This window comes from Miscanthus floridulus, chromosome 6 (assembly GCF_019320115.1).
Source record: "Miscanthus floridulus cultivar M001 chromosome 6, ASM1932011v1, whole genome shotgun sequence".
Taxonomy (NCBI): Eukaryota; Viridiplantae; Streptophyta; class Magnoliopsida; order Poales; family Poaceae; genus Miscanthus; species Miscanthus floridulus.
The window spans coordinates 2,083,622-2,155,710 of NC_089585.1; the positions used below are offsets into that span (position 1 = coordinate 2,083,622).

The 72,089-nt window shown below is 46.0% G+C and overlaps 1 protein-coding gene and 1 pseudogene across 1 annotated transcript; both read left to right on the forward strand.

Moving 5' to 3' along the window:
• The first annotated feature begins 29,327 nt into the window (after positions 1–29,327).
• Positions 29,328–47,830, forward strand: LOC136457351 (aspartate--tRNA ligase 2, cytoplasmic-like; annotated as a pseudogene).
• Positions 47,831–59,251: 11,421 nt separating this feature from the next.
• On the forward strand, positions 59,252–62,456 carry LOC136461511 (mitochondrial arginine transporter BAC2-like). The gene is made up of 2 exons (XM_066460777.1): positions 59,252–59,771; positions 61,402–62,456. Exons 1-2 carry the CDS (start codon positions 59,433–59,435, stop codon positions 62,104–62,106), a joined length of 1,044 nt encoding a protein of 347 aa, XP_066316874.1. The 5' UTR covers positions 59,252–59,432; the 3' UTR covers positions 62,107–62,456.
• The last annotated feature ends 9,633 nt before the right edge of the window (positions 62,457–72,089 follow it).

The window sequence follows — 72,089 nt, forward strand, 5'->3', positions numbered from 1 at the left end:
ATCTGCTACATTGTCACACGACTGGACTTTCAAGATATTCACCTCACCCTGCTTCTGGAGTTCGTGAGTATAGAAAAATTTAGGAGATATATGCTTAGTCATATTATTCTTAATATAGCCCGTTTGTATTTGTGCAACACATGCTGCATTATCCTCATAGATAATAGTGGGGGTATCAACGATACTAAGACCACATGACTTCTGGATATGGTTAGTCATCCGTCGTAGCCAAGCACATTCACGTGCTGCTTCATATAGCGCAATAATCTCTGAGTGGTTTGTAGACGTTGCTACCAAGGTTTGTTTGCAAGATGTCCAGGATATAGCCGTACCACCATAGATAAACATGAAACCAGTTTAGATCTTGCATTATGCGGATCAGACAGATATCCAGCATCTGCATAGCCAACCAATCTTAGGTCCTCATTCTTCGGGAAATACAAGCCAAGATCCTAGGTGCCATTCATGTATCTAATTATTGTCTTAACGCCTACCTAATGTCTTTTGGTCGGGTTTGCACTGTGACGAGCTAGCAAATTCACCGCGAATGCAATATCAGGCCTAGTACTGTTCGCGAGGTACATCAGTGCACCAGTAGCGCTCAAATAGGGAACTTTAGGTCCTAAAGAAGGCTTCTCGTCATCACTTCTCGGTCTAAATGGGTATTTTTCTTCCTCAAGTGATCTGACAACCATCGGGTTTTCGCGGGATGAGCCTTTGACATATTAAATCTTTCTAAAACCTTTTTCGTGTAGGTAGATTGGTGTACAAAAATTCCTCCAGGGAGATGCTCGATCTGTAGGCCCAAGCAAAACTTGGTTCTACCCAAGTCTTTCATTTCAAACTTCGCTTTGAGGTAGGCGCTTGCCTCCTCAATGTCATCTTTACAGCCTATGATATTTAAGTCATCAACATAGACTGAAATAATACAAAAACCCTTCTGGGATTTTCTAATAAATACACATGGAGAATTAGTATCATTAACATATCCCTTCTTTAGGAGGAAGTCACTTAGCCTATTGTACAACATCTGGCCAGATTATTTAAGCCCGTACAGTGCTGTAGGGTCGAGATGGCAGACTAGAGGGGGTAAATAGTTCTTTCTAAAAATTAAACGCATCGGCTAACTGAACAAATGCAGAATTAAAACTATCGGTCTAGCCAAGACTACACCCCTCTCTAGTCCGCCATCTCGACCCTACACGTGGTATTAGAGCTAGGTCTCTCATTTGTGGTCTTCACCGACACGAGAGGATGACGATTTATGGGATAGATGTTGATTGTCCACATATTTTTTATGGCACACACTTTACACGGTGGAAAAATAGGATGATATGCAATTTTAAGTTTATTTGCCCTCAGATGTGGTGGATGATAGATGTAGGCTTTTCTCATGTGTTGGATGAAGAGAATCTAACTCAAACACAAGAGAAATGCCTAGATCTCGACATCCAAGCTACTAACATCATGTATAGATCTTTGGATGATTGCATATTTGGAGAGATCATTAACATGAAGACCGCTCATGAGATTTGGATTCATCTTAATGAGAAATATGGGACGGTCTCCGATGATGATGATGAGCCCAAGGAGGAGGCACATGAGTATGTTGAGCATAGCCATAATTCGATGATTGTGGAAGATTGCTCCACCTCATGGTCAAGTGATGATGATGATGATGATCATACCACAAGATCACTTGATAAGGCTAGTGATGATGCCACAAGTGATACAACCGATGATGATACTCCATGCACACTTGATGGTGATTGAAAGGATCAAGATGCCCAAGAGGGGGGGAGGTCAATTGGGCTAATTCTAAATTTCTTTACAATAATTAAGTCCTATGGTTAGCCCAATTAACCCCTTGTGCCTAGAAAGTATTTCTATTGATCTACCGTACAAAAGTTTAGCAACATATGTTTCAATCCTACTCTAGCATGACAATTCTATGAATATAAATGACAAGAATTGAATTGCTCAAAGTAAATGCTCAAAGTAAAGAGATAAGGAGGAACGCGGCGATGTTTTGCCGATGTATCGGAGAGTCGCCACTCCCCACTAGTCCTCGTTGGAGCACCCACGCAAGGGTGTAGCTCCCCCTTGACCCGTGCAAGGATCAAGTGCTCTCTACGGGTTGATTCTTTGACACTCCATCACGGTGAATCACCCACAACCGCTCACAACTTGGATTGGGTCATCCACAAGCTCCGTCGGATGATCACCAAACTCCCAATCACCACCAAGCCATCTAGGTGATGGCGATCACCAAGAGTAACAAGCATGAACTCTCACTTGACCACAACAAGCCTAATGAGAATGGTGGATGCACACTTTACTACTCTTGCTTTCACTAATGAGGACTCTCTTTGGGATTCTCAAATCTCAATCACCTCACTAGGATCTTGCTCTTCTTGGCACTCTCAAAGGTGTTTCTCAGTTGTTGGAATGAGCAAAAGTACCCCCCTCACACGAATGGAGGAAGTATTTATAACCTTGGTTAAAAAATGAACCATTATGTGCCTCTGCGGGATGACCAAATGCTCCGGTCATGTTGACCAAATGCTCCGGTCAGTTCTCCCTGAACTCCAATGTTTAAGTTGTGATTGGACGCATCCGGTCATGATTTTCCCTCTCTAGAACCTTACTAGAGTCGACCAGACGCTGGCACCCAGCATCCGGTCACTCACCTCTCATCGTCCGATTGCACCAGATGAAATCACCTCGATCAAATGAACTAACCGGACTCTACGCCAGCGTCCGGTCACACCGAAATCAACGTCCGATCAGTATTTGACCCTCCATTTACTTCCAACTCTCGATCATATGTGAATGAAGTTTGCTCCAATTGATCTAAGGGCTTTTTAGGAGCTACCTAGTGCTAGATTTAGCAAGTGTGCACCACACCTAACCCACTAGACTCACCTAGGTCAAGCTACCTGTCCATACCCCCTTAATAGTATGGCCAAAGGAAAAACAAAGTCCTAAACTACTCTAAGTGTCTCTTCAACTCCAATTGACACTTAGAACTAGTCCATCCTTAACCTTGTCGTCCATCCTTTAAAAACTGAAATAATTTCCATCATAGGGGCATGACCACCATGATTGTCCAATCGATCTCCATACCATGACCTAGCTTAATTGCCTCTGCAAAATACACGTTAGTCATAGTAATCACGTATTGTTATTAATCACCAAAACCTAACTAGGGGCCTAGATGCTTTCAATCTGCCCCTTTTTGGTGATTGATGACAATACCACCTCGAGTATGTGAAAGAGATGGGATTTTTAACATGTTTGGTTCATATAAAATTTTGTCAATAAGAATAAAAGAGTTAGGCAAGCTTATATGACCTAAGCCAACATGATGTACTCAAAAGATATGAAATAAGCATGAGTACCAGTAATAAAGCTCATTTGCATCGGAGTAAAACACGGAAGCAAAGCAAATGAGCATAACACAAGTGATATGACATGTAAATAATTCAAAGTTGAGAGCACACATGTCACATATCACATAAAAAACACGATCACATTAATATCACGATTATGATCACACTTATGTAGTTCAATGCATAATAGTAAACATGAATGCATAATGTATCACACAAAAAAGTCCAAATGTAATAGATAAGCTAATAAGAAAACTTCCCCTAAATGTGTCGCTCCCCCTAAGGCTAACATACTCGATCCCTCTCCCCCTTTGGCGTCAAACACCAAAACCTAAGGGTCAGTCGGTGGGGCTATGACGTACGAGTCAAGCACTGAGGTGCAAGGAGCGAGCTAAAACTATGTGCCACCATCATCTGACCCTGAGCTCTGAGCAGTCTAACCCTCTATAGCTGGAAGCGATGCTAAAGCGGTCTAGGTCAGATCTAGAACTGGCGTTGCCTGCTCTAATGATGTAACTGACGAAGGGAGTGTCTCTATAGTCCCGATAATAGGTGCAACTGTAGAAGGACCTAGGACATGTAGCTCTAGCAGTGTAGGCTGCCCTGTCAACTCACTGAATGAAGCACCAAGGCTCCTAGAAACTAGGGTGAGCACTGACGAACTCTGAGGTGGAGTAAAGCCCGTATGAAGATGAGTGAACTATGGGGCTGGCACTGGCAAAGCAAACCACTAGGACACCTGTTCTGTAGGTGAAAGAAACTATGGCGCTGGCGGTCCCTAACTTTGAAGCCCACTGGGCTGAAAAACTAGAGTCATAGAAGTGGTGGCAGGCTGACCAAGCTAGGGTAAAGGCTATGGCGGTGGAGCCCCAATACTTGTTACAACATGTTGCATAAACCCAAGTAGCTGCTGCTACTACTGGATCGCCTACTGCTGTCGCTAGAACTCATCCTACCTAGTCTGAAACTGTGCAAAAGTAGCAGCAGTCTCCTATGCCTGGCGAGCCTAATCCTGCCTCATTCGCTCAAGTATGGCAAGTAGAGTGGGGTCTGTTTGCGGTGCAGGTGGCGCTAAACTAGAGCTACCGGCCTCATGATCATGTTGTCATGGAGGCATCTGAGAAATATTCTGGTAGTCATCATCTGAGGTGTCGCTAGGGTCGCTCTTAACCATCCCCTCTTGCTGAGCATCTAACTGCTCCTCCTCTATAGCTGCTATGCCCCTAATGGTCTCATCCTACTGGGCTATAGTCTCTGGCACCTCTGGTTGATGACGCGGCTAGCTGGGTGTCCTCACTGCACTATTGTGGATCATCTGAGTCATGTTGTATACAGGGAACTCTATAGTAGCACCACTATACTCTGCTAGCATCTCAGGTGGCCTCATAGTAACTGCCCTATGGATTAGGAATGTAATCCAGTGAGCATATGGCAGCTGTCTATGACCCCTGAACCCCTTTGCAATAGTATCCTCCATCTCTAATAGAAGAAGATCCCAAATATCAAACACAGTCTGCTGCATCAGAGAGTTCAGTAGTCATAGCTATATGTGAGTCAAGCCATCACGATACCCCATCCTCGGAAGTAGGGTCCTCCTCATAATAGCATCCTGCACTTTAGCTATAGAAGTGAGATCACTGGGTGTCCTGCTTGACACCTCACCAAAAGGCTCTGTGTAGCAATGGCAGACCAAGTATGTAGGGGGCACTGTAACACCTTGGGTGTTTAAATACTAAAACCTGACATGTCATCATATGCATCGCAAAGCATTTGGCATTTGGTGAAAACTTTGAGATGCATACACTAAAACAAGTTTATATTTATGTGGTATGTGTTGAATTGTATTGTTTGACTCAAGTTCAAAGTTTGGTTTGGATTTGAATTTTCATGAAAACCCTGATTTTCAGTATTTAAATCCTACCCTGAAAACTCATTTCAAAATCTAAGCATATTTTGGGGTTGTGCCCAAAAGCAAAAGTGTAGAGCTTGTCAAGTTATACAAAGTTTGTTTTTGTAGTTTTCAAAGTTGTTATGAAAAATTTGGAGTAATTCGAAAAGGCGTAATTTCGTTAAATATTCCCTATTGGAATTCAAAAGTTCATTTCAAAATGTAGACCAAATTAGGGGTTGGTTATAAAAGCAAAGTTGTAGAACTTTTGATTTTCAACAACTTTTATTTTTGGAGATTTTTGAGTTGTTACAAAAATTTGGAAGTAATTTGAGTTTCAAACTTGATGGCAACTTTGTAATTTTGATGAACAGTGTTCACCGTTTAAGCTACATTGCCGGCGGGCCTTCTTCGGCATTCCAGGCGCGTCGTGGCCGTCTTTGGCGTCGTGCTGGCACGGGAACGGCTCCGTCGTGGCTTCCTTGAGCTTCTAAGCCATGCTATAAGTACCGAGACGCCGTCGTCGTCGTTTTTCTTCTTCCTCTGTTTTCACCGCCGCCGCCATTGTCATCGCTCTGTTGAGCTTTCACCGTCGACCTAGCACTGTTACCATCTCAGCAACGCTTGTTCTAGCTTTGCCTGCTCCTTGCGCATCTAGCCATCCCGCTTGGATCACCTGATTTCGCTGGGCTACGCCGTTCTTCGTCTTCTTCCTCACGGCTGGCAGCGTCGCCGTCGTGTTCGCCTCACCATGCTAGAGCTCCACGGTACGCCTCTACCCCTGCTGAGTCCTGTTTTAGCTTCGCCACGATGTCGTGGTATTCTATGACTCATTGATTTCTCATTTTGACCACCACAGCTACCGAAACATCACCACCAACGATGATCTGCTCCGCCGTGCCTGCTCAGAACGTCGACCAGCCTCTTCGTTGCTCCTCCAACCCTGTTCGTTGCTTAGTCGTGTTCGGGGTGAGGTGCTGAACCCTTCTGTGCTAAGTGTTTAACCTCTACCGCGCTTGTGTCGCCGATGTAGCGCAGCCGTGCCACCGTGTCCGCCATGGCCATCGGCAAGCTCGAGCACCGCTGTAATTAGTCTCGATAGTACACTCAATCGATACGGGGTGATGAGGGGAGTGTGTTGGTACTCTCGCTGTCGCCGTTGGTCTCACCGGCGGTGAGAAATCGCCGGTCAGCGCCGTCGTTGCTGTAGTCAGCGCAGGAGGAAGGGGATGACAGGTGGGGTCAAGGTGTCAGTGACTCAGTGATTTGAAAATGAAATTTTCCTTTTTTAGAAATGATTGAATAGTGTATGCTTTTGTTATTTTTGTGTAGAATTATTTAGAGCTCCAAAAATTATGAAAATTTTTGTGTGACCTCTCTATGATGTATATTATTTAGGAAAAATATGAAATGTTGTTTTTCAGTACTTTTTGAATGTGATAAAAATTGCTCAATTTATTAATAAATGGATTTCCATGATTTTTCTAGGCTTATTTAATTGTCCAAAAATTATGAAAGTTGTTTTGTCACTTACTTATCATGTAATGAACATTTACAAAAATTTTGAGGTCAATTGGAACAAGTTGATTTATTTCATAATTCTTAATTAATTAATTAATTCATAAAAGCAAATAGTAACCTTTAGTGATTTAGGTTTTGTTTGCATTTTTTTTGATTGAGTAATGTCCTTGGGTCATTAGTTGGTAATGATCCTTGGCAATTGATGTAAGTAGTACAAAAAAGAATTGGTTAGTTTGACTTGTAACTGTACCGCGAAGGAAAGTTATATTCAAATTATTAATTTTTGCATCCATCATCGAGCATCATGTTTCGTACTCCGCATCATGTTAAACATGGCATTGTTACTACGTGTAGTGAATGAAGGTGAACACGTAGTAGTTAATCAAGTTGTGGAGGAGGTTAATCCGTCTATTGAGGTCGGATCGTATACTTGTGAAACATCGCAGGAACCAGACTTTTCCGTCAACGAAGGCAAGCCCCGGATGCATATAACCCTACCTTGTATTTTACAAATTGATTTCGCTTTTGCTTCTTTTTACTGCATTAAGTGATTAGGAGTCAAGTACAAACCAAATTGGTATATTACCAACCTTGTTATTTCATATTTACCATATTACCAGTTTTAAATTCGTATATGCCTAGTTTTGCTTAGCTATGCTTAGAACGATGAAAGTCAGGTGATTACCTGTCACCTGCAAGTTTTAAATGGAACTTTGGTTACTTATGTTATCATGTGATATGGGAATGTGGAGTAATAAATCTAGACCAGGCGAACTCGGTGTATGGGAGCCACAAGACATGGAGGTCTTGTGAGCGGGTTCTTTCTGCCTGTGTCGATTAAGACACGTCCATTGTTGAATTGCATGAGATGAGAATTTGTAGTACTAACCACATACTCTGGTAAGCCTTAACTTGGCAATTCTAGTACGAGAATGGCTACTCGTGCACTGGGAGTGGAGAGATGGCGGGAATAGCATGTATCCCACGTGGCCATGGGCTGGATTGGTGGAGTACTGTATTCTCGGGTGGCGCGGACCTATTCTTGTTTTAGAGGATCTGAGAGTAGGTTGGTATATGTAGGTCAGGGACCTGCATATGTCGTGTGGTCTAGAATTCCCAGCTGGGTTTATAATCAGTTTGAATCATCGTTGCTCCTCGGTTATGGAGACTCAACTCACTGTTCACCATCGTAGTATTAATAACTAGAACTTAAGGCTGGTTGAGAAAGTGTTGGATATGAAGTTTCATGATCTCCTTATGGATCATGTCAGCTTTGTATATGATTTTATAAAGTTATAAATGTTGAATTAAAGAATTTTTATTAAAGAGCTTTTACGCAAAATAACTTTGATTATTGGTAAAGCCATACCTTGAATCCCTGAGCCTGCATTCCTGAGTTTATCAATTCTTATATCGGTTAAGTCTTGTTGAGTACTTTTGTACTCAGGGTTCGTTGACCCTTGTTGCAGGTGAGGCTCATGAGCAGATCTATTTTGGATCATGCTGCATGACGGTTGTTCCTTGTGATAATGATGAGAAGTAAATGTGTGGCCCTTGGGCAGGGCAGTTTCTTTGTGTGTTTTGTGTTATATTATAATGCCACTCCACTATTTCATTTTGTAATAATCATCAAACTTAGTTGTGAGGTTTGAAACTACTGTTTCATAAATTATGTTATTATAAGACTTTCACTGTTTTTACTCTAGTGTAGATATTTGAATAAATGTTGTAATACTGCAATGACTCTGTAACGTGATTCTGCTCGGAAATCGTGGATGATTTGGGGTTCCCCGAGGACACCCGACAATCTTCTTAAGTTACCAGAAACATATGCGCAGATGTCAAAGGTTGTCAGACAGTGATAGGTGCATGTGGGCCCTATAATTTAGGAGGTTTTGCCATAGAATGGTATCAGAGCGATCGTTACAAGGTTTTTTGTTGTATTGTTTTACAAAAACTTCAAAATGAATTGGGATGACTAAATTTAACTTGATAATTTGGTCCAAATTGCTTCTAACTTATCTTATTTCTTTCTCACCATTCCTTATTTGATTAAAAAGGTTTTGTGTGGTGGAGTAGTAATCTTACTATGCCCTATATAAAAATAAATGTTGTTTATGTGCATTATAAGCTTTGATGTTTTTGTTCGTAAGAACGATTCATGCATCATGATTAATTCACTAGTTACTTCCTTCACCTCTAAGTCTGGAGTTGAGTAGTGAGTCTGGTTTGAGTAATGTAATCCATCATAGCTGCTCTTTAGACTTTGATCAAATGACCTTACTTGGATTAAATTGACTTCCTACAGTATGGCTCGTACCAAGATGACGCCCCATAAGTCCACTAGACCCAAAGGAGTTCCTCGTCACCAACTTGCCCCTAGAAATGACGGTGCTAGCAGTAGCAGCTCTAGGCCTAATCCCTAGGCAGAGATACAGATGATTTCTATAGAATTAGCACAAGCTACTAGAGATAGGGCTTTAGATGCTATACAGGTAGGAGAATTACATGATCAATTGAGGCGTCTCACCACCGCGCATAGAAACTGCGAAAGCATGTTAGTTCGTATGGTGGGGGGAAGGAATTAAGCTTGGCATAGGGAAAATGTAGCTAGAGCTAGAACTCATGAGCTAGAATTCTATGTAGAAGATTTAGAAGAACATAATACTTATCTGCATGAGGAAGTTCATAGGCTTAGCAATCTACTAAATCCTAATCATGAGCCCCAAGCTGATGCCATGGACCCCGGTGTCATCCTTGCCGATGATAACGAATCAGAAGAGGAAGAAGGAGAAGATCCTGAAGAATTAGTAATGATCAATGAAAGTGATGATGAAGGCGGTAATAATTCCGGAATGGATACCGAGCCTAAAGTTTGAAGTAATCACAGAAAGGAGTAGAGTTGTATAATAGTTAGTTATAGTTAAGTTATGTAGTCTTGTTTTGGTACTTATAGGTTCTGGTGTTTATATTAGTAAACCCTATGTAATGTGTCTGGAGTAAGCTTTTGTGCAATTCAATAAAGGCTTGTGAATAAAGTTTGGTTTGTTATGAGCAGATGCGTCGTACGTGGGGTTCGTATATTCCTGGAACTTCACAAGATGAGGATGGTATTCCAGATCCGCCACCAGTTCCAACAAATTTGGCGGATGCTATAACCGCACTTGTCAATGTGACGGCCGAAAATTCTCGTTTGCTTCATGAGATAGCTCAGAGTAATCAGAATCAGATGCACAGAAACCTTGGTCGCCACCATAACAGACAGGAGGCTACATATATTGATTTTAAAGACACAAAACCACTAGTGTTCACCAAGGCAGATGAACCATTGGAGGCTGATGACTGGCTTCGAACCATGGAGCAGAAATTTGATCTACAATAACAACACCACTCCTAGCACCTCCTCTCTCTGCATGCTTAGCGATCTCTGCAACTACGGCTGCTCTCGCTATATCTGCATTAGGATACTTGCGCTTCTTCATCGCCTTGCCTTTTGTATCTATTGGCTAGCGAGGCGGGGGCCTCGGATCCTCATCACCGGGACCACCTTTGACATTCTTGACATGAGCCATCTGATGAAGCTGAGAAGAACAACTGCCACTGATAAAGATCAACTGCCAACTATCACTTCTGAGGCTTAGCCTTGATCCATACTCGCGAGCTTGGCCCCGAGTTGACTGACAACTGCCACTGAGACCTTAGAAACACTAACTCGCTGCACATTAGAATAGATCAGATTTATAAATAATTACAACATATCTAGAGATATGAAACCCTAAGAAGCAAGCAATAGATACGAAATTGGAATTGAGGGCTTGCTACCTGGCGAACCGGTGATCTAAAAAGCAGAGGAACGACACATGGGGAACCACCGGGAATCCTAGGGTTAGGGTGCGCTGGTCGGCGTGGATCGGCCGTGGAGATCCAATGTGGGCACTGGAGATGCTTGTGAAGGTAGCCGGGACTCCAGTGAGGCTCTGGTGGCGGCGTTGGTGATGCTGGTGGCGCTAGGGCGACTGTGCGAGAGGCAGCTAGGGCATAGTGTGGGCGAGCATGGTGACAGCACAGCGGTGTGGTTGTGGGAGCGGCGGCGCGAGCGTGGGAGCAAGGCGGCGTGACAAGCTTGCTGAGCGGTGAGGGCTTTGCGTGGCACGGTGGCTAGGGAAAACGGCAATGTCGGTGCTTATGCGGTTGAGGGATTAGGTCACGACACGTATGGCAGTTATATGGGGTCCCCCGACATGATAGAAAAAGAAACAAAGAAGAAGTCCTAAACCTACATGATTTCAACTGATCAGACGCTCTGGTGGCAACGACCGGACGCTACCACCCAGAGTCCGGTCGATTCTAAAGAGGTCCAAAACCCCTAGAATCATGACCGGACGCGTCCGGTGAACCTCGACCGGACGTAGCCAGAGTCCGGTCCACATTGTCTTGATCGCCTTCGCTTGATCAGATCCTGAACCACCATCTGACCGGACGATGAACAGCAGAGTTCGGTCACTTCATCGCAGCAGGTTCACCTCATGTGAACTGACTAGATGCTGGACTTCAGAGTCCAATGCTGCGTCCGGTCACTCTTTTTCCAGCAAATCTTCAAAGTCCTTCGTGCTGCCTGTTTCTAATCAAGTCCCAACTCCAATGAGATCCAAATAAACACTAATTGGGACTGATGTGAGTGACCTCTCTCAAACCCTCAATTTTTTCAAAAATATTTTGCCTTAGGCTATAATTCTTTTTAAGAAAATAGGCAATAAGAGGGTAATTAAAGATAAATGACAAAGCAACATTCATGCATATGCAATGCAATACTTGAAAGTAAATCTAGTTGCTTGTCAAGTTTGATCCAAGGTTAAGCTTCTTCACACGCTTTACAGTGGTTATCTTAATTATGTTAGACAAGCCCTAAGTGCATTACCATAAAGTAAACATGTTGTATATTACAATGCAATGCAAGGGACAACACAAGATCTTTTTTTTAGTGAAGTTACTAAAATCAAGCACATTGAGCTCATTCCACAATCGACAAAAAGTTGCCTCATCTAGCGGTTTAGTGAAGATATCCGCCAATTGATCCTCGGTCCTTACACCTTCTAATGAAATATCATTCTTTGCAACATGATCTCTAAGAAAGTGATGGCAGATATCTATGTGTTTGGTGTGAGAGTGTTGAACCGGATTATTTGCAAGTTTTACTGCACTTTCATTATTGCACAAAAGTGGTACTTTTTCTAGAACTACACCATAGTCTAGCAAAGTTTGTTTCATATAAAGTATTTGTGCACAACAAGCACCCGTGGCAATGTATTCCGCTTCGGCGGTGGATAAAGCCACACTATTTTGTTTCTTAGAGGACCAAGACACAAGTGATCTACCAAGCAAATGGCACCCTCTGGATGTGCTTTTTCTATCAACTTTGCAACCAGCATAATCCGAATTGGAATAGCCAACTAATTCAAATATAGCTCCTTTGGGATATCAAAGGCCAATGCTTGGTGTGTGCTTAAGATACCTAAGAATTCTTTTAACAGCAATCAAATGAGTTTCCTTAGGATTAGCTTGAAATCTAGCTCACATACACACACTAAACATGATGTCGGGCTAAGATGCGGTTAAATATTACAAGCTACCAATCATAGAGCGGTAGAGAGTTTGATCAACCGTGTTACCTCCCTCATCTAGGTCAAGATGCCCATTAGTTGGCATTGGTGTCTTGATTGGCTTACATTCATCCATCTTGAATCTCTTAAGAAGATCATTTGTATATTTCTCTTGAGAGATGTAAATCCCTTCTCTCATTTGCTTGATTTGAAAACCAAGAAAGAATATAAACTCTCCAATCATTGACATCTCGAACTCCTTCGACATCAATTCACCAAACTCTTTACAAGAATCTTCATTTGATGATCCAAAGATGATATCATCAACATACACTTGACAAATAAAGATATGCCCATCAAGCTTCTTGATGAATAGTGTGGTGTCGACCTTCTCAATGGTGAAGCCCTTCTCAATGAGGAAGTCTTGAAGGCGCTCATACCAAGCTCTTGGGGCTTGCTTAAGCCCATATAACGCCTTGGACAACCTATAAACATGATTAGGATATCTAGGATCTTCAAACCCAGGAGGTTGATCAACATAGACTAGTTTATTAATAAAGTCATTTAAAAATACACTTTTCACATCCATTTGATATAATTTTATTTCATGATGTGATGCATATGCAAGGAGGATACGAATGGCTTCTAGTCTTACAACCGGTGCAAAGGTCTCTCCAAAATCCAAACCTTCAACTTGAGAGAACCCCTTTGCAATGAGTCTTGCCTTGTTCCTCACAACAACGCCTTGATCATCTTGCTTGTTGTGGAACACCCACTTTGTTCCAATGACTCTTGCACCTTTTGGCCGCTCTTCAAGAGTCCAAACTTCATTGCGGGTGAAGTTGTTCAACTCTTCATGTATGGTATTTATCCAATCCGGATCTTGAAGAGCTTCTTCTACCTTAGTAGGCTCAAAGCAAGAGACACAAGAGTGATATGCAATAAATGAAGCAAGTTTTTGTGAGCGAGTTATTACTCCCTTTGATGGACTCCCTATGATGAGATCTTGAGGATGAGCTTGAAGTAGAGGTGAATTTCTTCTATCAACCACTTGAGGGGGAGGTTGTGGAGCATCAACGTCATGTGCTTGTATCACCATTTGCTCATGGGAGACATGAGTGTCTTTATTTTCTACTCTCTCATCTTTATCACCATCTTGTGGCACATTTGATGAAGAAGGTAGATTGATCACTTGTACATCATCTTCTTCATCATTAGGCTTGATGTCTCCAACTAGAATGTTCTTCATAGCCTCCCTCAATGGTTCATCACCTACATCATCAAGATTCTCATATGCTCCTTGGGAGCCGTTAGATTCATCAAATTTCACATCATATGTTTCTTCAACCAAGCTAGTGGCATGATTAAATACTCTATATGCTTTGGACTTTGATGAGTAACCAAGAAGAAAACAAATATCACAACATCTTTGAAACTTCCCTAGATGTTGCAGCTTCTTGTAGATGTAGCATTTACAACCAAACACCCTAAAGAAGGAGACGTCCGGCTTCTTCCCATTGAGCAACTCATAAGGTGTCTTGCCAAAAAACTTTTGAAGGAATAGGCAGTTGGATGCATAGCATGCGGTATTGATAGCTTCCACCCATAGAGCTTCGGGAGTGTTGTACTCATCAAGCATTGTTCTTGCAAGAGTGATCAATGTCTAGCTCTTTCTTTCAACTATACCATTTTGTTGAGGAGTATATGTTGCGGAGACTTCATGCTTGATCCCAACTTCATCACAATAGGCTTCTATGTTTGTGTTGTCAAATTCTTTCCCATTGTCACTTCTAATCTTCTTTAGCTTCACTTTAAACTCATTTTGTGCTCTCTTGGCAAACTTCTTGAAGCATGATGCAACTTTGGATTTGTCATGAAGGAAGAATACCCATGTATATCTTGAATAGTCATCAATAATCACAAGACAATAAAGATTTCCTCCCAAACTCTTGTATGTTGTTGGTCCAAATAAGTCTATGTGAAGAAGTTCTAGCACTCTTGTGGTTGACATAAAAGCTTTTGTTGGATGAGTATTTGCAACTTGTTTGCCGGCTTGACTTGCACTACAAAGCTTGTCCTTCTCAAACTTCATATCCTTCAACCCTCTCACCAAACATTCTTCATTAGCTTTTTGAGTGAGCTCATCCCAACATGAGCAAGTCTTCTATGCCATAGCCACTCAAGTGTTGTTTTGGTGAATAGGCAAGTCTTCAAATTAGCATCTTTGGAGGTGAAGTCCACTAGATATAGGTTGTTGTATCTAAATCCCTTGAATATCACTTGATCATCATCCTTCTTAGAAACAATAACTTTCTTCTCAGTAAACAAGCATTAGAAGCCAAGATCACACAATTGCCCAACAGATAGCAAGTTGAAGCTTAATGAAGCAACATATAGCACATTTGAGATAGAATGATCATTTAATATTGCCACTTTGCCCAATCCTTTAACCTTGCCCTTTGAGTTATCTCCAAATGTGATTCTTTCTTATCCATCTACTTCTTCATCTAGTGAGGTGAACATACGAGGATCACCGGTCATATGTTGTGTGCAACCACTATCAATAACCTAATGACTTCCACCGGTCTTGTAGTTCACATACACACAAGAGATCAAGCTTTAGGAACCTAAACTTGTTGAGGGTCCTTCACCTTCTCAACAAGTGACTTTGCTACCCAAATTTTCTTAGACCTATTCTTGTTGGGAGGTCCTAAGAACATGGCTTTCATCTTTCCACTAGAATCCTTTTTAAGCATGTAATGAGCATTGAAAGCAAAAGGTCTAGCATGCTTGGGCAAGGGTTGTGTTGGTGGAGTTTGGCACTCATGGGCAAAGTGGCCTTCTTGTCCACACTCAAAACACTTCTTTGGCTTTGGCTTTTGTTGTTGTTGTTGAGCTTGAGCCTTCTTCTCTTTATTTGCTATGTACCCAATGCCACTTCTATCTATCTTCATGATGGTGTTCATTAGTAGCTCACTTTAAAGATGCTTGCCTCTTGTGAACTTGCTCAATCCAATCTTGAGATGCTCTTTCTTCAACTTGAGCTTCTTGTTCTCCTCCTTGAGAGCATCATTATTTTTTTCTTCCTTGAGCTTCTCATTCTTAAGAATCAAATCACTATCATGATCAAGAGTTTCTAGCATAATAGTGTTGTGGCTTTTGATCTCTTTAAGATCTTTCTTGAGCTTTTCATTGTCATTTTTGAGCTTGACAAACTCATCATAATCTTTGGTCTCAACCACTTGCTTGCCCTTACTACTAGAACTTTGCCCAATGCTCTCAATGATCAAATCATCACATGATGTAGCTATATCAATCTTAACAACATCGTTAGTAACATCATGTGGCTCATTGGATAAATATTCTTGAGCAATGACAAGATTATCATGATTAATCTTATGAATAGTATATTCTTATTTTAGTATGTTGTGGCTAGTGATGAGCTCATTGTGTATCCTCTCAAGTTTATCATGTTTTTCTTTAAGCTCTTTCTTAGAAGATTTGAGCTCCTTGAGTTTGGATGATATAGCATCATTTGCTTCTATAAGCTCAACACTAGCTTTTTTGGCTACATCACATTTAGCTAAAAGAGAATCATTCGTAGCTTCTAACTTGTCATTCTTATCTCTAGTCTTTCTAATGATCCTAGTATATTTATTTAGCAATTTGACAAGTTTATCATATGAAGGTGATTCAAATTCATCATCATCACTATCACTGTCACAATCATCATTGTTAGCATGATCATCACTACTACTATTCTCATCATTTCATACCTTTTGTTCACCCTTAGCCATAAGGCATAGGTGTGTAGAGGATGATAGCGATGGTGTCGGTGAAGATGATGAAGAGTCAATCACAATTGCGGCCACCTTCTCATTATCACTATCATCATCGGATGAGCAACTAGATAAATCAATGTTCATAAGTCAATCACCGACAATGTAGGCCTTTCCATTCTTCTTCTTCTTGTGGAAGTCCTTCTTGCCATCTTTCTTCTTGTATGACTTACTTTTCTTCTTTTCATCTTCTTCTTCATTACTTGAGTCATCTTTCTTGCCCTTGTACTTATTCTTGTACTTGTCTTTCTTGGGCTTTGTGCATTGGTGTGCTAGATGACCAAGTTCTCTACAATTATAGCAATCCATCTCCGAGATTGGCTTCCTTCTAGAGCTAGTGAAGAACTTCTTTTGCTTGCCATCAAACTTGATGCCACTCTTGTTAAGCTTCTTTAGCATCTTGGTGGTTCTTCTCACCATGAGAGCAAGACTAGCATCATCAATTTCATCATCACTTGAGCTCTCATACTCAAGCCTTGCTTTGCCCTTCTCTTGGCTAGCTTTGAATGCTAAGTCTTTTTCTTTCTTCTTTGTAGAGGATGAGCCATCTTGAGGTGTGATGTGCATGTACATCTCATGAGCATTGATCTTTTCCAAGATTTGTGTTGGTGTAGCGGTGGAAAGATCACCTTGATGAAGCACGATCACAATATGCCCATATTTGTCAATGGGGAGGACACTCAAGATTTTTCTTACAACATTGGATGGTTGCATTTGAGTAAGTCCAAGCCCATTAACTTCCTCTACAAGAACATTCAAGCGTGAGTACATTTCATTAGCACTCTCTTTAGGAAGCATCTCAAATGAATTTAGCTTTTTCATGACAAGATGATAGCGTTCCTCATGCTCACTCTTAGTTCCCTCATGGAGCGCACAAATGTCCGACCATAGTGCATGGGCATCCTTGTGGTTCCTCATCTGGTTAAACACATCTTTGCAAAGGCCTCTAAAGATGGTGTTTCAAGCCTTTGCATTCCATTTCTCATAATTCACCTCATCGCCTTATAGGTGAGTAGCATCCCGAGGTTTTGGGAAGCCTTGTGAGGTGGCTCTAAGTATTCGAACATCTAGAGCTTCTAAATACGCCTCTATATAGATTTTCCAATATGGAAAATCATCCCCCTCAAAGATAGGAGGAGGACCATCCCTGTGAGACATCTTTCTCTAGACGGTTAAGTCTAAAAACATGAGCACGAGGCTCCAATACCAATTGAAAGGATCAAGATGCCTAAGAGGGGGATGAATTGGGCTAATTCTGTATTTCTTTGTAATAATTAAGTCCTATAGTTAGCTCAATTAACCCCTTGTGCCTAGAAAGTGTTTCTATTGATCTACCGCATAAAAGTTTAGCAACCTATGTTCCAATCCTACTCTAGCATGGCAATTCTGTGAATGTAAATAACAAGAATTGAATTGCTCAAAGTAAATGCTCAAAGTAAAGAGCGGAGGAACACAGCGATGTTTTGCCGAGGTATCAGAGAGTCGCCACTCCCCACTAGTCCTTGTTGGAGCACTCGTGCAAGGGTGTAGCTCCCTCTTGATCCGTGTAAGGATCAAGTGCTCTCTACGGGTTGATTCTTTGACACTATATCGCGGTGAATCACCCACAACCGCTCACAACTTGAGTTGGGTCATCCACAAGCTCCGTCGGATGATCACCAAACTCCCAATCACCACCAAGCCATCTAGGTGATGGCGATCACCAAGAGTAACAAGCACGAACTCTCACTTGACCATGACAAGCCTAATGAGAAGGGTGGATGCACACTTTGCTACTCTTGCTTTCACTAATGAGGGCTCTCTTTGGGATTCTCAAATCTCAATCACCTCACTAGGACCTTGCTCTTCTTGGCACTCTCAAAGGTGTTTCTCAGCTATTGGAATGAGCAAAAGTACCCCCTCACACAAATGGAGGAAGTATTTATAACCTTGGTTAAAAAATGAACCGTTATGTGCCTCTGCGGGGTGACCAAATGCTTCGGTCATGTTGACTAGACGCTCTGGTTAGTTCTCCCCGAACTCCAGTGTTTAAGTTGTGATCGGACACATCTTGTCATGATTTTCCCTCTTTGGAACCTTACTAGAGTCAATCGGACGCTGGCACCTAGCATCCGGTCGCTCACCTCTCAGCGTCTGGTCGCACCAGACGAAATCACCTTGATCAAATGAACTAACCGAACTCTGTGCCAGCGTTCAGTCACACTAGAACCAGCGTTTGGTCAGTATTTGACCCTCCATTCACTTCCAACTCTCGATCATACATGGATGAAGTTTGCTCCAATTGATCTAAGGGCTTTTTAGGAGCTACCTAGTGCTAGATTTAGCAAGTGTGCACCACACCTAACCCACTAGACTCACCTAGGTCAAGCTACCCGTCCATACCCCCCTTAATAGTATGGCCAAAGGAAAAACAAAGTCCTAAACTACTCTAAGTGTCTCTTCAACTCCAATCGGCACTTAGAACTAGTCCATTCTTAACCTTGTCGTCCATCCTTTGAAAACCGAAACAATTTCCATCGTAGGGGCATGACCACCATGATTGCCCAATTGATCTCCATTATCATGACCTAGCTTAATTGCCTCTGCAAAACACATGTTAGTCATAGTAATCATGTATTGTCATTAATCACCGAAACCCAACTAGGGGCCTAGATGCTTTCAGTGATGATGATGGTTCATGCTCCAGATATGAGAGTGATGATTCTACAAGCTCTCCAACATCACCACATTGCTTCATGTCACATGGTGACACAAAAGGTATCTATTAGTGGTGTGATTGTTGATTGTGATGATCCAAATTTTGAGCTTGTATGCAAACTCACTAAGGCTTTAAGAAATGAGATAGCAAAAACAAGCAAATTGAAAAATGAAAACTCTTTTCTAAAGAACACATGTGAAAAACAAAAGCATCTACTTTATATTACTACTTGTTCACATGAGGAGCTAAAATTAGATCATGAGGAACTTAATGTTGTTCATGATAACTTGGTACAAGACCATTCTTTTCTCACTAAAGAGTTTTACAATGAAAAGATTAAAACTAGTGAGAGCTCTTCATATGGGTCAAATGACCAATCACATATTGTTGCTAACCCTTATGATGTAGATAAGAAGAATGTATCCACCTCTTGTGATGATTTATTAGCTATGCCATGCTCTTCATATATAGACGCTTGTTCTACTTCTATGTCTTGTGAGACTAACCTTTTGAAGGAGAACAATGAGCTCAAAAGTGAAGTGAAGAATTTGAGCAACAAGTTAGAGAGGTGCTACAACTCTCAAGTCGCCTTTGAGCATATGTTGAACAACAAAAGAAGCTATGGTGACATGAGTGGCATTGGATTCAACAAGAGCAAGATCAAAGGCAAGAGATGGGGCAAGAAAAGATATGAAAGAGAAATGAAGAAGCAAGAATAAGAAAAATTCTCTCATTTCATGTGTTTCAAATGTCATGAAGTGGGACATCTTGCAAATGGTTGTCCAAATGAAGAAAAGCTCAAGTTAAAGAAAGAAGAAGAGAGGCTCAAGCATGTCATGTGCCCAACCAAGTAAGTGGCGAAGCAATAAGAAGAGCCTCAATCAAAGCCACAAGTAGAGCAAGAAGAAACACCTCAAGAGCAAATCAAGATCAACTATGAAGATGGTGGTGACTTGATGATGATGAAGAAGAAAACAAGAATGGGTGGAAGAGCAAGGCATCCAATGCAAAATCAAGATGCCAAGATGATGAGCAAGACTCAAGATGAGAAGAAGGTGTGTGCTCACATCAAGTGCTTTAAGTGTGAAGATATGGGACACTTTGCCTCGAGGTGTCCTACCAAGCTTGAGAAGAAGGCTCAAGCAACTCATGAGAGGCAAGGCAATGAGAAGCACCACATGAGCAAGGAAGAGAAGGCTCAATTAAAGAGAAAGTGCTACTTATGCCGGGAAAGGGGACACATGGCACATTCATGTCCCCTAGATAATAATTCTAAGTCCATTTCAATTGATGATGATCTTGTGCTTAGAAAGAATGGCAATGGTACCTTATTGGTTGCAATTGCAAAATATCTCGCTACTCATACTAAAGCAATCCTAAGTATATTGCTCATAACTTGAGAGGACCCAAACTTATTTGGGTACCATCAAAAAGTGGATGAATATTTGTAGGTACCATGACATTGGAGATTTAATGGGTTTCTTAATGTTCATCATGTATTGAATCAAGTTATGAAGCTTAGTGCACATCCAAACCCAATGCCAAGTGAAAATTGAGTGAAGTTCAACTGTTACAACATACAAGTGCTCTAAATTCAAGTTGTGGTGATTTATTGGAAATGTTCGATGGCTTGTATATTTGAGTTGAAGCTTGCTAATGGATGATCATGAGCTATAAAGGTATATCTCTAGTTGGTCTATTTCATTTGGGTACATATAAGTTGATTAAATTGGATATATATGCATATGTTGCTTGCTATAAGGTGTTTGAATGGATAAATGCTTAGCAATCAAATTTGAGTTGGTTTGAATGGATAAATTAATAAGATGACTTTTAGTAAGTTGATTGAATGGATATATGTCTTGCAAAAGTATTCAGACAAGTTGATTTCAAGTTTGATTCAATTTGATGAAGTATTGCTCAAGTGATTGAAATCTGTCCTATATTACAAAATCTGAGTGAGCTGTGATATTAGCCATATTTGAGTGATCAAATCTATTTGGATTGTCTTGAAATTTGGTATGCATACTCTAGACTCATGGTATAAGATTCTGTACAAATTTCATGAGAATTATATAAGAGATGCTTTGGTTTTGGAGTAGATTTTGTCAGCTATAGTGCAGTAGTTTTCAGCATATAGCAGTGGTGAAAGAATTGAAATCTGGTAGCAATCTAGAAGTCAAATGAAGCTCAAATTTTTACAGCTGCTATATGACTTAGTGAACCACATCTTCACCAAATTTAGTGATATTTAGATTTGTACATTGGTAGATATAGATTTTTCTTTGAAGAGTACAGAATCTGCCAGAAAAGTGACATATGTTGGATTGATCAAGAGTCACTTTGATTGAAAGGTCCTCAAATTGGAAATATGTTTATAAGTGTTTGAGGTACCTAAGTTTGGTTTTGGATTAATCTAGAAGCATGACAAGCAAAGAGTACAAGGCCATTTGATTGTGGAGTGTATTTGGCACACATTTGGTACTCAAATTGAAGATCAAGATCAAACTTAAGATGAAGATGAAGTTTAAGTTTTAGATATTATTGGAAATCATTTGGTAGAAAGAAAAGGACTTGAACAAGTAGTAAGAAAAGGACTTAAAAAAGGTTTCATGGTTACTCATCAAGTTAAGTCCATCACTTGAATCAATCAATCAAATTATTTCAAGTGAGTATTAAGAATGGTTCTTTGGAGAGATGTCACTTCTCCCTAGTGTAGGGGCTTGCCGTCTATGTGTAGGTAAATCAAATGTGGTATTTGGAATGCTAATATGGAAGTGGTGATCCGAGGGACATTTGAGATGCTTAGTTGAAGCAACAAAAAGGTTGATCAAGAAAAGCAAGCAACACCTAAAAGAGAGCTAGTCATGGCAATTCAAGTGATATTCTAAATAGTGCTCTCATGCAAGCATTGATAGATGATGAAGCAAGCCAACCACAACTCAAGATTGTGCACTTGATCATAAGTGGTTTTCAAATCATATGAGTGAAGAATGGACCTTATATATGATAATTGGTCTTCACCAAGCTTATAAATTGGACTTCACATTGCTATTGGAGTGATGAATTAGAATCTATGTGACTATCCACTTCTCCAACATAGCAAAGGTATTATTGTAATGTGCATGATCATTTCATCCCTTACTAGTATGCAGTTAGTGCATATAGTACATGCTTATTAGGATCATGCATGACAAATAAAAATCTTTAAAAATTCATAGTCTACCACTATTGTTTGAATGATTAGTTAAATCTAGTGGTAGTATATGAGTTTGTTCATGAGCTAGTAAACCCAAGTACTTGAGTTAATTTAGATTGCCAACAAGTGACAAGTACAACCTCAATAAGATAACCTTCAAATGAGTGTGAAGAAGCTTAGAGATGGTTCAAACCAAACTTGGAAGCTTAGGCAAATCAATTTAGTTCAAGTCATATTAGAGGCTCATGACAATGAGAGTAACAAGAGTACAAGCACAAGACAACAATGCAAATGGATATCTAGTTTGGTTATTTCAAGTGGTATCTAGACTCAAATATTTCATCATGAATTCACAAGTAGTGTCAAGATCAACTCATAAGTGATATCCTACAAGTGGTACTCATGAAGATAGCAAATGTTCAAGAAATGGTTTTTATTGACAAATCAATCATATACATGGTATCACATCTCTACACATGGTATCATTCATACAAGATGATGGTTCCACAAGTGATTCCCAACTTTAAGTGGTCATCAAATGAAGAATGCATCCCTCACCAAGAAGAACTCAAGTGGATGACCCATGCTATGACATAGGGGGAGGTGTCCCACCAATTGGTACCAAGGTTAAAGATCCTACATGAGGTGTCATTCCAACATATGTGGTGTTGTCCATAAAAAATACAAGATTCAAGTGTCAACCATCTACCCCTAAGTGCAACCCTTTGTATCAAGAGATGCACAGCTTTTATAAAAATTGATGACAAAGGGGGAGAGATTGGTACAAAAATATGAAAAATGCAAGAGGTGTTAGGGAGAAGTTGGATTTGAACATGGATATGGATAAAGAGGGAGCAACATTGGAGAATGTGAGAGGATCAAAATTCTTAACAAGAGAAGCACACAAGTAGGAGGAGGAAGCTCATGAACTTGTTTGATGGCATTTGATATATGCATATTCATGTGTTTGCTTGCATTTGCATAAGTTTTTTTAATCTTGATATGCATGCTTGTGTGGTGTATGCTAGTTGTAGAATTTGAATGATGAAATAAAAACTAGCATGCATAGGATGGTAGCTAGACTTGTATTTCTACACGTGGTACTACAACCTTGCTTATAATGTTGATCTCACGAGATTTCTAGTGTTTTTGTTGTCTAGCTACTAATGATGCTAAGGATGGTGTTAAAAGCGCAACTTCGATTGGTATCATGCTTCAAAGGTTATTCTATACATCTTAGCATTACTTAGTAGTGGTAACACTCCCACAAATTTCATATTTATGCATGTGTGCAAACTTGAAACCAAACCATTTAAGCACACATGTAGGGGAAGTTATCACTACCAAGTCGGATTTTATGGTGCTTATCCAAATCTTGACATAGAGCTTAAATGTTGGATAAGTAGCATAAAATCCAAACCAAGTTAGCAATTTACACTTGTGTGAAGTGCTAGCTTGAAATGAGCTTAATTTCTATATCTTTGAAGAGTTGTCATCAATTACCAAAAAGGAGGAGATTTAAAGGTTACACTTGTGTTAAGTAACGGTTGTGTTACGGATCCCTGATCCGGTTCCCTTCTCTCCCCGCAGCAGATGAGACGTGATGAACTTGTAGATGATCTCCCATATCCCTTTCAATAGCACACCAGATAAATACAGAGGAGAGCGAAAATTGTGGAACTCGTATCTCTTATTTATTATAGATAAGTATATGTTTCTCTATATAGTTTTTACCCTTCAAGAATATATTTGGTATGAGCCCACAATTATCCTAGGTTATGGTTTCCAATAGGCTAAACGTTGGACTCCTGAATCCTATGGAGTGCCAAAGGCCGAACGTCGATTCTTTACTTTCTTTTTTAGGCCTCTTTCTTTTTCCACGCGAGCACCAAGCAGAGACCATGACGGTGATGGCGTGACCTAGACCATGAGACGGAGAGTCACGCCTCACGCTGAGCCACGGACACGACGACAGCCACCAGCGAGATGAGCTCACCAGAGACAACGCTGTAGGCTCAATGACGTTCGACGTCATGACGACAACATCTTGGCTCTTGCAATTTGCAATCAACCGATTGCCGTTCAGTTCAATAGTTGAGCAGTTGCTCGGTGGCTCAATCAGCGGAGCCATGTCATCTGAGCCTCGTGTATGTACACCCACCGCGGCGAAGGGCTCGCGGCCGACCTAGCAACCGCCGCCGCCCATCCCTGTAACACCCTCGGTGTTACATTGTACAGTTTTTGCTAAAACACTGCATGAGCATCATACTTATGTGTAAATGTGTGTAACATAAAGTATAAATCAATGTACGACACTTGAAATGTTCATCCGAAACAAGAAGAAAATGTTATGCTTCATGTCGCTTAATATCGTTTAGTATTCTAAGCGAATTTTTATCAAACAAAAATGCTATAGAATGTTTATGCGAACTTTGATAAAGTTTGTAGTACGAACTTCGTAGGCGATGATGAAATGCGTGTGGTCGAGGATGAGGTTCGCTAGCTAATGTGTTAAGAAGCTCAGAATTGGAATTTGACACGAAACCGTTCGAGGTTTATTCATTTCGCGTTAAGTCTGTAATTGGGTCGATGAAGCCATGTTTGACAATTTTTGTAGAGCGGTCGGCTTAGGAAGTGGTGAGATGTCAGGGCTTAGGTCGATAGCCCTACATACCCTCTTACGTATAGAAGAATTGGTTTGGCGTTTGGACCATCGGGTAGGATTTTTCAACAGCTTTAAAAAGCATGCACGTCACATAGTTTCAACCAAAGCCAGCGCTAGCAGCGGTCACCGCCTCTGCCTGGCACCGCTGCTGCCGCTGCTGGCCACCAGCGAGCACTACCAAGCTGGTCGCATCGCCACTGCTGCGCTTGTGTGGGCACGCCATGCGCGGGCCGCCGCACTGGCCGTCCCGGCCACTGTCCTCACCCTACTGGCTGCGCTGTGCTGCTGCACTGGCACGCTGCATACGCTCCCACATCGGTAGCCATTGCGCCTACATGCATACACTGGCGCATTGGCCCTATGTTGTTGGCCTGGGTCTCCTGCTGTCATGCACTGGCACACGGCATGCACGCATGCTGGGCCCGACCATGCTCGGCTGCTCTGCTCCTCCTTCAGCGCGTCCACCTATGACTGCTGCTTGTGTCGTGTCACATCGCTCGTACTGCGTGCCGTTCAGTGCTGCCGTCCTGGTACTTCTCTCGTTGATGTCAACTATGCGTGCATGTGGGCTTGTCCTGCTTGTGTCGTTCTCACGCTTGCGCTTGAGGCCACGCCAAAGGTGCCAGTCACGTCGCCTACAAGGTCACCGGCCGACCGAGCCACGCCAAAGCCGAATCGGTGTGCTAGCCCTTTTCTGTGTATCATGCACATGTGGTGGTCTAGTGGAAGGACGACATCGTGCCTAACCGACCACTATGGCGGTGGAACAAGGGAGGGGCGCCCATTTGAAATTCTATCATCACCGACCGCCATAAGTCCTTAGGCGTCGCCACTGCAATTGGCCTCACCCACTCCATCATTTTCCAATTAATTGTGCCCACTATGAGCCCGAATAGTTAGTGTGTGAGTGAAGTTGTCCCGGCTTTTGTTCGGCCTACAGTGAGGTGAGGTGGGGCGTTCCCCTCGTGGTGGTCTGCCATGGCCGCTAGAGCGGGCGCACGGCCGTGTGGTGCTTCGCCATTTCAATTATGTTGTGTCTTGAGTAATAGTTGACTTAGTTATCGCGCTCGTGTAGTGGTTTTGTTGGCAGTGCAGCGGGTCACTGGAGACACCATCGCCATGCTCGCGGGGAAACAGAGTCACCCTGTTTTTGTGGTCGACCATCTTGCCAAGCCTCGTGCCCTCGCCTAGTCCATCCGTCACATGTCTGGTGAGGCCCTCTTACTCCTAGTGTAGCTGGTTGACTCGATTAGGGCAGAAGTTTGCCAGAGCGTGTGGCCATCCCTAGCGGATGTGGGTAGATGTCATTTCCTTGGCCGATGTGTTTGAATGTAGTAGCAGTTCAAATAGGACTTCTACATTATTTAACGTAGCCTACAGATGGTCATCGAGTAGTAGTAGAGGAGTTCGAATAGGTGGTTTACCCGACGTCGGGCTACCACGGCCAGACACTACCGCGCACGTATCCACGCCTACGTGGTGCGCCATTCTAGGCGTGTGTTACCTCAATCCGTTGCGCATGGCACGTGGAAGCTCGTGGGGATGCTGGTGTGTGCCGGAGTGGTCGGGGCTCGCCGGTGTTTGGCCAGTGAGGTCGTGGCTCTGTTAAGTCCGGCCAGGGATGTCGCGATGTGAATTTGAAGTAAACCAAGGGGCTAAATGCGAGCGTCAGTGAGAGAGTAGAATAGTAGGAGGGACGATGGAGTCATTTAGTGGAAACACAGGGTTGTTTTTGCATATTCACCGGTGCACGTGGGTCCTGCCCGCCGCAGGCCGTCCGTGCTCTGGGCTAGGCCGCACCGTGCGCTGTGCGTATGCGTGCGCGTCGCGCCGTTTTGGGCCGAGCCGGAGAGTTGGGCCACATGATAGATTTCCTTTTTCAATTCTCCAGCGAATTATCAACGTTTATTCAATATAATTTCTAGCTGAACTTTGATAAATTATAGTAAATTGTGTAGTTATCCAAAAATAGCGAAACTAATTTTGTTAGGTTCACAAAATTACCATCTACTTGTTAGTATAGTTAGATTATAGTTAGCTATGATGATGGTAGGTTCATAAATTCCAATAAGAAAATCTTAGTATTATGTAGATTAATAATTGTAGGAATTTTTGTGGTAAAATGGTGATGGATATAGCTATAAAAATTTTACAATAGGCTCACTAGGTTATTATGTACTTCCTGTAAATTTTATAGCCTTAGAATGAGTTACTAAATAGAGTAGCTATTACCCTTGCTTTATCGTATATAGCATAGATCAGCATTAGGAGTAAGAATACATGTAGTTGTTATAATATTGTATGCCATACGCTAAACTTGTTATCGGCAACGTTAGATAGCTTAGTACTATGGTCAGTAGCACTAGCTTAGTGGTTAAATAGATGTACCTTTATTTTAAGAGTTGATGTTGCTATATTACTAAGCATTGCATCATCATTTCATGCATGTAGATCATGAGCTGGTAGACTTCGTGCCCGTCGATGAGCAGGAGTATGACGAGGTGATTGAGGAGTACAAAGAGGAGATCCTCGTATAGGAGGGAGCCCTAGAGCCGTTTGGTGCTGACCTTACTGACCCGTCGCCCGCCCAAGGCAAGCCCCGGTGCATAACCCCTATTTTTAATGATCACTGAATATATATGATGTGCATTTACGTTATAGGAATTTTATGGAAACTACATGCATAAATATATCTACCTATGAGTCCTACTAGTATAGGTCGAGTAGCTGCTATGCTCAGAAAATTGGTAGCATGAGTAACCTGCCGTTACTCACAAGTAGGTGATAAATATGATCACTCATGATAACATGTGTAAAGATAAATGGTGACTAGGCAGGGATGTGATTTGGGTATTGGTGGGTGTAAAGGGTTGTGTCATGCGGCCAACAGGGCATAGCTCGGTTACACTTTTTCCCTATCTGTGTCGATTAAGGACCGGTCGTTGCATAAGTCTCTAGATAAGCCACAAATCTATTGTCCTAAGCACATACTTGTGTATGGGTGTAGGGAAGACTTGTTGCTCTCTTGTCGTGGATCTGGCTCTTTTTAGACCGACTGATGGGAGGCGGGGTGGTGGAGGTCCTTGCACCGTACTGAGTCCGAGACTCAGGAATGGGGGCTTGGAGTCCAAGTTTGGACGGGGACCTAGACACCTAGGACGGGAGAGTGATGGGTTGGTCCTACTTGTGCTAGGGGTACAAGAGGGGCATGTGTCTTTAAGGCACCTAGCTAGGCACATTGATTCGTGAATCACCAGAAAATCTAGTATGGCTTGTCAGCGGTCTAGCACCGTAGTAAGAACTGAAAGATAGAAGATGATGAAATGGAATTGATTGCTCAACCCTTGCTTGAAAGTAGAATAGGAGCTTATATAGACTAGATAGATAATAACTTAATACGACTGATAATAATAACATAAATAAGGACTCACTATTAGTATTGCTTTCCACTAAAAGAAAACCAGCAAACCATAAAGCTTATCATATTCCTTGGAGTCGGGAAATTATTCCCACTAGTCGGATAAGTCTTGTGAGTACATTGTGTACTCAGGGTTTATTTACCCCTATTGCAGGTGATACTTGAGAAGCACCGTTGTGTGGAGGATTCTTCTGGTGGGCTCAGATGGATACTCGTTCATATCGCTAGATGTTTATTTTAAATTTCGCTGTTTATCATTCCACACTCTGACATTTGGTATTGTAATAATGTACTTTTAAGAAACTCTGATATATGAAATGGACAAGTATTGTAACTCGTTCTCATTATTAGATCCTTGGGAAAAATGTGGATCTTTTGGGTTCTCCCTAGGGGTGTGCTCGATGGATACCGCTCACTATAGCTTGCATTCAGGGTGCTTAGTGTCTGGTGGAAGGCGAGCACCTCCAAAAGCATGTTATTTTGGGCGGTTCTGCCATAGTTGGTACCAGAGCCAATAATGGTTACGAGTTTCATCACTCTTTTTCAAAGAATTTAAAATTTTGACCAACAAAAGCTTTGCGAAAAGTGGGATGTGATTAAGTTAGTTAAATAAGTATAAGCCCTAGCAATAGTTTTCTGTAGGTACACTGACTTACGTTGCATAAGAAATCACTTAGTATTGCGGAAAGTGAGTGTGCGATGTGCCAAAAATTTTATGAATGCCGCTATATTCTGGCTTGAGTGAACGTATAGGCCGAAGCATGCATCATGATAATAGCATCTTACTTAAACCAAAATCCCCCTACACGTATAATTGAATTAGTAAATTGATAGGACTAACTAAAGCAATGCTTTAATAAATGGGCTATCATTTCTCCAATCCCTTGTTTCTAATTGGGAAGGTTGTTCTAAATGGATGGTTCCTATCTCTTACAGATGAATCTAAGGTCCAAACATGGGAGCACCAGTGCTGGGACGGCTCACGGTCTTAGCGAGGGCCAAGGCGAGAGTGGCTAGGCCCATGAGCACAACGGGGAGAGCCATGGGGCTCCACTTGTGGCTCCTCCTCCTCTGCCACCGCCACCTCCGATGACTCACGCTGAGATGATGGCGAACCTGTTAGCTGCTTGCCATGAGTCAGCCCATGCCATGGAGATAGTGGCACAAGCTATCGTGGGCTTCGCTCATGGAGGCCACAGGGACAATGGTGGGAATGGGGGTGGTGCCCGCTATCCTAAGGGACCCTCCTCTTACCAGGACTTCCTCAAGACCCACCCTCCCACCTTCACACCGATAGATGAGCCCCTAGATGTGGAGCACTGGCTTCGTATTCTGGAGCAAAAGTTTCTATTGCTCAACATGGCCGATGAGCAGAAAGTGCAGTTTGCAGCGCAGCAGCTATTGGGGTCCGCAAGCGCATGGTGGGATACCTTCCATGCCATGCAGCAGCTAGATCATCCAACAACCTGGTAGGAGTTCACCATAGCATTCAGAGAGTTCTATATTCCTGCCGGTGTTATTAACCGGAAGCTGACTGAGTTCCTGGAGCTGCGCCAGGAGAGTATGACAGTGATGGATTATGTTAATAAGTTCAATCACTTGTCCCAGTATGCTAGCATTCATGTGGACATTGACGACAAGAAGAAGGACCTCTTCTTTTGCGGTCTCTCTTCCATCCTTCAGGAGAAGCTATACACGGTGAACTATCAGCCCTTCGGGGCACTGATGAACACCGCCATTGCCATAGAGGGTTTTTAGTGGGAGTCCTAGGTAGAGTGGAAGAGGAAGCGGGTGGCTACAGGGTCTTACAGCCACTCTCATACTCAGAAGGTACAGGTTGTCCGGTGGGGGCCCTATCAATCATCAGGCGGGCCTTCGTTTCGGCAGCCCTAGCAAACTTCTCAGACTTCTTTCACATAGTACCATGCTCCCATGCAGTAGGTGTAGCCCCAGCAGCCTTAGGGACAGTAGGTCCCACCTCGCTAGGGATTTAGAAACAAGCTTGGTGCTTGCTTCAAGTGTGGCAAAGATGGCCACTATGCCCGAGCTTGTCCCTAGAACTAGCCAGCTCAGTCTACTCAACCATCAGCAAACTCCAGGCTTGTTAGGAGGATCGTAATCAAGAAAAAGTGCCCAGCAAATCTGGACAGGTGCATTTCATAGATGCTGAGCAGATATTGCAGTAGGAACCGGTGATGGCTGGTATGTTTACCATCGATTCCCATCTAGCCTATGTGTTGTTCAATTCTGGTGCATCACATTCCTTTATGAGCATGGGATTTGTAGATCAGCACAACTTACCACTTATGGCTATACTGTATGCCTATATTATTCATACTATGAGTTCACAGATGTTCATCAATACCCGAACAAACATAGTAAGCTTGGTATTAGCCACCCACACTTACCGCCTACAGTTCATGGTAATGCCTAGGCAAGGTATTGATGCTATTCTTGGAATGAACTGGTTGTGGGTGTATGGGGTAGTATTGGATATGAAGCGGAGAAGTGTCGAGTTACAGCTTCCATCTTCTGAGGATAGGATGTCTCTGCTTGTACCCTCAGATCCAGTCTTACCTGTTATTGCCCATGCTAAAGCCTCTCCTGACCTTACCCCCATCCCTGTGGTTTGTGAGTTCCTAGATGTTTTTCCTAAAGATCTTCCTGGGTTGCCACCGGACAGAGAGGTAGAATTCTCCATCAAGCTAGAGCCTGGTACTGCTCCTATCTCTAGACGCCTGTACCGCATGGCTCCAAGAGAATTGGTAGAAATGAAGAAGCAGCTAGAAGAGTTGATGGAAAAATGTTTCATCCGTCCTAGTTCTTCACCGTGGGGTTGCCCAGCCATTTTTGTGAAGAAGAAGGATGGCACTCTATGGATGTGTATGGATTACCGCCCTATTAATGCGGTAACAATTAAGAACAAGTATCCTTTGCCCCGCATAAATATTTTGCTCGATTAGTTAGCTAGCGCCAATGTGTTTTCGAAGATTGATCTCTGATCAGGCTATCATCAGATCAAGATCAGACCATATGATATATCAAAAACAACTTTTTGTACTAGGTATGGGCTGTATGAGTACCTAGTGATGTCTTTTGGTCTCACCAATGCTCCTGCCTTCTTCATGTACTTGATGAATTCAGTCTTTATGCTGGAGCTCGTTAAGTTTGTGGTAGTATTCATTGATGATATACTGATTTATTCCAAGAATGATGAAGAGCATGCCCAACACCTTCGGATAGTACTATCTCGACTAAGGGAACACAAGCTTTATGTCAAATTTAGCAAGTGTGAATTTTGGTTAGATCAAGTGCAGTTTTTGGGGCATGTGTTGACACCTGACAGCGTTTCAGTAGATTCCAGCAAGGTGTAAGATGTGTTGGATTGGAAGTCTCCCAAATCTATGCACCAGATTCATCAGTTCCTTGGTCTCGCTGGGTACTACCAATGTTTCATCCTAGATTTCTCCAAGATAGCACAACCAATGACCAAGCTACTCCAAAAAGAAGTCAATTTTGATTGGAGCCCTACCTACGAGGAAGCTTTCCAAACTCTAAAGACATTTCTAACCACTGCTCCTATGTTGGCCCAACCAGATATTGATAGGCCCTTTGATGTATACTGTGATGTCTCAAAGATGGGGCTAGGGTGTGTGCTTATGCAAGATGGGCGTGTGATAGCTTATGCTTCGCGCCAACTAAAAAAGCACGAGGTGAATTACCCCACCCATGACTTAGAGTTGGCTGCTATGGTCCATGCTCTGAAGATTTGGAGGGACTATCTGTTGAGCAACAAAGTGCACATCTTTACAGATCACAAGAGCCTCAAGTATATTTTCTCTCAGTTTGAGCTAAATATGAGGCAACGGAGATGGTTAGAATTAATAAAGGATTACAACTTAGAAGTCCATTATCATCCAGGAAAGGCTAATGTAGTAGCTGATGCTTTGAGCCAAAAGTCACACCAGGTTGAGGAAACACCTTTGTCTCTCAACCACGTAGAGGTGTTGGCTCACATTGCATTGACCTCAAAATTACTGGAGCAGATTATTCAGGAGCAAAAGCAAGACCCCAAAGAAATTCCCCACATCAGAAAATTGATGGCCGAGGGGTGTGGTCCTCACTTTAGTGTTGATGAGCATGGAGTAGTGAGGTACAAGGATAGATTGGTGGTCCCATCTAATGAGGAGCTGAAAAGGAAGATTTTGAGTGAAGATCACCATTCAAAGCTATCTATCCATCCTGGCAGCAACAAGATCTATCATGATCTGTGCCATTTGTACTGGTGGTCCAACATGAAGCAGGACATCACCCGGCATGTCACAGAGTACAACACTTGTGGTAGGGTTAAAGTAGATCATATGCATACTCCCAAATATTTGTAGCCTTGCCTATTCCTATATGGAAGTGGGAAGATATTTCCATGGACTTTGTGATGGGTTTGCCCCGCACATCCAAAGGCTATGATTCTATTTGGGTCATTGTGGACCGTCTCACCAAGTCTACTCACTTTATTCCAGTGGACGCTAGATATACAGCCAAGAAGTATGCTGAGGTATATTTTGATTGGATTGTGACCCTACACAGAGTTCCCCTTACTGTCATCTCTGATAGAGGGTTAGTCTTTGTCTCTCGTTTCTGGGAGCAACTACAACAATGTCTGGGTACTCATCTCCTTAGAAGCTCAGCCTATCACCCCTAGACTAATGGCCAAACTGAGAGGGTGAACTAGGTGCTCAAGGATATGTTGAGAGCTCATGCCATTTCTTTTCCTAAGAAGTGGGATGCCTGCTTGAAGCTAGTGGAATTTTCGTACAATAATAGCTACCAAGAAAGCATCAGTATGGCACCATTTGAAGCTCTATATGGAAGAAAGTGTAGGACACCACTTAACTGGGTTAAAGTGGGAGACCATGGTTACTTTGGTCTAGAATTCATCAAAGAGGCTCGAGAACAAGTCACCATTATTCGGAGTCACTTGAAGGCAGCTCAGAGCCAACAGAAGTCTTATGCGGACAAGCAAAGAAGGCTTTTGTAGTTTGAAGTGGGAGATTATGTGTATCTCAAGGTGTCTCCTATGAGAGGGGTGCATCGGTTTGGTATTCATGGCAAGCTAGCTCCCCGATATGTGGGTCCCTACAAGATTTTGGCACATTGTGGCCCAGTGGCGTATCGTCTCCAGCTCTTCGACATCTTGTCTATGGTACATGGTGTGTTTCACATCTCCTAGTTGAAGAAATGCCTGTGGGTGCCTGATGAAGCTATGGAAATTGAAGAGCTTCCCCTCCAGCTAGATTTGACTTATGTTGAACATCCTGTCAAAATCCTAGATGAGAAAGAAAGAGTGACCAGAAAAAGAGTAGTAAAGTTCTACAAAGTGCAATGGCAAAACCATTCAGAGGATAAAGTCACCTGGGAACAAGAGAGCTACCTATTGAAGCATTACCCCCACCTTCTTCCTAGCTCTGATAGTTAGTTGCTACGCCAAAATGTATTCCCTATCTCTTTCGCACACTAGGCACATGAAATCTCGGGTTGAGATTTTGTTTTAGGGGGGTAGATTTGTAACACCCTCGGTGTTACATTGTACAGTTTTTGCTAAAACACTACATGAGCATCATACTTATGTGTAAATATGTGTAACATAAAGTATAAATCAATGTACGACACTTGAAACGTTCATCCGAAACAAGAAACAAATGTTACGCTTCATGTCGCTTAATATCGTTTAGTATTCTAAGTGAATTTTTATCGAACAAAAATGCTATAGAATGTTTATGTGAACTTTGATAAAGTTTGTAGTACGAACTTCATAGGCGACGATGAAATGCATGCGGTCGAGGATGAGGTTCGCTAGCTAATGTGTCAAGAAGATCGGAATTGGAATTCGACGCGAAACCGTTAGAGATTTATTCATTTCACGTTAAGTCTGTAATTGGGTCGACGAAGACATGTTTGGCAATTTTTGTAGAGCAATCAGCTTAGGAAGTGGTGAGATGTCAGGGCATAGGTCAATAGCCCTACGTACCCTCTTGTGTATAGAAGAATTGGTTTGGTGTTTGGACCATCGGGTTTGATTTTTCAACAGCTTTAAAAAGCATGCACATCACATAGTTTCAACCAAAGCCCACGCTGGTCGTGGTCACCGCCTCTGCCTAGCACCGCTGCAGGCCACTAGCGAGCACTACCAAGCCAGCCACGTCACCACTACTGCGCTTGTGCGGGCACGCCACGCGTAGGCCGCCGCACTGGCCATCCCAGCCACTGTCCTCGCCCTACTGGCTACACTACATTGCTGTACTGGCACGCCGCGTACGCTCCTACACTAGCTACCATTGTGCCTGCACACATACACCCATGCGTTGGCCCTTCACTGCTGACCTGGGTCTCCTACTGTCGTGCGCTGGCACACGACATGCACGTGCTAGGCCTAGCCATGCCTGGCTGCTCTACTCCTCCTTCAGCGTGTCCACCAGTGGCTGCTGCTCACGTCGCGTCGCTCGCACTACGTGCCATTTGGCACTGCCATCCTTGTACTGCTCCCATTGACGTCGACTGTGCGCGCACGTGGGCTCGTCCTGCTTTTCTTGTTCTCACGCTTGCGCTCAAGGCCACGCCAAAGGTGCCAGTCATGTCGCCTGCAAGGTCGTAGGCTAGCCGAGCCACGCCAAAGTTGAATCGATGAGCTGGCCCTTTTCTGTGTATCATGCACGTGTGGTGGTCTAGTGGAAGGATGGCATCGTGCCTAACCGGCCACTGTGGCGGTGCAACAAGGGAGGGGCACCCATTTGAAATTCTATCATCGCTGGCCGCCATAAGTCCTTAGGCATCGCCACTGCAATTGGCCTCACCCACTCCACCGTTTCCAAGTAACTGTGCCCACCACAAGCCCAAATAGTAAGTGTGTGAGTGAAGTCATCCTGGCTTTTGTTCGGCCTACAGTGAGGTGAGGTGGGCATTCCCCTCGCGGTGGTCCACCATGGCCGCTAGAGCGGGCGCACGGCCAGAGCGTCATGTGGTGCTTCATCGTTTCAATTAGGTTGTGCCTTGAGTAATAGTTGACTAGGTTATCGCGCTCGTGTAGTGGTTTCATCGATGGTGTAGCGGGTCACCGGAGACGTCGTCGCTGTGCTCTCGGGGAAATAGAGTCACCCTGTGTTCATGGTTGACCATCTTGCTGAGCCTCGTGCCTTCGCCCAGTCCATCCGTCACATGTATGGTGAGGCCCTCTTACTCCTAGAGTAGCTGGTTAACTCGATTAGGGCAGAAGTTCGCCAGAGTGCGGGGCCATCCCCGATGGATGTGGGTAGATGTCGTTTCCTTAGCCAACACGTTTGAATGTAGTAGCGGTTCAAATAGGACTTCTGCATTATTTAACGCAACCTACAGATGGTCATCGAGTAGTATTAGAGGCGTTCGAATAGGTGGTTTCACCGGCGTCGGGCTACCGTGGCCAGACACCACCGCGGCACATGGCCACGCTTGCGTGGTGCGCCATTCTAGGCATGTGTTACCTCAATCCATTGCGCATGGCATGAGGAAGCTCGTGGGGATGCTGGTGTGTGTCGGAGTGGTCAGGGCTCGCCAGCATTTGGCCGGTGAGGTCGCGGCTCTGTTAAGTCCTGCCAGGGACATCGCAATGTGAATTTGAAGTAAACCAAGGGGCTAAATGCGAGTGTCAGTGAGAGAGTAGAATAGTAGGAGGGATGACTGAGTCATTTAGCGGAAATCCAGGGTTGTTTTTACATATTCATCGGCACGCGCAGGTCCTCCCCGACGCAGGCCATCCATATTCTGGGCTAGGCCATGCTGTGTGGGCCGTACCGTGCGCTGTGCGTATGTGCACACGTCGTGCCATTTTAGGCCAAGCCAGAGAGTTGGGCCGCGTGATAGATTTCCTTTTTCAATTCTCTAGCGAATTATCAACATTTATTCAATATAATTTCTAGCTAAACTTTGATAAATTGTAGTAAATTGTGTAGTTATCCAAAATTAGTGATGGGTTGGTTCTGCTTGTGCCTGTGGTACAAGCAGGGTGTTTGTCTTCAGGGCACCCAGCTGGGCACATTGATTCGCGAATCACTGAGAAATTTGGTACGGCTTGTCTACGGTCTAGCACTGTAGTAAGAACTGAAAGATGGAAGATGATGAAATGGAACTGATTGCACAACCCTTGCTTGAAAGTAGAACAGGAGCTTATATAGACTGGATAGATAATAACTTAATACGGCTTATAATAATAACATAAATAAGGACTCACTATTAGTATTGCTTTCTGCTAAAAGAAAACCAGCAAACCATAAAGCTTATCATATTCCTTGGAGTCGGAAAATTATTCCCACTAGTCAGATAAGTCTTGCAAGTACATTATGTACTCAGGGTTTATTTACCCCTATTGCAGGTGATGCTTGAGAAGCACCATTGTGTGGAGGATTCTTCTGGTGGGCTTAGATAGATCCTCGTTCTTATCGCTAGATGTTTATTTTAAATTTTGCTATTTATTATTCTGCACTCTGATATTTGGTATTGTAATAATGTACTTTTAAGAAACTCTGATATATGAAATGGACAAGTATTGTAACTCGTTCTCATTATTGGATCCTTGGGAAAAATATGGATCTTTTGGGTTCTCCCTTGGGGTGTGCCCAACGGATACCGCCCGTTGTAGTTTGCTTTTGGGGTCCTTAGTGTCTGGTGGAAGACGAGCACCTCCGTAAGCGTGTTATTTTAGGCGGTTTGGCCATAATCCCACCCCTAGCAAGAAGCAGCTGAAGTAGGATGCAAGGAGGCCCAAGAAAACGGCGGTGGCGCAGCGCCAGAGACAGCAGCACGTGCATGCATAGGTTGGGGCCGAGCAGGCAGAGGACTTCTTGGCGGGCAACTACAGCGATGTCCCCATAGAGGAGACGTAGTCGAAGGCCATCACCGGCTACTCATGGACACGTGTCTATGACCTCGGTGTCGTCGAGCTACGGGACCGCTTCGTGCTGGTTCGTGGGTTCATGCAGTCTACCCGCTCCTTCTCTAGGATGACCTTCCTCGTGCTCTGCCAGGGCATGGCCACCGTGCAGTGTGTGATCATTGCTGGCGTCGACGTCAGCTAGCGGATGGTGCAGTTCGCCACCGTGTTTAGCATCGAGTCCTACGTCCACGTCGAGGGCATTGTCTCCCTCCCCGAGGTGCCAATCACGGCCACCACAAAGTAGGTTCGTTCGTTCTACCCGCTATCAATTGCTGCCTCAGTCCAAAAAAAACCTCACTCTTTGTTTAGATAGTGAAAGGATTTTAAGTTTATAATCAAATCTATATAAAGAACAAACACTTCAACATTTATGACATGAATAGTTAGCACTAGATTAGTATTTGTTCCTTCCTATTAGATAATCTACTACTACCTTGTGTGAACACAGCAAGGGAAGGCGGCGCCAAAAGGCCCCCTGCTGTGATACTATAGCCGCTGCAGGTGCAGGCGCCGCATGGCTCACCTACAGCACTGTAGGCATATGCAGAGGTCGGTACAGAGTCAGCCCTGTATGTTATTTAGTCACTGTTGCAGTAGGGCAGTTGTACTGGGACTAGATGGATAGAGTTGTATAAAGAGACTACCACAGCAACTCAGTAAAGAGAGTTTAGATTTGCCATCTCCCATATAGGGCTTCGGCCAACGCTGGTGTCTTGTATTGTGTGTGTATGCTCTGTTTTCCCTTCTTCTTCTAGCTCTAGCCATAGTGCATGGGGACAGACAATGCTTATTCATGGCCAGCACGGCTAGTGGGTGCTCGGTAAGACTAGTGAGTGGTTCACTCACCTAAGCCGGTGATCTTGTGGGCCAACAAGTGGTATCAGAGCCGTACAAGCATCGTCGCTAGACTAACCACTAGCGATGATGGGCGGTTCAGAAATGGGCGATAGCAGTGGCACTAATGTGGCTGCTCAGCCATGACTAGAGGTCATTGTTCACACGATGTGGGAGGTTAGCAGCACCAGTTAGCCGATGCTAACTCGCACCAACTATGGAGAGTGGTTGGTGACCATGAAGGTCTAGCCTAGAGCTCGATGGCTCTAGAATGTTATTAACAAGGACACCGACAATGAAGAAGATGACACATCAACATTGGAGGCTATCCTCACTACTATACCAGCGGAGTATAGGGAGCCATTGGGGGCAAAGAGCTTGGCTAAGGAGGCGTGGGAGGCTATAGCAGCAATGCGCATCGGTTCCGACCGCACAAAGAAGGTGACAACCCAGCTTCTGAAGCAAGAGTACGCAAACCTCAAGTTCAAGGATGGTGAAATGGTGGAGGACTTCTCCCTCTGCCTATAAACGCTCATTAGCAAGCTGAAGAGCCATGGCATCACCATAGACCAAGAGGAGGTAGTCTCCAAGTACCTCCACTCCGTGCCAGCAAAGTACATCTAGATCGCTCTCTCCATAGAGACGATGCTGGACTTATCCACCCTCACCATTGAGGATGTGACAGGCCATCTACAGGTGGTGGACAAGCGCTAGGAGTAGGCGACAGCAATGAAGGATAGCGGGAAACTCCTGCTGATGGAAGAGGAGTGGGCTGCTCGGAGGAACTCCGGGAAGGCAGCCACCTCCAGCCGTGGTGGCGATGGCAAGCACCATGGCAAGGCTTCCTCAGAGAAGCAGGTCGACCCCAACGCCTACCGGCATTACGGGAATATGGGCCATTGGGCACAGGAGTGCCCAAATCGTAAGCAAGAAAAGAAGGCTTAGGCTCATCTGGCGCAAGCTAATGATGAGGATGAGGCCACTATCATGATGGTGATGTTCTGTGCACTACACAACATTGAGGCCGAGGAGAAGGAAGAGGTGATGATGGTGGAAGGACCTGGCAAGGCCCTAAAGACAGTCAACCTCAATGAACCACACACCCAAGTCCACCTTGGATGTGTGGGCGCCAACCAGGAGTAGCGGTGGTATCTGGACTCTAGTGTCAGCAACTACATGACAGGCTCTAAGGAATCATTCTCCAAGCTCAACAACGATGTTACCAGTATGATGAAGTTTGGTAATGGCTCAAGGGTGGCTATCCAAGGGCACATCACCATCATCTTTAGATGCTAGAAAGGAGAGCACCATGCGCTAACGGATGTATATTACATCCCATAGCTATGTTCCAACATCATCAGCATTGGTCAGCTGGATGAGTGTGGTAGCGAGGTACTAATCAAGGACGGAGTCCTTAGGATTAGGGATCGGGAGCAGCGACTTCTTGCCAAGGTAAAGAGGTCCCTGAACCGGTTGTACATGCTCGACCTGAAGGTAGAGCAGCCAGTGTGCCTAGCGACAAGGCACTCTGAGGAACCGTGGATGTGGCATGCCTGGTTCGGACATCTCAGCTTTGATGCGCTTGGTCAGCTAGAGAAGATGGTCTGAGGGCTACCCCACATCAAGCATGGAGGCGAGCTATGTGACAACTACCTTGCTGGGAAGCAGAGGAGGCTACCATTCCCAAAGACAGCCAAGTATCACGCGAAGGACGCTTTCTAGCTCGTCCACGACGACCTCTATAGGCCAATCATGCCTGCTACAAATGATGGTTGGTGGTACTTCCTCCTACTCATGGATGATTGCAGTCGCTACATGTGGCTGCAACTCCTAACGAGCAAGGACAAAGCGGTGGCGGCGATCAAGAAGTTCAAGATGTGCGCGAAGGCCGAGAGCGGCAAGAAGCTCCATGTGCTGAGGACTGATCACGGTGATGAATTCACTTCGGTGAAGTTCGCTGCGTACTGCGTGGATTAGGGTGTGGGGCAATACCACACCGCGCCGTACTCATTGCAACAGAATGGCGTGGTGGAGAGATGGAACAAGAAGGTTGTCGGCATGGCCTGATCTATGATGAAGGCCAAAGGCTTGCCGGTAAGGTTCTAGGGAGAGGCGGTGACCACGGCGGTGTTCATCCTCAACGGCTCTTTGACCAAGGCCCTAACGGGCAAGACGTCGTTCAAAGCTTGGTATGGGCGTAAGCCAATCGTGTCCTTCCTCTGGACATTCGGCTGCATTGGCCATGTCAGGAAGACAAAGCTGAACCTCACCAAGCTAGAGGACAGGAGCACACCTATGGTGTTCCTAGGCTATGCGGAGGGTACCAAGGCGTACCGGCTCTATGACCCATGTGGAGACAAGGTGCTTATCTCGTGTGACGTCGTGTTCGACAAGGAGGCGGCTTGGGACTAGAGCAGTCTGAGCACGAGGGAAGCTGGCGGCTTCACCAGCACCTTCATCGTCGAGCACTTGGTCATCCATGGTGGTGGAGACACTAGGGAAGAGGTGCCAAGCACTTTGGGAGGTGTGCCGAGCACTCTGGCGGTAGAGCCAAGCACTCCTAGGGCAGTGCTGAGCACTTTGGGAGGGATACCAAGCACTCTAAGAGGAGTGTCGAGCACTCCTAGAGGAATGCCAAGCATACCAAGAGTGGTGCTAGGAGGTTCTGTAGTGGTGGCGAGCACTCCCGTGATGGAGCCAAGACGTCTTGTAGTGGTGCCAACCACTCCAAGACTGAGGCTAGGCACTCCTACAGTGTGTCTGAACACTGCAGGAGTTATGACAAGAAGTCCAAAAGTAGTGCCGAGTAGTGCACCTGGGGTGCCGAGCACTTCAGGTACTGTGCCAAGCACTCTGGTGGAACAGGGAACTCCATCAACGCTGATCGAGTTTGCCTCACCTCCAAGTGACATCTCTGAGTTCATGGACACCTACCACAAGGTGAGGAGGTGCGGTTCCACAAGCTGGATGACATTGTTGGCGGCACAGGACCCTTAGGACTGGCTGGTCGGCTGCTCAATGACACAAAGCTGTTGCTCATCAGTGCAGAGGAACTACCCACGTTCGCGTTGGCCGAGAGGGATGGAAACTAGTGACAGGCGATATTGGAGGAGATGAAGGCGATCAAGGAAAACAAGACTTGGCAGCTCATCGATCCACCTCTAGGATGTCGTCCGATCAGCCTGAAGTGGGTGTATAAGGTCAAGTGGGACGAGCTCGGCGCCATTGTCAAGCACAAGGCACGTCTCATCGTCCGAGGCTTTGTTTAGCATGAGGGCACAGACTTTAAGAAGGTCTTTACGCCAGTAGCGCGCATGGAGTCGGTTCATTTGCTACTAGATTTGGCAGCAGCAAAGGATTGGTGCGTCCATCACTTGGACGTTAAATCAGCCTTTCTCAACGGTGAGCTGGCGAAGACGGTCTTCGTCAGACAACCTTCAAGTTTCACCATCAAGGGAGAGGAGCACAGGGTGCTTCGACTGCGCAAGGCACTCTACGGGCTACGGTAGGCCCCACGAGCATAGAACGCCAAGCTTGACGCCACGCTGGGCAAGCTTGGGTTTTAGAGGTGTGCAACCGAGCACGTGCTCTACATGCGGCGACAGGGGAAGGAGGAGCTCATCGGCGGCATGTATGTGGATGACTTAATCGTCATCGGCGTGCGCACGGAGGACATCAACAGCTTCAAGCACGAGATGGCAGCTTATTTTTGAATGAGCGATCTTGGTGCACTCTCCTACTACCTCAGCATCGAGGTAAGACAGGGGAAGGAGGAACTCACGCTCGGTCAGAGCGCGTATGCCTCCAAGCTGTTGGAGAGGAGCGGCATGGTTAAGTGCAAGCCATGCGTGACTCCGATGGAGGAGCGGCTGAAGCTGACAAAGGCCAGCACCGCGGCGAAGGTGGATGCAACACTCTACCGGAGCATCATCGGTGGTCTACGCTACCTAGTCCACATGAGGCCGGACATTGTGTTCACCGTGGGCTACGTCAGTCGCTTCATGAAGGATCCCAGAGAGGATCACTGGGCTATAGTGAAGTGGCTACTGTGCTACGTCAAAGGGACAGTGGATCAGGGGATCATCTTTCCTAAGACCGGCAGGAGTAAGCTGTAGCTCACTGTGTTCAGCGATGCAGACATAGCGAGAGACATCGATGGATGACGGAGCACCTTTGGCGTGCTCGTCTTCCTCGGGTCGGCCCTAATTTTATGGTTGTCGCTGAAATAGAAGGTGGTGGCGCTATCTACGTGCAAGACAGAGTACGTAGCGGCGGCCACAGCGGCGCGCCAAGTTGTGTGGCTGCGCTGGCTGCTGGGCGAGCTGACCAGTGTGGAAGATCACCCACCAACACTGATGGTGGACAACCAGCCCGCCATCGCCCTCGCGAAGAATCCAGTTCTACACGACCGGAGTAAACACATCGATGTGAAGTTCTACTTCCTCAGGGACTATGTCGATGGAGGGCAGATCGTCATCGAGTTCGTCGAAACTGGTCGACAACTCGCGGACGTCCTCACCAAGCCGCTCGGACGTCTTCGACTCATGGAGCTGAAGGAGATGATCGATATGGAGGGGGTACAATGGTTAGCAATAGGATTAGGGAAATATTGTTAGATAATCTATTGCTACCTTGTGTGAACACAGCAAGGGAGGGCAGCGCCGAAAAGCCCCCTGCTGTGATACTATAGCCGCTGCAGGTGCAGGCGTCGCATGGCTCACCTACAGCACTGTAGGCACATGCAGAGGCCGGCGCAGAGTCAGACATGTATGTTATCTAGTCACTGTTGCAGCAGGGCAGCTATACTGGGACTAGATGGATAGAGTTGTATAAATAGATTACCACGACAACTTAATAAAGAGAGTTCAGATTTGCCATCTTCCATACAGAGCTTCGGCCAACGCTGGTGTCTTATACTGTGTGTGCATGCTCTGTTCTTCCTTCTTCTTCTTCTAGCTCTAGCCATAATGCGTAGGGACGGACAACGCTTTCGTGGTCGACATGGCTAGTGGGTGCTCGGCAACACTAGCGGGTGCTCGACAAGACTGATGAGTGGTTTACTCACTTAAGCCGGTGATCATGTGGGCCAACACTTCCTTCTTTGAAATCCACATAGACTAACAAGTAAGAGTAACAACTAATTAAGCGCATGGGTTTTAATCCTTATTTGTGGTTGTTTGGCCGCCATATATTCAGGTTGAGATTCAAGTCAGCAAGATCTATTGCATCAATAGGGCAACCTCGATGCTTCCATTTAGCCTTGAGGATGCAGCACGGAGTGAGGCCGAACAAGTACGTATAGTTATGTCTTATAGAAACTATACTAACGTGATTACTATGTTTTCTTCGAACTGTACTGAAGTTCAAGGGAGACTAACTGAATACCTTTTTTGCTATGCATGATTGAGGGTTGTTCATGTTGGGCAAGACACCTGCTTGAATGCTAGGGCTCTTCATTTGCGATTACTCTTCAACCAAGCAGGATTCCGGATCAAGACTCAAGTGAAAAACGTGAGTGTTCGATATTATAGTTTATTTCTATCAACTGTTGATTTCTTATCATCTATATATGTAGTAAATAGTAGTAATAGTCTAACAGAATGTGCAGTGCCAAGCCACATACTCACATTTGAATGTAGCCCATTAGCTAGCTAGCTAGCTAGCTTAGCAGCACTCTGTACTTTTTTTCATTGACTAAAAAGTAATTTTTTTGGATCAAAGAGTGAGTTTTCTTTGGCATACAATGTTCCTTTTATTGATTCATATCTATAATTATGTTCTGAACATTGCGCAGAAATTCAGAGAGTTTCTGTCGTCAAAGGACTTCATCGAGATCGAAACGCCAAAACTGATGGCCGGCTCCAGCGAGGGAGGTGCGGCCGTGTTCAAGCTGCTGTACCACGGACAGCCTGCCTGCTTAGCGCAGTCTCCTCAGCTACACAAGCAGATGGCCATCTGCGGCGGGTTCGAACGCGTATTCGAGGTTGGCCCTGTGTTCAGAGCAGAAACCTCCAGGATGCCCAGGCATCTCTGTGAGTTCACTGGGCTTGACGCTGAGATGGAGATCATGGAGCACTATTTCGAAGTAAGATGAACCAAAACGAGAATAATGCTGGTATTCCATTTCATTTGGTTTGGTTTAATCCACTGTAGTAGCAGTAGTGATGGCTAATGGCTAATTATCTGTTGTGTTACCAGGTCTGCGATGTCATAGCTGGCTTGTTTGTGTCAATATTTAGACATTTGAATGAAAACTGCAAGGAGGAACTTGGCGTCATAAACAAGCAGCGTCCGTTTGAACCTCTGAAGGTAAGAACCTTGCTTATTTATTTTGTGGTACTACTCTACTAATTACAGACTGAATACATGCTAAAGCCATACTGAATAAGATCATGACGTTTCTGTTGTGCAGTATCTGGAGCAAACCTTGAAGCTCACTTATGAGGAAGGACTCCTAATGCTGAAGGTAGGTAGCAATACATGCATGCAAGCTTTGAAATACTTGCTTACTCTCACTACTACAATAAACATTTGTAGGGGCGGCTGGCAATGGTTTATAGAGACGGCTCGGCCAGCCACCCTTACCATACCGTCTCTACAAATCATACATTTGTAAAGACGGTTCTCAAACTGTCCCTACAAATCGATTTTGTAGAGCCGGCTGATGTTACTAGCCGTCCCTACAAATCTAGTAGGGACGGCTGGTAACACCAGCCGTCTCTACAAAATCGATTTATAGGGGTGGTTGTAGTACCAGCCGCCCTTATAATACTTGTTTGTAGAGGCGGTTCAGTCTAGAACCGCCCGTGCAGTATATTTTTCCGCCAAAAAAATTTCAAATTTCTGTTAATGGCTATTTTCAGAGGCGGTCAAAATGCCCGCCTCCTTTAATAGAAAAAAGGAAAACCCATCGATGAGCCCAGCGAGCCCATCCACGAGGCCCGTCGAGCCCATCGATGCACCGCCACCGCCGCTCGCCGGATCTAGGCGCTCCTCGCCGGATCCGAGCCACGACAGCCAGATTCGAGACCCGCCGCTTCCGTGCTGTTGCCGGAAGAGGTGCCCGCCGCCGCCGCCGCCGCCGTGCCATTGCCGGAAGAGCCACCACCACCGCCGTGCCATGGTCGGAAGAGACGCCCGCCGCCGGATCTGCTGCTGCTGGCGCTGAGGAGAAGCGCCGCTGGGGCCGACCGGAGGTGGAGGTGGAGGGTGCCGTCCGGAGGTGGATGTGGAGGTGGAGGTGGATCTGCTGTAGCCGGAGGGGAAGGGCGCAGCTCGGGGTAGGGAAGAGCGCCGGCGGTGCTGAGGGAGAAGGAGAAGGGGCGCCGCTCTAGCGTATGCGAGAAGAGAGAGAGAGAGAGAGAGAGAGAGAGAGAGAGAGAGAGAGAGAGGAGTGCGGCATACAAGAGCGAGAGAGGGCCTCGTCCAAAATATTGGAACGGGGTGGGAGGGCGTGCTGATGTCAGGTGGGGCCAAGGTGTCATCAGCTTAGAGAAAACACAAATCGCATGAACGGTGGACATTGATCCATGTGGCCTTCGATCCAGCTGTTCAGGAGGTCCATATCAGTGATCCGTGGCGAGCTGGTCTTCATGCGTAGGTGCCGAGGCAAGGCGGGGCCGGCTGCATGCACGGATGCATGCGTTCACAGGATGCATGTGCGGTTGCATGTAGACGGCGACGTTGACAGCTCGCGGAAGAGATGCCAGTTCACGCTCCTCTTCGTGGGTCTCCCAGCTCGGGGATGATTGCACAACGGCCTCCGGGGCACTAGCTTCTCTAGTGGCGGCGGCCGGCGGCGGTGAGGACGTATGAAAGAAATGTGTGAAGAGGGTCTCCGCGTGTTGTGAACATGGCCACTCCGCAACGGCTAGATAACAATAGGCTCAGTCAACAGCCACGTCGCAACAGCCAATCATGAAGTGACACGTCACCCAAGGGGGCCCACGTGTCACCGACGCGGTGGACAAACCGCGAGCGCAGCTGGTTCTTCCGAAAACCACTAGTCGCGGGGCCACAGGTCAGCCTAACAGCAGGTTGGGCGCGTAGTGCAAATGGCGGCATGAGCTTCGAGGGAGGCGGGCCTACTCAGTGGCGCGTCCAAAACATTGGAATGGGCGGCGCAGGACAACAGGTGCGAGGGCGTGCTGACGTCAGGTGGGGCTAGGATGTCATCGGCTCTGAGAAAACACAAATCGCATGAACGGTGGAGATGGATCCGCGTGGCCTCCGATCCAGCCGTTCAGGATGTCCACGTCAGCGATCCATGGCGAGCTGGTCTTCATGCACAGGTGCCAAGGCAAGACGGGGCAGCGCATGCGCGGATGCGTGCGTTCACTAGAGGGGCAGCGTGGTTATAGAGAAGCAGGACGGATCCAGGTGTGGTTTCGATCTCTGTGGCCATTTGTGTGGCAACAGGACGGTGTGGCCGCTGGTTTTGTGCCATATGTCGACTGTTTTGCCGAAACCATGGGCGGCGCTAGTGGTATACTACCGGTCATGGGGAACGAGGTGAGGTGGGGCCAGCGCTGCAGTTGATGTCACCATCGGCACGGGAAACAGGCGCACGCAGCCGTGTGTCCGCCTCGGTAAATTTGTTTTAGGAGGCGATTAATTTTTTTTATTTAGCCACCCCTACAAATTGACACAGTAGGGGTGGCTGGTAATAGCCGCCTCTACATACCAGCCGTCCCTACAAATCGACGCATTTATAGGGGCGGCTCGTATTATCAGCCGCCCCCTACTATGCTATTTATAGGGGCAGCTGCTATGCTGGAGCCTGAGCACACCACTGCTGGTGCTGCTTTAATGTCGGTCGTCCCTAAAAAAAACCCGTTGCTACAAACTGTTTTTCACGTAGTGTCTTGCAGAATGTAGGCTTGCTTTGTATTGTACTGTATATATACTAATGACATTGATGGTTTATCTAATTGACAGGATGCTGTAACAGAACTCGAGCCTATGGGAGACCTGACTACTGAAGCTGAGAAAGTGCTTGGTCGGCTTGTCAAGGAAAAGTACTTAATAAACATAGTATATCCCCATATATTACTCGGTCAAAAAAGAATGCAGTTTTTCAAGGAGCATCAATTTTTTAAAATTTTTTTGATCAAATCTATGTTAAAAAAATACTAACATATAATATCATTGATTAATTATGGAATCTGAAAGCTTAACAACTGCTTTATTTTTGTGTGATGGTGTAGGTACGGCACAGACTTCTACATCCTCCACCGGTATCCTTTGGCCGTGCGCCCGTTCTACACCATGCCTTGCCCTGACAAAACCCGGCTTACAGCAATTCTTTCGATGTCTTCATTCGAGGTAATTGTATGTATTAACTATTAAGCATGCGTTTTACCAGCACCGCGGAGTGCTGCTGCTGGCACGCAGCTAATGTTGTGTACAACGACACTCCTGCATTACATAGGCCAGGAAATAATCTCGGGAGCTCTAAGAATACATTCGCGGGAGATGTTGGCGAGACGCGATGAGTGTGGAATCGACATCAACACTATCTCGGCGTACATGGAATCATTCAGGTACTTCTCCAAATGTTTGTTCCTGCATGCATGCTGTCAACACTCGTGCATTTCCAAACTTCATCTCGTGATATACCCCATATTTTCCCTAGTCAGTTAGGGTTCTTCCTCATGTTGGTTTGGATGTTGACTTGTTATATTGTAGCCATGGCGCACCTCCACATGGTGGTTTCGGGGTGGGGTTGGAGAGGGTGGCGGCGCTCTTCTGCGGCCTCAACAACATCAAGGAGATGTCCATGTTCCCCCGTGACCCGCACAGGCTCTCCCCATGATAAACCAGCAGCCGTGAGGACAAAACTTCTTTATAATGTATTGCTGTGTTATCGTATATTCTACTCATGACCTCCACCAGTAGAGAACAGACCTTTGATCCTCGGCCAAAATGGGCTCTAGTCCCGGAATTTTTTGCCCCCGGGACTAGAAATACCTTTAGTCCCGGTTGGTGGCTCCAACCGGGACTAAAGGTCCCTGCCCAACGGCTACTGCGCCAGACAGAGGTGGCAGGGACCTTTAGTCCCGGTTGGAGCCACCAACCGGGACTAAAGGTATACTTTTACTCCCGGTTGGTGGCTCCAACCGGGAGTAAAGGTCTACTCCCGGGCCGTGGCTGCGTCCGGGGTTGGAAAGTTACCTTTAGTCCCGGTTGGATCTATCAATCGGGACTAAATGTTCTCCCTTTATAAATCGGCCGTCTCCTCCTTCCTCCCCGAGCCCGAGCTCAGCACATTTTGAAGCTCACTGCAGTAGTGTTCTTGCTTCCTCCCTCCCTCCATTGTTCCTCCATCCATTCTTCGATTCCTCCGTCGATTCTTCAGTTGTTAAGGTTACCAATCTCATAGATCAATGTTTGTTAACGAAATTTTATCCAAATATATTCATGTAGGGTCTTTTTTTTTTGAAGGATTTGTTGTAGGATATATAATGGTCAAATAGGAACTCAATTTTGATACCCAGTTTGTAAACTAAGCGTTTTTTAGTTTATCAAAAATATCACATGTTTCTTCATTTGTGAACTTTGAATATATAGATATAATATATTAATGTTGCTAAAGTAATATGAGCATTACATATTTTTTTCTGGGAAGACTATCTTCAAACTTTATATCATAGCATCAGAGATCGCCTGTAGAAGAAGAAAATAAATTCTTATCATTTCGGAAATAGTAATGGTTATATGAGCAATAAGACACATATACTTACATTTCATAATGACTTATACTTATATTATTAACATAGAATTTTCTCATATGATGAATGACTACATGGTTGATCACATGGTACATAGGATCACAACATCACGCACCGACACCGCCCCGGCCCGCCTCACGTCGTCGTCGTCGTCAGCACGCCGGCCCGCCTCACATCATCGTCGTCAGCACACCGGCCACCGCGCCGACACGTATATATACGTCATTTGTATTCATATGCATTTCGTCCATGCGTTTCTATGTATACGGCGGAGCACCGCCGCCCTCGTTCACCCATGTGTACAGACATATATACGGCGGAGTGGAGCACCGCCACTCTTGTCACACCGCCCTTTCTCGTGCCCTAATTCGCCCTAGTACCGACGTAGTTCGTCCTAGTGTGGCGAATTGCGTCCGTGATCGAGGGGCAAGATTTAATAATGCATATTGTTTGTAGATTTTACGCATGTAATAAGCAAAGATTTGACGTACTATATATTGGTTTTATTTTTTGAAGCTAGATGGCCGACCCGAGAAATATGGATGAGGAGGAGTTGATGATGAATTTGATCAACACTGGCACTCAAGTTGCCGGCGATGATGGTGCTAAAAATAACGTGCAAGAGGATGTAGATGACGGGAGTCAGTACTTAGCTCTTGAACAAAATGAGCAACAACATATTGGCCAAGTATACATTTTTTATTATTAGCTATATATATATATTATCATATGTCTTATGTGTGCTCATGACATTAAAAATAATATTTATGTTTTGTAGCCCTCTGGATCGACATCAACAACTACAACGAAGAGTAAAAATGTTCGAGGTCCCAAAAAGCCATTGGAGGGTCGCTTCATCATCTCGGAGTTCAATGTGGATACAGGAGAACCGGGGGGGCCGAATAAAATGAAATTTGTGCACCACTGTGGTTACCTTGTACGGGACCGGCTCCCGATTAGTACCCGTGAATGGAAGAAGAAGACCAATGCTCCTCATATCAGTTTTGTCTCCGATCGTGACAAGGCGTTAATTTGGAATGATGTCTTGGTACATTTCACGCTCCAAACAGATGATTATGATGATATAATAGATGGTGATGAATTGAAGGAGCGAGTTAGGGATTGGGCAATGAAGAAGATGGCCACCCAGTTTCAGACTTGGAAGAAACACCTATACACGACGTATGTCAAGAAGAACATAGCATCAGATTTTACTGTCCCAGGCCCGATCTCAAAGCAGAGGCCCTATTGGGATGAGTTTGTACAGTACAAGACTTCGGAAGAGGGTGTGAGTCGGGTGATAAAGAACCAACGTAATGCCCAACAGAAGACATACCACCATACCTTGGGATCAGGTGGCTACCCGACTGCCATTAAGAAGTGGAACAAAATGGAAGCAGACCTTCTTGCCAAGGGTATCAGACCAGAATCACTCGAGTGGGGAGAACGTGCAAAGAATTAGTTTTTCGCTCATGGGGGAACACTAGACCAGGAGACAGGGAAGTGCGTTTATGGCGCAAGACTGCAAGAAGCAGCAGAAAGATTGTTTTATGCTCAGAGAGCTACTGCTAGTGGTGCGTTCAGGCCCAACAGAGAGAAGGATGAGCTAACATACGCCATCGGGACTATTGAACATGGTGGCCGAACTAGAGGCAAAGGAAGTGTCTCGTGGGAGCATGGATTCCCTTAGGACAGACCTTCCTACAGAAGTCGCCAGAGAAAGAAGGAAGAAGAGGCACACCGGCTCCAGAGGTTGGAGGAAGCGGTGCGTGAAGCACAGGAGCGGGAAAAAAACCTTGAAGCGAGAATGCAGGAGGAAATCAAAAGGCAAGTGCAAATAGTAGTGAGTGCAAGCAAGCAGGCATCAGAGCCAGGAATCAACATTAGCCAATCTGTTCAGTTGAAAAGCAGCTGCGCTTCCACGGAGATACCAAATCAAGGGGACACAGGACTGCGCTTCCCTGTGGATGACGTCACTGAACCCTGTACAACGTGTGAGCTACACATTCCGAAGGAGAATTCCACAATCAAGGTGGCTATCGGTCTTGTTAATCCTATCGACCGAACCAAGACACCAAGGATTCATGGGAATATAATCCAAGAAGGATATGCCACCATCTCGGTAGATAAAGCTGAAAAAGGTTTTAGTGATTTGCCTCTTGACATTCCTGGAGGTGATGGCGAGAAGACTCTAGGAGAAGCGGAGAAGACATTCATTCTATGGCGCAAGCGCTACATCATCATTCCAGGGATGTCGGCTCCACCTCCTCCTGAACTACCTCACCATAGGTACGTGCGGATGAAAACACTACATCATTAATTTGTATTGGCTTAAATAATTAACAATCTGCTCATAATAATATGTCATTCCTTTTTTTGTAGCAGATCCTCCCCCAACCTAAATCCAATTGTTCAATCGCCAGATCATCATAGTGCTCTGTACGATGACATTGTGTTGGAAGACGAGGCTGCATCCACACCCTCTCCAAGGAGGTCTCCAATGCCGCAGCCGACACCTCCAAGGAGGTCTCCAACGCCGCTGCCAACACCTCCAAGGAGGTCTCCAACGCCTCCCCCGCCCCCGCCTACCAAGAAGCCTAGCAAGAGGCCAGCCCCTCAAACGAAGAACCAGTCCCCGCCTGCAAAGAAAGCCACCGTGAAACCAAGGGCTATTCCCAAAATAATATCTGAAGAGAAGGAAGAAGGAACTGATGCATATAAAAAAGACATGTCTAGATTCTATGACAAACTTAAAATGAATCAAGAAGCAAGGAGAAACCCAGAGAAACCGTACTTCTTCGTAGCTCCGGATATTTTAAGAAAAAAGGTGACTTCTTACCAGCATCAACAGCGGGAATCTCGTAAGCCGTCCAAATCAACGTTATCAGACTATGACCGCACTCTCACCAAGTCAATTGAGGCGGCACAGAAAAAGAAGCGGGCAGGGAAAGAAGTTGCCCAACTCGGACAACAAGCGCACCAATCAATCCCCCCGCTAGTTGTTGGTAATGAATATGGTTCGAATTTAGGATTAATGCATCAGGCAAACATACCTCCGGATGTCGATTTGGATCACCTTGGTGAATTTCTTGATGAGACTGGTCTCGACCTTTACCAGATGTTTGGTGATGGAAACATTGAGAGTACGGCGGAGGTTGATATTTGGAAGAAAAAATTTGTACTAGGCCAGAGTCTATACAACCCTCAAGCCTTATCTGATCTGGGGATGCAAATGTACCTGCTAAACAAGTGGTACATGCAGGCGTCTACCAGTGGAGACTTCTGCGTTGGTGTCAGAATTAGAGACGAACATTGGTTCTGTGGCGATGATGTTATATATGTTGACTTTGCAGAATTTCATCAACTATGCCACCTGACCTCTCTGGACAAAGTTATCATTAGCTGCTATTGCCTGTAAGTAATAATTCTTTCGATCTATTATTAAACTCATCATATGTGTGTATATGCATATAAATTATCCTAACAAGTACTATATATATGCAGATTTACAATGACAGAGCTCAGAAAGGAAGGCTGCAATGAAATTGGTTTTATTGATCCCCATATAGTATTCAAAGACCCAATTACTCCAATGACTAATTGGAAGTCTGAGTCAGAGAGTAACCTCATGAACTTCTTAGTGAACCAACGCCACAAGAAGGATATACTCTTTCCCTATAACTTCAAGTGAGTGTTAATCATGTCGATCATAGCCTTAATGGCTCATATGTTGATTCTAGTTAATTAATGAGTGTTATGCGTTATATCCTATAAACACATGCAACAATCACTGGATATTGATGGACATCGATCTGGTGAAAAGTCACTTGATAATCTATGACTCGACGAGAAAACCACAACAAGACTACCAAGATATGATAGATATTATCCAGAGGTAATTTCGGGATCTCTAGCAACTATATATACACACAAACATGATGATTAACTATATCTGATGACGTGGCAAATTTTTTATTGGGCAGTGTTTGGAAAACCTTTATTGAGAAGCAACACATGGAAAAATGCAAAGCGCCACTGAATGTAATCCCATTGAAAGTAAGTCCCCTGAATCGCATCATCTTTATTAATTAAACATATAGCTTTCACCGGATCACCAGATTGGATGACAAATCTTTTTCTCGTAAAGTGGTGTCTGAGGCAGGAACAGGGGAACAACTACTGTGGTTACTATGTTTGCAAGTTTATCAAGGTGCTCTCCCAAAGAACTCCTACAGAGAGACTCAAAGTACGTTAAAAATACACTATATATTCATTTAATTATTATTATTGATTGTGTTACTATGTCTTTATATATATATATGTACATATATTAATTTATTTTCCTTTAATTCAAACCTGTAGACTCGATGGTTGGAGGAAAAGGTCATACGGCAAGACCAAATCAAAGCAATTCAAGAGTCTATAGCCGGATTTTTTAATGAGCAGGTCATCGATTCCAAGGGCGAGTTCTACTTCGATCCAACACTGCCATTGAAGCCAAGCTAGAGGATGAGAAGAAACTTGTTATGTCACAACAACTATAATGCAATCTTTTGTAATATATGCACATGAAATAATATAATGTAAAATACACATATGCATGCATGCATGTAAATATATATATGATGCATGCATGCATATATATATATATATATATATTTTCTATGCTTGAATTGTGTGATTTAATACGTTCATTGTGCTTGAACCGAAACATACTATATGCGCGTATAAATGTATAATTAGCAGCGTACAATACGACTTCGAAAACCTATTTTGAAAAGAAAACAAAAAAATGAAAAGAAAAGAAAAAAGAAAAAAACCTTTAGTCCCGGTTCGTATTACCAACCGGGACTAAAGGTGCCGGCCATCGTGGCATGTCAGGAGGCACCTTTAGTCCCGGTTGGTGTTACCCACCGGGACTAAAGGTCCTCCTTTAGTCCCGGTTCCTGACCCGGGACTAAAGGACCCCCCCTTTAGTCCCGGATGCTTGCTCCCGGGTGGGGAACCGGGACTAGAGGGGGTTCCCCACCGGGAGTAAAGCTCGGTTCTCTACCAGTGCTCATCTATATAGCTTGCACCTTAACAGGTGGCATATGCAATGCATATTGTGTTGACAGTAAAATATGATCGAGGGGTTAAAGATGGTAAAAAGAAAAGAAAATCAAACTCAAATGCAATTAAAAAGAATCAAATTCGACGCCAAATATGCAAAATCCAAAGAAAAGCGGTCGAGGCTAGTTTGGCATGGCAGATAAAACCGGCCCATGCCGGTTTCTTCAGACAAGCCTGCAGGTTTTGCTATAATTGACCTAGGCCAGTTTTTCTATCGGAGGAGATTTTGAGATTTTTTTTGTTAGAAACTCACCCAATTTCATGAGAAACATGTAAATTACGTGCCGAAGTTGAAATATATTTCCTACTAAGATAAAACCACCATATATATATATATATATATATATATATATATATATATATATATATATATATATATATATATATATAAAACCGATTGAGAGATCCATCTATTCAATCGATTAAAACCAATCTACTACGCTTTTTAACCCATTCTTCAACCTCAAGCTCTTCCAACTCCCTTCCTTATTGTCCAGTGCGTCTCTCACGAGTTGTGCTGGCATTTTAGGTGGCCTCTTGCCAATCCTAGAACATCCTCACTGTGTGCCTCCACGATGATCTTTTCGGGAGACGTTTGTGGGTGTTTCGAACGAAGAATAAGTGTAAAATAAGTCTCGCTGACCCCCTAGTATGTCTTGCTGTTTAGACCTACCTTATCTACGTGTATCAGCCATATGAAGCACGTACAATCAGTCATGCACTTACCGGTGTGTGACCGAAATTTAAGTCATCATCAAGCTCATGTTTGGTGCATGGGGCCTGCACAAAACTGTACTTAATGACCCAAATCGTTTAAAAAACACTACTACAACAATCTTTACCGTGACGGGCAAAAAGTGTTAACCGAAGCGATTGAAAGGTCATGGTTAATCGTGACCTTAACCAAGGCGGTTGTTCTGCTCGCCTCGGTAAATCGAATAAAAAAACAAAAAAAAGGAAAACCCGTGGATAAGCCTAGTGAGCCCATCAACGGGCCCGCTGAGCCCATCCACCCGCCGCCGCTCCGCTCGCCGGATCTACGCCACCACCGATCCCCGCCGCCGCACCCGCTTGCTAGATCCAGGCTCGTCCTCGCCGGATCGGGCTTCTCCTCGCCGGATCTGGTGGTGGCCACTCGGATCTGGGCTCGTCCTCGCTAGATCGAGCTCATCCTCGCTAGATCTGGTGGTGGCCTCCACCATGTGCTTCATGCGGCCTCCAGCAGCGCGCCGGAGGAGAGAAGGTGAAGGGGACCGCGCCCCCGAGTCCCGCCACCGTTGGAGCTCGACGGGAGGCCGCGCCACCAAGCCACGCCACCAAGCTCTGCCACCGTGCCTCCACTGGGGGGAGGGGACAGGGTCCCACGCGACCGCCGGAGCTAGAGGAGGGCACCGAGCCCCACGTGACCGCCGGGAGGCCGCGCCCTAGACCCCCACCGCCCTAGGGTGCGCCGCCACGCAAAGAAGAGGGGGTGCGACATTGTGCGCCTCCGCTAGAGAGGGAGGTCCCGTCACCACGTGGGGGAGAGGAAGGGGCGGCATGGGGGAGGTCCTGTCACCGCGGGAGAGGGAGGTCCCGTCACCGCGTGGGGGAGAGGAAGGGGCTCGGAGGAGAGGGAGGGTGCGGCGCGGGGTAGAGACGGAGTCACGAGAGAGGGAGGGGGCGGCGCGGAGAGAGGAAGTCACGGACAGAGGGAGAGAGAAACTGTGTGTTTAGGGTTTCTGAGTTTCATTTATATATTGAAGAGGGTAGTGGGCTGGTGTGGGCTAGCAGGCTGGGCCTGATTTACCAAGGCAGTTGAATTAGAATGCCCGCCTCGGTTAATGATTTACCGAGGCAAGTTTTTTACAGTGCCCGCCTCGGTTAAGCATTAACCAAGGCGGTTGCTGGCCCGGCTGCCCTGCCTCGAATAACCAAGGCGGGCCAGACCATTCGCCTCGGAGCCTCAAAGTGAAACGTTGTGTAAAAGATTTTCTATAGTAGTGAAAGGGGTATGCCCGGAGGGAATTGTCGCTACAAAAATTGAATCCAAACTCCTAAACCTTTTTTTAAGATCCTGTTATCGGGCTTCGATTGATAATGAGTTAGCATGCATTTATTGAAACTCTAGAAGTTAGTATAATTTTACGCGAGGTCAAAGTTAATAGCTACGACAAAAGGAAAGTGAATTATATAATTTAAAAATTAAAAACGAAGTGGCCCGAAAAACGTCATCGTCGTCGATAGGGGAATTTCACACGTGATGAACACCATATGCATGATGCATGGTTCCAGAAACGTCGACTACGTACGTCGATGGAACCCCATCAACCGCCACTAGCTAGCTAAGTACGTTGCGTGCTCGCTACTCCCCCATCAACGAGCAAACGTAAAACCCAAGCAAACGTAGGTAGCAGTAGCATGGTGCTGCACATCTCTTCGTCGATGTTTGCTTGTTTCGGTTTGTTTCTGTGTCGCCGATGGTTTCCTCTCGAGCTGGACTCACCAGTCACCACTCACTACACGAGTTCACACGAGTCCGTGCCCCGTCTTGCATTGTCCTGGCAACCAGCGTCTACGTATGTGTCGCGAGTCGCGTACGTGCTCACGTACGTTCCCCGAGTGCCGGCCGGACACGTGGAGACTTTACTTGTTTGTTAATCCGACTTGGACAATGCAACGTACTAGTAGTCCAAGTCTAGTGATGATCATCAGTTCCCTCGTATCTCGTCAGTTATTTCTTTCTTATTTTCTTTGTTCTTTGCTATAATTTTTTTTTCTAAATGCATAACTTTTGATAAGGACCTAGACATATATTATGCTTATAGGTTACGTATGTGAGCATACCCAACAGCGGCATCTGGAACATGCAGAGCCACGTGCCATATGTATATTTGAAGTTTTTTAAACGCAACCATAGGCCGAAGTTCAGTCAACCAGATTCAAATATTCATTAACGGGCCTGGTTTGCCGCCTGACATACTTGATCTGCAAACCTCATGAGGATAAGCTGTCCCACGTGAGTTAGATAGAGGGAGTAGTTTGTTATAGAGCATTATAATAGCTTATTGTATGGTAACGGGATGCGTTGTGGTTCGGTAAATTTTTCAATAAATATGTCGTGAGTCCCAAATCATGTTGGAATCGACGATGCTTTGAACGTGTACATATTGTTGATGGCATAATTTGGCTGGCTGGATTTGTTGCTAAATTCGGTTTCATAGCTTATTTGCTTGTTAGCCGATGAAAGCCTAAAATATATCCACTGGCCCGGTTCATTTGTGAACAAGATAAATCGGTCATTAACATGTGTTTTGATTAATCTATTAGCTACTCAAGCAGCAGGATTTATGAGGATTAGAAGGATGTGGAGTTCTTCAGAATTAGCAGCGAATTAGCACTAGCTGGTGACTTGGCGTTCGCATGTCAAGCTGTGCGGGCAAATGACATAGATTCGGCGCCACTTTGATGCATGCTGCTTGAGTTCACGTATGGAGGGAGCCACAGAAGAAACTCGGAATTGGAGATCAGAGAAGGATTTTGCACCAACTAAATTATTCGGCTGGAAGGTACAAGTCCTACTCGATTGGCTGGACGGAGGGAGTATTTTGGTTTGTCTCAGGTGCAAGTGCAAGGCCAACAAACTGGAGAATTAAAAGGAATATTTTATTAGGTTTTATTCTGTACAAGGGGTAATTAAACGTACATGTACAGGACTCTTGCCGTAGACCAGGCACCCCAGTATATACTTTGTATGGGGCACGGCGGATTGACCGATACAGTCGACACAAAACAAATCTATTATTATTCTTCTTTTACTTTTCTTCTACTTTTTCACATCCAGATCAGTAGTAATGCTTTGCTAGTTTCCCGCAAACAAGTCGCGTGCTCCAGCATCATTCGAGTATCATCCTTTGTTGTTCTTGCTCGTAAAGCAGCCCGTGATTCTTCGTCGTAATCGAAGCAGTTATCTCTTTACTAGTTTGCTCGAAAACTAGTCATGTGCACTTCTACAAAAATGAGGCAATCTATACATTGGCGACTCCTGTGTTGATTTTCGGCATCAACACATATAAGGCCGAATGACCATGTCAAGCGTTTCAATTAGACCTGGGATCCCGCACTGTGCCTTCACAGGTGGCTCTGACTCGTGTATGGAACCGAAGACAGTGAAGGGCTAAAGAAACACACCAAATTTTTTTTAAATAACCACCATATTTTAATTTATCTTGGGATCGGACTCCGTACTCCGTAGCGATCTAGACATGGGCCATGTTCGGCTTATCCCATATTCGGTTTGTTCAGCTTCTTTTTTTAGTCAGAACATTGTTTTTCTCTTACAATCATTCAGCCGGAACAGTATTTTTCAGCCAGTTTCAGATCAGCGAACGGGGCCATGGTACTCAACTCACGTGGGCACGGGAGAGAGTGGAGGACTACCTATAGTGTAAGAGTTTGTTTGGTAGAGGTCCTTTTATTTACCATTATGGTTAAAATGATTTTCCAGCATAAATTGAGTAGGAAGCGATTATAGGGAGAAGTGGGTTAGAAAAAGGCTAGTTTTTTCAGCACTAATCTTTTAATTCGTTTGAACAGTTTACAGATTTTTTTTAAGAAAAAAAACTGTTTGTGAGAGGTACTCCGGCGAGAGCTCTGCGATAGAGACGCTTGCCGAAAGTGGGTTACAGTAGCTTCCCGGCGAGCGTCGCTCGCTAGCACAGGGCAGAGACAGAGGCAGAGCACAGACGGCAGACGCCCTGGAGTCTGGAGAAGTCTGCCACCGGCCCTCCACATCGGCACTCATCCCTTCCAGTTCCAGGCTTCCAGCGGGGCACCAAACAGGACGGCAGGACCGCAGGAGCGAGGGTCGCCGTTATGGCGACGCCCAAGTTGGTCACGGAACCTAGGACGCGCACGCAGAAGATTCGGGATTTGGTTCCAGTCGCATTGTTGCAACACCATGTGGAGTACGGGTAGGGTAACTTTTTGTTTGACAGAGATGGCGGACACTGCTCGTGCATGCATGTGTTTTTGCTTGTCTCAAAGACGCAGTCACGACTTGACTCACGCTGCAGTGAGCAGTGTGCAAATCCTGGTCCGCGCGACTCGTGAAACGAGGGGGAGGCGGGCGCTGCGCTAGCCTAGCCGGTTTCCTCGGCGCCCGCCAACGGCCAAACCAAGGCAGCCAGCCACACACACATAGCATCCACGGCGCCCTCTCCTCTCCTTTCCATCCAGTCTTCTTCTCTCCGCTTCAGGCGCCGCGCGTCTCTCCGCTTCCTCTTTTTCCTCCACCGGCCTGTCCGCGCGCGCCGTCTCGCACGAGCCCGGGCACGGCGTGGCGTGGCGTGGCGTGGCGTCCCTTTCTTCTTCTTCTTTTTTCCAACGGAGGCCGCCCGCCAGCCAGCGCTGCCTTTAATTTAGGGGAAACCCATCCATCCGTCCGTCCATCACGTTCACGGGTGCCAATCACCTAGCAGCTAGCAGGCGGCGGAGGACCACCCGTCTCGTTCGTTCCTTCGGTGCCGCGCGTGCTGTCCGTTCGCCCGTGCGCGCGGAGGACGACCGATCGAGTCGACCAACCCCGGCCCTCGCATGGTCGCCGCCGCTCCAGGCACGTACAGCGACGACAACGGCGGCGGGTCCATGGAGTTCTGGCCGGAGTTCCTGGCGACCAGCGGCGGGCGCGAGTTCGTGGCCGGCGGGGTGGGCGGCATGGCGGGCGTGCTGGCGGGCCACCCGCTCGACACGCTCCGCATCCGCCTGCAGCAGCCGCCGCCTCCGCCCGCCGCCGGCCTCGCCCACGCTCCGCGCCGCCGCGACACGACAGCGCAACCCTCCGCCGCGCGCCTCCTCCGCGGCATCCTCCGCGCCGAGGGCCCCTCCGCGCTCTACCGCGGCATGGCCGCGCCCCTCGCCTCCGTCGCCTTCCAGGTCAGTCAGCTCTCCTCTGCTCTGCAGTCTGCACCACCGCGTCGCCGCGGTTCCCTCCCTTGTCACTCCGCCTCATGCCACGGCGGTCCGGACGGACGGATCACGGATCCCAGGAGGTAAAAATTGTCAAAAATGACACTCCAAAGATGGACTCTTGATTAGGACGACACTTGGAAGGATGATAAGTGAGTGTGTCTATGAATACGAGTCCAGTGTTAAATCTGCAAACGACGCTGGTTTAAGTTTCATTTTTGCAAATCGCCCTCGCAGGAGTCCAGGGCCTCGGACGCCGTGTATTCTTTCGATACGTCTACCTTTTGGTTCTTTTTGTTTGTCTCCACTAATTACCTACTTTTAATTTTTAGCAAAAGTCGATCGCTTTCAAAGATACAATTTTTATTTGCTCAACATAGACAAGCATGCGCCACACCCACTCGCTGCCGATCGAGTTGAGCCATCGGGGGACGGCACTAGTTATCGTCTTTTAGTCTCACTCACTCAAAAAGATCATTCACCTTGCTTGTCGCGTTTGAACTCTTGTTGCAGCGCTACCTTTTCTTGCCTTGTCTGCCTTTGCGTTGCCTTACAATGTTTCCCGTAAGATCGCACTAGGAAACACAGCCAGCCAGCTTGTGTCCATCAGTTTCAGAAGTAGACGTGACGAAATGCTCATCTTGATCACCCATCACCATTCACCAAAACATGATGAATGGGGGTTGTTTGGCAGTTGGCAATCTGGGCACAACATCTTTGGGCTGAATCTCTGACGGAATGCTGCACGCAATGGTCCTCTCACTCACATGGTATGCTTCAGCTTCAATGCATTGTTGCTCTGTGCCCGCCCGCTGCTTCTGGAGCTTCACATGGTGTGCCTCTGCCTCCTTGTGCTCTCACCAGTCACCAACAAAGCCAGTAACGTACTAACGTACGCTGATGCACATGCCCATGCGCTCGTGTTCCTGCCGACCTTTGCGTAAATATGTACTACTGCCTCTGAAGTCTGAACCCTTAACGTCGGCCAAGTCTTCATTTCTTACAAACGCCTAACGCCTGACGCCTAACGTTGGCAAACTCATAATTCTGCTCTCAAAGGGTGCTGGATTAGACAGGGGATACTGAATTTGATTGAAAAATAGATAAAATTTAACTTTTAGATTTTCCCCCTCTTAGGATTAGGATTACTTTTTAGGTGGCAGCACCGGCACTTCCTCCGCCCCCTGCTTGTGCTAGCTGACCTGACAATTCCTTGTTTGCGAGGGGGTACATTGCCGGTGTTTTCTTTAGAAATGCATTTCGCTTCCGGCTACGTCACATTCAGATTTTCAGCAAAGGCACCTCTTTCCCTCCGTAAAAAAACGCAAAGGTAGGTACAAGGAAAGGATCTAACCTGAATCCAATGCACCATTCCTAGCCACACAACATCATATGAATGAATAGCCAGCCATCCAAAGTTTGGTACAGTCTGCAACAAATTTGTACTACCCATCAACTTCACTGCACATAGCCATGGCCATGGCCATGCGTTCGCACAAGTCACCAAACGTGGTGTTACGAGCTGCAATGCAATACCATGCTCTGTGTCGTGTCATGACAACTGGCGAGAATGCTCGCTGCTGCTGCCTGTCTGCAGAACGCGATGGTGTTCCAGGTGTACGCGATCCTGTCGCGGTCCCTGGACCCGGAGAGCTCGGCCACCTCCGAGCCGCCCTCCTACGCGAGCGTGGCGCTGGCCGGCGTCAGCACGGGGGCGCTGCAGACGCTGATCCTGTCCCCGGTCGAGCTGGTCAAGATCCGGTTGCAGCTGGAGGCGGCGGGGCACAAGCACGGCCGCCACCGCCGCGGCCCCGTGGAGATGGCCCGGGACATCCTCCGGCGGGAGGGTCTCCGCGGCGTGTACCGCGGGCTCGCGGTGACCGCGCTCCGCGACGCGCCGGCGCACGGCGTCTACTTCTTGACGTACGAGCGCGCCCGGGAGCGGCTGCACCCGGGGTGCCGCCGGCAGGGCGCTGACGGTGACGGGGACGAGGGCCTGGGCACCATGCTCGTGTCGGGCGGCCTGGCGGGCGTCGCTAGCTGGGTGTGCTGCTACCCGCTGGACGTGGTCAAGTCCCGGCTGCAGGCGCAGGGCGCGGGGTCGGTGCCCAGGTACCGCGGCGTCGTCGACTGCTTCCGGAGGAGCGTCCGGGAGGAAGGCCTCCCCGTGCTGTGGCGCGGCCTCGGCACCGCCGTCGCCCGCGCGTTCGTCGTCAACGGCGCCATCTTCTCCGCCTACGAGCTGGCTCTGCGGTTCCTGGCCAGCGGCAGCGGCCCCAGGCTGGTCATGGAGGAGAACTGAGCTCAAGACTGAACCGTGTGATGTGCCAGATTCTGCACAGTTCGTTCGTGCAACAGTACCCTGCCCCATTTGTGAGATGAGATTGGACCGTGTTGTACATAGGGTAAGTATTCATTGGGATTTGGGAGTGGTTGGGGTGGAGTCTCATGCCATGGCAATGAGATGAGATTCGTAGAGTACCGTAGCTGCAAGCTTCATACAGATTGAAGCATGCGTCTTGATGATGATGGCGATCAATTCCCCCGATATTTGGGGAGATACAATGTGCAGTGCCTACATTGTTGTGCTGCTATATGTATTGATAAACCATTCATGGAAAACATCAGAATCCTGCTAGTCAGTTGCTTTCAGTCAGAGCAAGGAGGAGGCTGTGTTCACTCATTATTTTGTTTTCTTTCTTTTTTAAAAATTGTTACTTTCAGCTTCAGTGGAAGAGGCAAAAATGGACTAGCTTTTCTGTGTGGCAACAGAGGATATGATCATGTGAATACCCCGTTTGGCACGGTTCCAAACAAACACTTGCAGGATTCATAGAGTACCATAGCTGCAAGATTCATATACAAATTGAAGCATGCGTCTTGACGATGGCGATCAGTTCCTCCCGTTATTTAGGGAAATAGTACAACGTAGGAGTACATACATTGGTGACTTGCGTATTTCGTTTAAAAAAAAACTAAGTCTTTTGGGTATTTGAGAGAAAAAAAAAAGAAGAAAACATCAGAACTCTGCTCGTCAGTTGAGCAAGGAAGAGGCTGTGATCAGCCATTTATTTCTTTTTTAAAACGGTTGCTTTCGGTCTGCAACTACAGTGTCAGTGCTAGAGGCAAAATGGACTAGCTTTTCTTGCGGCAACTGTGGATATGAAATTTTACCAAACCGAGGATATGAGGGCGTCTTTGTGGAGCTCTCGATGGCTCCGGCTCCGTCACTGCCGAGCCTCCAATCGCGGGCTCCTCCAGCTCCTGTTTAGTGCGCAGCTGAGCCGGAGCCTTTCCAGCACCGAAACACAGTAGTAATACAGGGTGTGTTTAGTTTCCAAACTAATTTCTAGCCTGGACAGCCTTAGCCTGCTCCTACTAAGTCAATCCCTGATTGTTTGGTTGTCTGTACTATGTTACCTTGGCTAACCCTGGGTGTGTTTGGTTGCTCGGTTTGTTTTGATACAGTCAGCTCTTCTCTGAATTGGTAAGCTTACCCATTTAATACGATGCGGTTCTATAATGGTAAGTTTTTTCATGATGAGAATGAATAAAAGGAGACAAATAATAGCAGCGAATACAATGAATAAATTCATATCCAAATTCATACTGTTGCGCAATACATTGAGCATAAGCACATGACACAAGGTTCATGCAAGCTGGACACAGCAACTGAAACTGAAAGTAAGAACTGCAGCCTGCAAGTTTCTGCAAAACTGAATGTTCACAGCATTAGATTAAGGAACCTTACAGCAGGAAAATCTATACGAGATTTGGTCTTTGATCACAACAGATAGTATGAAATCAAAAAGAGCAGCACGTCACCAAGCAGGCAAGGTAAACTCTGAAAATTACAGTAGATTCAGACTGACAGAACATTTCAGACTCTGAAAATACACGGATTTTGGGATCACAGTTATTGAATGAAATAGAAGAATTTCAGACTGCAGTAATCACAACTGAGAAACAAGAAACAAGGCATCCGCAGATCACAATCAGTAGCAACTTCAACTGAATAGAAACCTGATAAACAGTCAGCTTTCATTCACCGCAAACTTCACCTGATAAACCATCCACAGAACCTAACCAAATATAGACAAGACACTAGTACTGCTACAAATCGACGAACTTGAGCAGAGAGGCCCCTTCATGTCGAAGCTGACCAGAGAGAAGCCTGTCATCCATTCTTGTCCTCCAGCAAGCTGCCACTTGCCACTCGAGCTCGATGAACGGAGCCGGGCGGATCCACCGTTGGAGCTCGCCCCCGCTGGCTACCACCACCACGCCACGTGCTTCCCGTCTTGCCGCATCTCACCCCAACTGGCAACTGCAGCTGCAGTGCGGCAGGCCGGCAGCTTTCGATTTGGCGGCGGCGCAACACGGCGGCTCGCCCCCGCCGCAACGCAGACTGCCCCGCGCCCCCACATCGCAGCAGCCCCGCTCCGCCGCCACCGTGCCGCACCCGCCGACCCGCCAGCCGACGCGTTGCGCCACTGCGGATCTGGTGGTGCCCGTGCCGGTGTCGGCGACGCGCCGCCCCACCGGCCTCTAGGCGCCGCCGAGCAGTGAGAGAGCGGACGAGCTGCGTTCCCAGGGACGAGGACGAGCTCGCCATGGGACGGCTGACGGATACGGTAGCGGAGGAGCAGCAGAGGTGAGGAGAACGACGGGGAGGAGGAGGAGGAGGAGGAGCAACCGGCGGAGGAGGTGAGGGGAACCAGCACGTGGGCTGGCTCGCACCTGGCTCAGGAGAACGGCGGATTTGCGCTTTCAATCCTGGCCAGGTTGAAGGGGTACGGATGATCAGTCCCAGCTTATTTTTAGGCAAACAAACAGGCTAAAATTAGCGCAGAGAGTCAGGTCAGAGATTGGTCATCCAACCAAACACACCTGTATATTGCAGCACAAGACGCGCATAGTGAAGCCAGAGCTGTTAGGAGCCGAATCAAACACATTTCGAAGTTTTACCATTTATTATGTGCAATCCTGCAGCGCCGCGCTACCGCTTGCAAGATTCTATCCAATTACGGTAATTCAGGAAGCGGGCGTCCGACCGCCGGACGGTTCGTTGCCTGATCGCGACGCGCTGACGCTAGCGCAATGACCGCCTCTTATTTGCTGCTCCACTCGTCCCGCAAGTTCTTTAAAAAAAACCTCACCTCACCGCAGCGCCGTAACAACATTTGCGACCACACTCCGTCGCGCTCTCCACCGTGTCTCCCTCTCCATCGTGCCTCTGCTCCGCTGGCCGACATCTCCACCGCGCCCAAGCGCGGCGGTCGGTCATCCTCCCTCTACACTACTCTTTTCGCCCGCCGCGGCCTTCTCCACCAGACTTGCCTCGCTCTTCTCCACTGGAGCGGCGAGCTCCGCGCCACCGACAAGCTCTACACCACCGAACTCCACGTGCCTCCAAGCCTTCATTTGCAAGCAGCAAGGATATGTTGCGGTGAAAGAGCATGTTGTAAGTCTATGTTTCAAGTGTTTCATAGATATGTTGCAAGTGTTTCGTATGTATGTTGCAAAAGTACATCGAGATGTTGCATATGTTATAATGGTTGTACACGTATGTTGCAAAGATTATGTCCCAACGTTTCATCTGTTTTTTCAGACGTATGCTGCTAGTGTGTTTATTTGGATGTTCCATATCTTTCACACATATGTTACAAGTGTTTTTATCTGAATGTTGCGTATGCTTTACGATGGTTTCAAGTGTTTTTCAGGTATTTTAAAAGTGTTTCGGATGCATGTTTTAAGTTTTTCATCTATCGTATGTTACCAGTGTTGCATCTGAATGTTTTAAAAGTAGATCGGGTGTTAGCATCTCCCTCCTCGCTTTCTACTACTTTATCTCGGTATCTTCTCCTCCTTCCGATGCCGGTTAGGTATCGGAACCAGAGGCGCCGGCGGGCGCTGGCCCCTTCCCTTCTTCTCGATCAAAACGGCATGAGACGTGCGAAACGGAGTGCTGACGCAGGCGTGCAGACGCGGACGAACGGGCGCTAGCACAGTAGCACTGCTGCCGGCGAGATTATATCCAGTTACTCCAGCCAAGCCAAGTAGGGAATTGGTTCCGATTCCAACACGGAATCCTGCTGATTTTGAGGTCCCGGCCTCTCGTCCGGTTCACTGGAGAATTTGTTAGGGAATCTTTGTTTGTATGCGTGTTCCAAGCAGTGCCCTCCAAGCGTCGTCCTTTCCGTCGGATCTTCGCTACCAGCGTAGACGTTGGCTTCTACGGTTTTGAGCTTTTCAGCCAGAGTACTTTTGGCAGCTCTTCTAGTGGTCGCTGTAGAGGAAGTGCATGTGACCCCAGAGCAGATGTATAGTGTTTGTATTTTCTTTGGCCCTTTGTGTTTTTTCTTTCTTTTGGTGCCTATGTTCGTTTTTCCCCTTCTAATAATAAATATAATTTGGCAACATTCTTGCCGTTTTTCAAAAAAAAAATTTGTATGCGTCCATGCTAACATGGACTTGAAATAAGACAATGCATGGTGGGTTAACAAGGAAATTTAACATTTTTGTTGTATGGCCACAAAGTGGAAAAAGCGGAACTGTTCAGCTCGCTGTTCTTTTTTCGGTAGAGACCGGAATATATTTTTAAATGTTTTTTAGATTATTACTCATGAGTTGAACTCATTATCTTAAACACTATCTAGTTTTTTTTTATAAAAACAAATAATTCAAGTCAAAATACCATAATGTGCACAATAGGAACCTCAAATCCACCCGGAGAAAAAAAAGTCACGTCCTTTTCTCCTCCTCGTCGCTACCGCCGTCTAGGCCCCCTCTCCTTCCACTCCGACGAAGAAGGGACCCATCTCTTGTCTACAATAATTCATTACATCTAGTTCGTTTAGGTTTTGTCCAAATAAATCTACCGATGAAATCAAATGATTTTCGGTCGGGATCTTGTTACACATGATGATTTCGGTGATTACCACAATGAGGTCGCCATTGCATACATCAATTTCATTGACATGGGGCCGTTATCTATAAGGGAGGAGTGTTCCTGGGCATACCTAAAGAGGGTAGTTACTCCAGGTCATCGATCTCGTTGACGATGGTCGCAGAGAGAAAATCAAGAATTGAAGACGATGAATCTGTAGCCTATGCGGTATCCAACGGTACAATTGTCGATGTTCTTTCATCGATTTAGATGTGTCTTGGACTGGTTCTGGAACGTTGGATCTTGCGACATTACCAATGTTTTTGGGTTGATCGCTGGATTTTGAATAAGGACTGCACTCTGGCTCTAGTATTCAACAAGGCTATGTTCATCTAGAGCATTGGGTGCATTGAAGAAAGCCATTAGGAAAGAAAACAATAGAATGATATAGATAAAATATTCTATGTTTTTTATTTCAGTTTTTTCATGTGTAATATGGAGATGTACTGTGCTAAGTTTTAGTATAATTCCGGCTTCCCTTTGGAAAAAAAAGACTGAAATACCATAGGTGTGATGATGAAGTGAAGTTCAATGGCACTATCTAGTTGTACTCATTTTGTAGGAGAAACAAAGAGTTCAAAATCTCTAGTATCTAAAAATTAGCGAGGGCCTTAACAAGAATGTTTCTGGAGAAGATGATGCAAAAGCCTTAATTAAAGACAGAAGAGGCAGCGAGAAAGCATAATGACACGGAAGACAGAGAACCGTGGAAGATAAGCCCAAAAGACCCATGGGCTTTCTATTTCCAAGGTGGTTGGAAAACCGGCGGAGGCCCACCTTGCTCTACACAGGCCGGTTAAAAGTGGGCTGGGCTTTGTTTGGCGAATCTACTGTATCAATAGAGTGTGGTGTTTCCTATATATAAAAAAAAAATTAGGAGGGGCTCGCACGATCGCATCGCAACGACCACCTGAGACCTGAGCACGTGATGTGATCAATACATGGTGCTCGTGCAGGTCGACCGATGGACGCTGCAATGATGGCGAAAAGAAAAGGCTCCTTAATTAACGGGACGCACGGGGTGGCCAGGCCAATAGGCCATGGCCACTTGACCAGGCAGAGGCAGCCGCCCACCTGAGCGCCCCGAAATGAGCCGCCCGCATTCCCTTTCCACGCGAGGACGCGAGGCTTTCCCATCTGCCGATGCCCGATCTCAAGCGGCCGGCACAGCGGCATGGCGGTGGCGGGGCGGGCGCACCCATGTCGACACGGACACGATGGCGTCCAATCATTCATTTTGTAGGGCGCGGGCGTCGGGCGAGACGAGACGAGACGCGCATGGCAATGGCCACCACCACCACCATGACAGGCAGGAGGAGTTGAGTTGCGCGCGCACGGACAGGGGCAGGGACTCTAGCGGCCGACATGCATGCATGGCGGGAGCAGAACGGCCGAGCCCAATCGGGCGGCGGCTTTGCCAGCCGGCCCACGGATGGCTACTGCTGCTGCTGCCCATTACGACGATGTGACGGCTTCTTCACCTGGCTAGAAAAACGCCCGATGATGCTAATTTGTTGTAAGAGAAAAACACTGTTATTTTGCTAAAAAGGTATGGCTAATAAGTTCAAGCGAATACAGCCGTCCACGTGGATCTCTGCAGGGGATCCATTCGTGCTGGATGCGTGTGGGAATCTCTCCCGAATAATCTGACCGACTGACATGGCTGCTGCTGTGCTGCATGCTAGCTAGCTGCATCCAGAATCCGAGTGGATCGTGTGCTCACTCGGTCGACACTACCGCTAGCTGTACTGTACTGTACTGCCGTAGTACGACACCACCTCACCTATTGCTGATGCATCATCATTGGCTCATTGATGCATCGCTCATTACTCATCAGTCATCATGGGTGTATGATACGCCACTTGTTCGTAACAATGCCATCGATCATCGATGAGGGCCAATCCAATCCAGTGGAGAGGCCTGGATCCGATCCATCGACAGGTCCCCATTCAGATTCAGGGAGAGGATCGTCGCAGCTGCTGTGCCTGCCTCCTGCGGCGCACAACCAGGCAATAAGCTCCATACCCCGATACCCGCTGGCCGCAGGCCGTCCGGCCGGTCCACTCAGCAGCGCGGTGTGATTGTCACGTCATGATCGATATGGAACTATGGAACACAGCTCAAGCTGACAAGCTACCAATGCAAGCAGCCAACCTGCATGGCGTGGCGATCCATCCATGGGGCGCGGCCGGCGCGACGGGGACACGTACGGGCCAGGCCACCAGCAGTCCAGCACGCACGCGCGCATGCCGTTTGGCAGCTAGCGACCGAACCGCCGGGAACTAGCTTGCCCGTCGATGTCGTCGACGATCATTCGATGCGCGCGGTGTCATCACGTGGGCGCCGCGGCCGCGCAGCGCCGGGTCACTGTGGGCGCCACGAGAGGCGCACGCGCGGTGCTGTGCGTGCCCACGTCAGGTCGGCGTCGGCCTCGGCCGGCCGCCATTCTCCCGCCCGCCCTGCCGGTGGCCAGTGCTGCCAAGTGCCAAGATGGAAACCCACGACGATATCGATCCATCGATGCTCGCGCGCGGAATCACGCAAGGGGCCTCCTCTCTCGGCCTCTGTTCATGCGCGTCAGCGTTTGGCGCCGGGGACCGCCGGAGCACTAGTCGCTGACTCGCGCGCGCGGCGCCCGCCTTTCATTCCTCAATCATTCGCGGGGGCTCTGATCGGAGTGCGCCGGTCGTCCATGCCGTCCGGGGCAGGCATATATATCTAGTGAGTGCGGCTCGCTGTCGCTTCAGAACCGAGCGTTCATGCTCATGCCCCCGTCGATTTTTTTACCTCAGCTCGATCGTCTTCACAATGTATGCTGTGTCCAAGCATATCCGCTTTGGTTACTGGATGTCGTAGTACGTAATCTAGATAAGGCTATCTAGTTACGAGTAGTTTTTTCTTACCAATTGTACTGCCTTTCTATCCTTGCATAGTGACAACGGTTTTATCCATATGGATGCATTGCGGCGGTCAAGGCATGTTTGGATCCATGCTACATTTTTAAAACTATTTTTTATTCTTAGATTGTAAAAGGCTAGAGCAAAAGGTAACTAGGTTTTTAATAGGCAAAAAACTGATAAAACCCATAGAAAACTAGTTTATGAATTGTAAACGTTATACTAATAACAGTTAGACTGTTTGGATCACAATATGGATTTCACGCTTCATTGGGATCTAAACTACTGGACATAAAAGTGCTTGCATACTATAGAAGATTACAAGAAGCATCACGTACGCTGTGTCGCTCTCCTTCCCCCACATCGCTCTCATAGGCATGGGCTTCGCATGTGTCACTTTCCTTCCCCCGCATCGCTCTCACAGGCGTGGGCTTCTTCAAGTGAAAACCCTATCCATTTGTGGACGGGCGATAGTGGCGCCCTCGGCGTCACACCGTCCTTGGAGTCATCGTTTTGGAGACCCAGCTTGGTTGTGGTCGTCAGCTCTCGATGGTGTGTCGCGGACTCCGCTTACGTGTTTGGTTATAAATTGCTTTACAATTCACCATGACTATCTGATGCACGTAGATTGGGTGTGCCTTGTCAAGTCAGACCTATCAAGTGAGACCTACCGTGTCACTTGTGTGCGATGTGTCCCGGCAAATGACACACGACTAGCCTTTAAAACTGTGGAAGGTTTCCTGTGGGCATAGGGCAACAACATGAGGCAAGGTTGTCGTCTGCAATAGAAAGTTTGAAGCTGCTCTTTGTTTGTGTGTCGATCTTGGCAACGATGATTTATGATTGTCTTCATCTTTGTGTTCTTGCCCGACACTACAAGGTGTTCCAATGCCTGAACCTCCTTAGAACCGTTACTTGCTTTTGGCGTGGGGCCAACATTCCCGGTCCAAGCTTGCAGAGAGGTGTAGTCGGAGTTGCTCGTTATTAGGGTAAGATGATGCTTGGCAATGATGATCTATGATGGTCTTCATCTTTGTGTGCTTGCTCGATGCTCCACGGTGTTCCAATGCCTGAATCTCCTTGGAACTGCTACTTGCTTTTGGTGTGGGGCCAACATTCCTAGTTTGATCATGCAGAGATGTAGTTAGAGTTGCTCACTGTTGGGGTATGGAGATGCTTGGCAGTGATGAAGTGTTGTAGACTTGCTGTCTCTATCTAGGTGTGCTGGCGCTAACTATGTGCATGCAGGCAACACGGTGGTATTAATCGAAGTTTCCCATGAAAAGTCAGGGCTGCTTGGTCATCTTTTGCGATGAGGCTCAGCAACAATGACATTCGGTAGACTCCATAGTGTCGTTGCCCACTTTGTGTTTGTTGGTTCATCACTTGGGATATTGTGTTGTGGTTTTTCGTTGGTTTTCCTTTAATTAACCGTGCATTTGTACGGTTTTTGGCCATAGCTTTCCTTAGAAACCAAGTCAATTCTTTCTTCTATAGTGAATTCTAGGAATCTCCTGTGCTTTTCGAAGGTCCTTAAAAAATGCCTGCATGATATATCTTTTCCAATGTATGATATGAATATATGAATGGAACATATGAAATGCTTCGATTCCCTAGTCTTCGGAATACAGTGAACAAGAGTCGCATGCTATGCAGATACACACACTGTTACTTTTTTATAAGTATATTGTAGGTGCAAACTAACCAAAAAGTAACAAGTAGTTATGGCACACACATATAATAACCATTTTACTAAAAAGTACCAATACAAATTTTCATGCCGATCCATGCCCTGTTTCGCTTGGCTGATAAGCCATGGCCGAAAGTACTGTTGGCTGATTTGTTGTGAGAATAAAATACTATTCGTTGGCTGAAAAAGTACGGCATTGTAAGCCAAGCGAACATGGCGCTAACCTTAACAAGTCCAATGCATGGTTTGCAGCTAGAAATGAGCTTGTCACTTGACTGGTGTTCATCATATATGTCTCCTGAAATCATCGACCTCTTACTACCATTGTCAGTTAGCATATACACATACTATACCCATATATACCAGGTGTACTTCCAAGAAGTATATGAGTAGATAGCCTGAAAGTTCATGAAAATAATGGACCAGTTGTTCTGAAAAGAAAAAAGGGAAACTCTACAACTTGCATGCCCAATACACAATGAGGTTCCACATAAGAACACCATCTTACGTTGCTGCCTATCTAGACACAAAACCTCACAAAATGGAAAGTAACACATGGGCCAATGCAAAAGAAGAGAGGAAATGGAATCATGACACTAGAAAAAGCTAAGGAGCAAGGTTGCACACACTAGTAAAGTGACAACGTTTGTAAACTAATGAAGAATATGCTCTCGTGTAGAATAAGTACTGACGGAGTAGATTTGTCTGCACATGATCAAGCAAAACACACACAACAATGATCTAGCACA

What these genes read in the sequence shown, in the direction of transcription:
- LOC136461511 (XM_066460777.1), top strand. Translation starts at nt 59,433, where the DNA reads ATGGTCGCCGCCGCTCCAGGCACGTACAGCGACGACAACGGCGGCGGG. An exon ending in TCGCCTCCGTCGCCTTCCAG is followed by an intron (nt 59,772 to 61,401) that starts GTCAGTCAGCTC and finishes GCCTGTCTGCAG; the next exon opens with AACGCGATGGTGTTCCAGGT.